The following is a 72,089-nucleotide window of genomic DNA, read 5'->3' as shown; positions in this document are numbered from 1 at the left end:
AATAATCACAATTTCTAAGGAGGGTACAATTCAAATTACACAACAAATATTGTTGACATAAAATACTTTTATACAGCCGGGCGGTGGTGGCGCACGCCTTTAATCCCAGCACTCGGGAGGCAGAGCCAGGCGGATCTCTGTGAGTTCGAGGCCAGCCTGAGCTACAGCGCGAGATCCAGGAAAGGCGCAAAGCTACACAGAGAAACCCTGTCTCGAAAAACCAAAAAAAAAAAAAAAAAAAAAAAAATACTTTTATACAATAAGGAACCTGATCTATATTCAAATGCACAGCACAAATCTTATTGATTAGTTTGTCAGGCATAATACTTACTAGTACATGAAGAAGAATTTTGCTTTGTAATTGGTGATTGCCATGTAGTCAGGCTATATTAAATACCAAAGAATATTAAAACTCTTTATAATAGATGATCTACTCCTGTAGTCGGAAGTTTTTCTCTGTTCTGGCCCGCTGGTGGTCGGGACAAATCTCTGCCACTTGCATCCCCCAAGTAAACACACAGAGGCTTATATTAGTTAAAACTGATTGGCCATTATCTCAAGCTTACTACTGACTAGCTTTTACATTTAAACTCAGCCCATTTTTGTTAATCTATATGTTGCCATGTGTTCTGTAGTTTTATCTGTGTGCCATTACATTCTGCTCCCTGGACGGCAGGCTGGTGTCTCCTGATTCAGCCTTCCTCTTCTGAGAATTCTCCTTGTCTGCTTATCCCACCTATACTTCCTTCCTGGCTACTGGCCAATCAGCATTTTATTAAACCAGTGTGCAAAAGCATTATTCCACAGCATACTCCCTACAATTTTAACCTGGTATGAGATGGAGGAGAATCTATGCATGCAGAAGTCCATATAATCGTCTCTTGAACAGAAACTTTGCAGGTAAAAAGATAGCATTTGTCTGGCTTCTTCATGTGCCCCCATATTGGAGGAAATGGTTAATAATAAAGCTACATGTAGGGTTTTTGTAAATAATCCATCAGGTAGTCTGTTTACTGTAAGTTTTTTTGTAAGTCAAACATGCCTTGTGTCAACATCTTTGGCTTAAATAATAGAAGAGATGAGACAGTCTGCCAAGTGTTGCACTAAACTCTTTAACAAATACATTCTGTTCTAAATCCACCAATCATACAAAAAGTATAGAACAGTGTGCAGACAAAGACAAAGACAAGTATCATAAGCATCTATTACAAAGACAGTGAAAGAATATGGGAAACCGTTTACATTAAGAAGACATTGCCTGGTAGTTCAGTGGTAGAATGCTTGCCTTGCATACCTAAAATTCTGGGTTCAATTCCTAGATCAACCAAAGACTAGAAGAAAGAAAAGGAAAGACAGAAAATGAGTGGGGCTTTTACATCTAGGTTACTCATCTTTGTGCTTAAAGCCATACACAGGTTCTATGCTATAGTAAGAGTAAACAAAAGGTTATAATGATATAGTCCTCAGTAGTAGGAAAGGATGGGTTTACCATTGTGGAATCATTAATCCTGAGTGTCAACTGGACACAATTTAGGATCACAATGGAAACAAACCCCTAGATACATCTGTAAAGGATTTTGTAGATTATGCTAACAGATGTGGGAAGATTCTCAATCTTGAAGCTAGATCTCTCTGTAAGTTTCTTATTATGTACTCCATGAGTTCATCTGCAACATTTGTCTTTCTGCCTCCTTGCTGTGGATGCAGTATGCCAGCTTTAAGTTCCTGCCACCATGACTTTGCCATCATCAAAATGTCTTTTTAGCTCAGATTCAATGGTAGCCATGCTTGCTACATTTAAAATGCTTATATATCAAGGGAAAAAATCACAAATTTATTTTGCAAATATATTCTTTAGGTTTTTTTCAACAGCTTGTTTACTTGGAATAAATCACAAGGGTATTATTACATTTTGATCAATATGCATTATATAGTTTTGGTAGAACTGATAAACATGACTAGAGAACAGAATAAAGGAGATCTAAAGTGTCAGTAGATGTGGAAATTTAGAGTTGTTATCTGCGGTAGATGCCAAAGATAATATTGTATATTAAATAAGATATTCAGTCGTCTCCTTGATTATTGCAAATCGCCTTTATTGTATAGATATATAGTGTTTTCCAAACTTACAGAGAATTGTTTATAATGAAGGAATAGAATTTTCTCCTATGCTTCTTACATAAAATATTAATGCATTTGGCACTTTATCATATTAACATGGTATATTCTAGCTACTTTTGTTTGCCTATATACCATGTATAAATCCCACTTGGTCATGGTGAATGACCTACAACTTCTCAATACTACATCATCACCAAACAGGGAACCGAATATGTTAACAAATCATTCTGTGGAGTATATTCTAAATATAAAATATAGCATGCTACTTAGTATATAAAAACATAAATATACATAATCTAGGGTTTATATGTATATCATTGGCTGCCAAACTAAAATAACAAAAAGAGATTATTAAATTAATTTAATTAAGAATGATAAACAACAATAAGTGGAATCACCAGTTAGTTATATGCATGTGTTTATACATACATGTAACAATAATAGTTAAAAAAAAAAAAGAGAGACCATGAATTTGGGAGAGAGAAATGGGTGGGTACATGGAAGAGGTCAGGAGGGGAAAAGAGAAGGGGAAAATGATATAATCATATTTTAATTTTTTAAAAGTAAAAATAAAAATAAAAAACATAACTAAAAAAGTGTCATATACCTCACTTCCTAACAAGCCTCTCTAGATTCTTAAAATGAATGACAAAAAACAAAGGATGAAAATTGAGATGACTATATGTCTCACAGTCTCTAAGTTCAAGAAAAGATGATAAACTATTAATAAATACCAATGAATGTTCAGGAAAACAGAGATATCTGTATTGATTTTCTTTTTAAAGTAAAATTGAGAAATCACAGAAGTTGCTTTGAAACAATCAGACTTGGTTAACAGTATCTAGACCAATGGTGGCTCTGGACCAAGGTTGGGTAGACCATCCCTAGACAAGTGCCTCCCATGCCTCTTTTGGTGTATGGAGAAGAGGCTTTACTATAATGCTGTGACTCTGTAATAATTTTGTTAAAGTGTCTCCATATTAAATATGGCAATTACACAAATCCGTTTGGAATTTCAAATGTAAATCTGTTTGTGATAGCATATAATTATCACTTTATATGAGGGCTTTAAAAGAAAATCTGATACAATATGTCTCTCTACTGCTTTCGATCTGATTTCTGAAAAGTTAAATGTTTCTCTTTTAGTATTATAGATACAGGATTCTGTTTTGTATCTCACTGCTGCAATTCTAGTAACTACCACTTGTCATTTGATATAATTCTAATAAGACAGTCCATTTTGGAAGATTATTTTCATGTTCAAACTCTAACTAATTAAATAAGAAAGGTCAATAGATTGTGAAGATCACATGTATGCATGCATGGCTGATATCAAGAATGGTCACAAGAAACTGCCAGAATCACAATCTTCACTAAGCCTCACCAAATAAATACAGGACAATGGAAAAAATGTGAAGCAACTGCAAAAGAACAAAAAATACTGTCTTGAATGTTGGTACTTCCTGAAAGTAATAACTCTAGTCTCCCTTAGGGCGGAAATAATTGTTTATCTCCAAAATAACAGTTGTCTATAAGTTAGTCTGCACTTATTATGTGTTCTTAAGCTGTCTTTTCAAAATATTTATCAGTCATTTGGTTGAAAAGAATCTTTGGAAATTGGCTGTCTTACTAGAATTATAGCAAAATAAAAAGTGATAGTTGCTAGGATTGCAGCAGTGAGATACACAAAAGCTAAAATGTCTGTATCTAATTACATTCTAAAGATAATGACATTAACCAAGTTTAACATCTTTTTAACTTCAGACAATAGATAAATATAGAGATGCCGATGGTAAACTTGTATAAGCACCAACAGAAATGTATTTAGTACTTCCTGAAGTCTTCAAAATTCAGGAAGTACTGAGTCCTCATCTTGGCAGTCCTGTGTCTGTTTTCCTTCCCAAGATAGGTTAGTTAGTGGTGAGAAAGATCAGTGATGAGTGCTAGACTGTAGTCCTAAATAGAAAAAGTACATTGTTGGCAGCAGGAATAAACACACTTTGTGCTCATAATTGTGACTTTAGTACATACTTAAAGAAGAAAATTACACTTTCATAATGCTTTATTTATATGGAGGTAATATGGGGTAGGAATAGAAACTTTACTTTGTCTTCCAGTGTCTTCATCCCTATTCTATTACTGTGAAGAGATACTATGACTACAGCAATTCTTATAAGGAAAAACATTTAAATGAAGCTTATCTACAGTTGAGAGTTTAGTCTATTATCATCATGGTGGGAAGCATGACTGACTCTGTGCAGGTAGACTTGGTGCTGGAGGAGTAGCTGAGAGTTCTACATCAGGATTTGCAGGCAACAGGAAGAGAGAGACATTGGCCTGGCTTGAGCTCTTGAAACCCCAAAGACTGCCCCTAGTGACACACTTCCTCTGAGAAGGCCACACCTACCCCAGCAAGGTCAGACTTCCTAATACCTCCAAGTAGTACCAGTCCCTGGACACTAAGTATTCAAATCTATGAACCTATGAAACCATTCACATTTAAGCCACGACATACAGTACAAACATTACAAGGAGCCAGATATGGTGGGGCATAATATTGAGCCAGCATTGAGAGACTGAGGCCAGCAAATCTCTGTATGAGTCCAGTCTGGTTTATGCAGCTAGTTCCAGGACAAATGGGGCTACATTGAAAATAGCATGTCTCAAAGAATCAAACCAAACAAAGACAAAATAAACAAACAAAAGACAAACGTGTCAATGATGGCCATAGTCATACTCAGGAATCTAAATTTTTGCATAATTATTTCAGTCAAGAAGTATCCAAAAACAAAATTAATAAACTGCTGAAGTACTTGGGTTAAGAATATTACTTTCTAATATATATTCTTCCATACTATAAATAACCATTAGATATATCTAATATTATTGGATAATTATATACATATTTCTAAATTTGCCATCTTTTACTTTGTGAAGAAGTCTAGGGGAAGAAAAAGGAGGGACAAGAAGAAAAAGATGATGATTATTGGGAAAATGAGTGTGAAATCATCATTTCGAACAGGAATGAATCACATCTACTTCCAAGCTAACACTTTGGTGCTCATGAAATTTTCTTTTGATTAGTTTTATAAGCTGTCAGAAAAAGAAGCACCGCATTAGCTGATTAACAAATAAGCCACTAAGAGACACATAATAACAGAAATTCTCCTGTCCTTTGTTATTACCTATGTTGGCTAGGTTTAATCAACTTGAAACAAGCTAGAGTCATCACAGAGGCAAGAGCTTCAGCTGAGAAAATGCCTACATAGAATTGGGCTGTAGGCAACCTGCAAATCATTTTCTTAATTAGTGATTGATGTGGTAAAGCCCAGCCTAGGGTGGGTGATGCCACCCCTCATCTGATGATCCTGGGTTCTATAAGAAAGAAGGCCAAGCAAATCATGTAAAGAAAGCCAGTAAGCATCCCCCTCCATGACCTCTGCATCAGCTCCTGTCTCCAGATTCCTGCATTGTTTGAGTTTCTGTCATGACTTCCTTCAGTGAGGAACAGAAATTGGTGTCAGGATAGTGGGGTATTGCTGTAATAGACTTGCCATTACTGTTTTGGGGAGGATTGTGAAAGGACTTTGGAACTTTGGGAGAGAAAAGCCATTGAGTGTTCAAAGCTTGTTGAGTTATTTGTGGGAATTTATAAGAAAAGAGTGTTTGAGAAATGTATACAATGGAGGTCTGTGAAGTTCTAGAGGGGAGTTTGAGAGTTACCTAAAGACTCTATTGGGCCATTTGTTATTTTGAATTTGAATTTGTTATTTGAATTCTGTAGTTCTGGCTAGCTGGGTCTGAATAATCAGCTGTGATTAACAAGACACCAGAAAAAGTGAACCCTTGGCATTGCTGGAATACTTGATGCTGGTAGACTGGAGCTAAGAAATTAAATGGTGATTAAGAAGAGACCAGCATTGTTGAAGCAAAGTGTTTCCTGAGAGCCAGCATAACGAAGCTGTGTTCCAGACTCAGCCAAAGTTGTACTTTGCACTGGCAGCTGAACTTGGTAGAGTAAGAGTCACTCTGGTGGGTACTAGTTTGAAGATGTAAAGGGGTCACGAAGGGCAGCTGAGACTTGGCACTGTGAGAGACCAGGAGAGGCCATTGGAGAAGGTGCAGCCTCAGTAGCAGTTGAAGGGCCAGAATTTAAGGGGTCATGCAAAGAAGTTGAGGCTTGTTTGGCACCACAAGGAGAGCCTAGGAGAGGCTATTGGTGAAAGTTCAGCCCAGTTGCAGCAGAAGACCCCATCATTTTGGAGATGCCAGTACCATGGAATGACCACCAAGAATAGCAGTAGCAGTGGAGCAGAGCCTGCTGAGCTAGAAGACATGCTGTGTGTGCTGCAGAGGGCAGAGCTGGAAAAGTGACCCAAAGTGACCCAAGCCCTTTGAAGGAGCCCAAAAGATTGTGAGAAAATTCCAGATATTGGACATTGAGTTATTTGTCCTGTTAGAGTTTGTTTTGCTTTGTCTGGACTGTGACTTTGCTCCGGTTCTTCCCTCTTAAAGTAATGAAGTTTTTTATTTTATTTTATTGGAGTCCACAATTGAGAGATATTAAATTTTTACAAAAGAGATTTTGGAGTTTTACAGAGAATTGGGTATTTGAAAGAGACTGGATATTTTTTCCTTTCCCCTTTTTTCTTTTTTTACTCTTCTCTTATACAACACATCCCAACTGCAACCTCCCCTCCCTCATCTCCCTCCTCTCCTTCTAGCCCCACCTCCTATCCCTCAGTGTGTCCCTTTATAGAAGAGCAGGCTCACAGTGATATCAACAGAACATGGCATAACAAGATGCCATAAACCCTCATATAAAGGCCAGTAGGAGGAAAAGCATCCCAAGCACATGGGAAAGAGTCAGAGACACCCCCACTCCCACCGTTAGGAGTTTCACAAAAACCCCAAGCTAAACCACAGCACATATGTAGAGGACATAGCACAGACCCATGCAGGCTCCATGATTGCTGCTTCAGTCTCTGTGAGCGCCTATGAGCCCTGTTCAATTATGTGGGCTGTGTTCTTCTGGTTTCCTCCACCCCTCTGGCTATTCCAATCCTTCTCCCTCCTCTTCCACAGGGTTCTCTGTCTCTGCCTAATGTTGGGATGTGGGTCTTTGCATCCACATTTATCAGCTGCTAGAAGAAGTCCCTCTAATTATGATTGTGCTTGGCAGTGATCTATGAGTATGGCAGAATATCGTTAGGAATCATTTCACTGACTTTTTGATGTTGTTCAGTCCTGCTTGGATCTATTCCAGGTCTCTGAGCCACCCAGCTTCCAGTTCCTGGCCATCCAGACAGTATTGGGCATGGACTTGGGCTGCCCCTAGTGGTTTGGGTCTGAAGTTAAACCAGTCTTTGTTTGGCCACTCCTACAGGCTCTGAGTCATCATTGCCCCTGCACGTCTTGTAGGCAGGACAGGTGTGGATCAAAGATTTTGTGGCTGGGTTGGTCTCCCAGTGCCACCACTGGGAGCTTTGTCTAGTTACAGAAGATAGCTAGCTCAGGCTCCATATTCCCCATTACCAGGAGTCCTAACTAGGGGCACCTTCCTAGAATCCAGGAAATTTCCACTACACTAGGTTTCCACATCACCCCCTAAACGCTCCCCTCTTCCAGTCATTTCTCCCTGTACTCTACCCCCACCACACTTAATCCCTCCTCTTTCCATGCCCACCCACCCCAATCCATTCACAAAATCTATTTTATTTTCCCTTCCCAGAGAGATTCATACACCTCCCCACCCCCACCACCCTGCTTGTCACTTAGTCTCTCTGTGTCTGTGGGTTATAGTGTGATTAAACTTTACTTAACAGCTAATATCCACTTATAAGTGAGTACATACCATGTTTATTTTTCTGGGTCTGGATTACCTCACTGAGGATGATTTTTTCTAGTTCTATCCATTTGCCTGGAAATTTCAGGATGTCATTTTTTTTTCTAACAACCTAGTAATACTCCAGTGGGCAAATATATATTTTCTTTATCCATCCTTTAGTTGAGGGACATCTAGTTTGTTTCCAGTGTCTGGCTATTATAAATAAAGACACTATGACCATAGTTGAGCAAGTGTCCTTGTGGTAGGATGGAGCATCCTTTGTGTATGTGCTCAAGAGTGATATAGACAGGTCTTGAGGTAGATTGGCTCTGTTTTCTGAGGAACTGCCATATTGATTTCCAAAGTGACTGTACAAGTTTGTATTCCCACCAGCAATGGAGGAGTGTTCCCCTTGCTGCGTGTTCTCACCAGCATGAACTGTCACTTGAGTTGTTTATTTTAGCCATTCTGACAAGTGTGTGATATGGAATCTCAAATTGTTTTTAATTTGAATTTCCCTGATGGCCAAGGATACTGAACATTTTTTTTAAGTTTTTCTCAGTCATTTGAGATTCCTCTATTGAGAATTCTCTGTTTAGATCTGCTTATTTGGATTGTTTAATTTGTTGATGTCTAGTTTCTTGAGTTCTTCAAATATTTTGGATATTAGTCCTCTGTCAGATGTGGGGTTGGTGAAGATCTTTTCTCATTCTCTAGGCTGCTGTTTTGTCCCATTGACTGTGTCCTTTGCCTTACAGAATCTTTTCAGTTTCATGAAGTCCCATTTATTAATTGTCGAACTTAGTGCCTGTACTATCAGTGTTTAGAAAATTTTCTCCTGTTCATTCAAGGCTGTTTCCTACTTTCTCTCCTATCAGGTTCAGTGTAACTAATTTAATGTTGACGTCTTTGATCCACTTGGACTTGAGTTTTGTGCAGGGTGATAAATATGAATCTATTTGTGTCGTTCTACATGTCAACATCCAGTTAGAACAGCACCATTTGTTGAAGATGCTTTCTTCTTTCCATTGTGCATTTCTCACTTCTTTATAAAAAAGATCAGGTATCTATAGGTGTGTGGATTTATGCCTGGGTCTTCTATTCAATCCCATTGACCAGCCTGTCTGTTTTTATATCAATACCATGTTTGTTTGTTTGTTTTATCATAATAGCTCTGTAGTGCACTTAAAATCAAGGATGGTGATCCCTATCAAAGTTCCAACACAATTCTTTACAGACCTTGGAAGGACAATAGTCAATTTCATATGGGAAAACAGATAGTGGATAGCTAAAATAATCCTGAACAATAAGAGACTGGACATTTTTTAAAAAAAAGATTTATTTATTTATTATGTATGCAGTGTTCTGCCTGTATGTATGCTTGGATGACAGAAGAGGGCACCAGATCTCATTATAGATGGTTGTGAGCTACCATATGGTTGCTGGGAATTGAACTCAGGTCCTCTGGAAGGGCAGCCAACATCCAGTGCTCTTTTTTTTTTTTGGTTTTTCGAGACAGGGTTTCTCTGTGTAGCTTTGCGCCTTTCCTGGAACTCACTTGGTAGCCCAGGCTGGCCTCGAACTCACAGCGATCCGCCTGGCTCTGCCTCCCGAGTGCTGGGATTAAAGGTGTGTGCCACCACCGCCTGGCCAAGTGCTCTTAACCTCTGAGCCATCTCTCCAGCCCTGAGACCGGCTATTTTTAAGGAAACTATTTTTAAAGTTTTGAAATTGTAAGGCTGTGGAATCTTTTAAGTGTGTGAAATATTTTATCTTGTGATGTCTTTTTTAATGTGTAATCTTGTGAATGAACAGGAAGGGAAAGATTGTGACTTATTAGTAATGTGTTTGTGTATCAAGTAGAAAAGGGGTGAGTTATGCTAGCTAGTTTTCTGTCAGCTTGGCACAAGGTAGAATCATTAAACAAGAGGAAACCTCAATTTAGAAAATGCATCAATAATATCTGGCTGCAGGCAAGTCTGTATGGCATTTTCTTAATTAATGGTTGATGGGGGAGGGCCCAGCCCATTGTGGGTGGGGTTGCCCATGAACTGGTAGTCCTGGGTTCTATAAGAAAACAAGCTGATCAAACCATGAGGAGCAAGGCAATAAGCAGCATCCCTCCATGGCCTCTGTGTCGGCTCCTGTCTTCAGGCTCCTGCCCTGTTTGAGTTTCTGTCCTGGCTTCCATTAATGATGAATAGTGTTGTGGGAGTCTAAGCCAAATAAACCATTTCCTTCCAAAGTTGTTTTGGTCATGGTGTTTCATCACAGCAATAGTAATTCCAACTAGAACATTACCTTTCACATTTATTCATAGAGTTTGATCAATAGTGGAAAATATTCACTTAAGTGTATAAAATTAGCTCCAGGTGAAAATAATATTCCCACCACTGTTTACAAAAATTCTAGTTCAAACAAAATAATAGTCAACAAATTATGTTATCTTTTTAAGTTACTATTTCAAAATATTAGACAGCAATTGGATAAAGTTTATTGCTGCTGTTTTATGATGAAGCCATAAATAAACTACATCCATAAAATTTAAGTCATTTGCTTCCTTGAGATAGAATATGAACTTTAAAATATCTGCTGGCAAATGGAAGAGAAAGACTAATACATTCTATCTCTAAACAAGATTGTTTTGTTTTTCTTTAAGTGTTCTCAATTCATTCATTCATTAAAATGTTCATTGAGTTCTTTTGGCTCTTGCTAAAACTTCTTTTATCTCCCAGTATATGGTGTCAAATATAGCCAAACAAATTAAACAAAGAAAAAGCAGTTTTAGAGGGTCCCCCTGTATTACAATAGTAAAAATAGTTAGTTGTAAGATTATCCCTTCTCTTAAGGTTACAGCAGATACAGAGGAAACTCTACCGGTCTATCAATTTAGTTTTGAAGGTATTCTCCAAAATAACTTTTAAATATTAAGAAAATATAAAATGATATCCACTTCTTTATTTTTTTTTCCGTCATGTGGATACTGAACAAATTCTAACAACTGAAAGCTTTAAAAAAAATGTATAAAATCCTCAAGTCTTTCTCTTCCTGGGACATTTCCTGTTGTCAGTTAAATAATGACAAGAGAATAAAAATTCTCTTTCTATTCTAAAAACTAAGAATAAGTTTCAGACTAGATCTTCAGTTTGAACTTAACTGAGACATCTATATCACACCGTCTTATTCTCAAAGCTCAAAGAACATTGCAATAGTTGAGGCAGAAAGGTTGTAGCAGCCAAATGTCAGAGAGGATTTATGCAAAATACTGTCTCCTGGCCGTTATACTCATAAACTCACAGTAGCTGAGAACTACATAGATTGGACCCATCCACATTTCACTATGGGAGAGGGATTGGCTCATTAGACCACACAATCTTGAGCCACAATCGATAGTTAATGATGCCTGGGGAAAGGTATGTCACTTTCTGCAGTGGTATAAACATCGATAAAGTATCCATGCTTCAGGAAATAACCTACCATCTATTCTCATGCAAGCAACTGTAATTAAAGCTTGTGTATCACACACAATACAGAAGACATAAATGTGGGAGAGAACACTGAAAAAAAATGGTTTCAACTGGAGAGGGAAAGGGGATGAGAGAGGGCAAAAGGAATAAAAATAACTAAAATTCATTATATATATGTGTATATATACATAAACATCACTATATATATATATTTGAGGTATAGATGTTAGAGATATAGTTGGTATTATGTATGTAGGTTCACATCAAAGAATAAAACAAATACATTAAAAATAAAATAGCAACACAGATAATCCTCAAATTCTTCAAAATCATTGATGAGAGGGAACATTTGTAAGTCATTCTGAGGCCATTGTCATTCTAAAAGCACACCATACAGCAGGAAAGGGTTTGCATCTTTTGAGTTATTCTAAAATCTAGCAAATTATTGACATAATTCAGTGATTCTTAGTTTATCATTGATTAAATTTTATAAATTACTAGAGGAAATTAAAAGAAATGTTTACTATTTGGGGAGGGTCTGTTGGATTCCTTTGGCCAGTGACTCAGCAGCAAGTAGCCATTTCTATCTGGCTCTATCAACCACATTCTAAGGCAGGGCTCCCATTCAGGAGTAGTTGACCAATACAAAATGGAAGTCATGATGTGCTACTTTTTTGTTTGTTTGTTTGTTTGTTTTTTACTGTTGTTTGCTATGGTTTAGTGATCTTTGTCTTTGGTCTTGTTTTTGTTTGGTGTCCTTTTTTGCTTTTTGGCTGAGTTTGCTGAGAAAGAACATGAAATTGGGAGAGCAGTAGGATAGGATCTGAGAGGACTTAGTAGAGAGTAAAGACTATGTCAAAATATATTTTATGAAAAAATGAAAAAGTAATAAAAGTATAGCTAAAAAAAGTAAGATATCTTTAACAACCCTGGAAGGAAAAGGTGTTTTCCTATTTATCCCTTATCCCTTATGCAAATTATTTGAATTACATAAATACAAGATAATAAAAAATGCCTCTTGAAAGAAATTCTCAAAATGACATTGTTAGATATAATTGCTCCTTCATTTAACATGGTATTTTTTAAAAGTATTTTAAAATTATTTGAACTTCATGGATTTACCACCTAATAATTGGTTCCACAGATAACACCTCATTTATGTACAAAGGACATTGAAAAATTAAGTTAGTAAACTTCCAGGTTAGAGCAATTTTACCATGTCACAACTTGAGTAAGGTGGGTTGAATGTCTACATTTCTTCAAAATGTATATATTGAAGCCAAAATGTCCAGTGTAGAGATCTTCTGAGGCTAAGATTTAGGAGGCAATTTGTTCATTGGTGACCTTCATTGAAAAGTAGCCAATCACTGTGTCCCTCATGTGAAGAGAATACTAAACTTACCTGTTCCTTAATCTTTACCTGATCAGCCTCCAGAACTGTGAGAAATAATTTTTGTTAGGAAAGGCACCCAGTCCGTAGTATTCTGTTACAGGTGAGATATGAGTGGATGAGCAAATTCACCCTCACTTTAATATTTTGATAGCAGTTTGAATATTACCTTTTCTAGATTATAGCATCATAGTAAGTATCTAATGTAAACTTGGATCCAATATGTTTCTTACATAGAAAAAGTAACTGGAGGCTGGTAAGATGGCCCAGTGAGCAAATACACTTGCTGCCAAGCCTGACAACCTGAGTTTGATGCCAGGTGTAGTAATTTGAATGAGAGTGGCTCCCATAAGCTCATATATTCACATGCTGAGTCACCAGTTGGTAAATTGCTTGGAAGGATTAGGAGGTGTGGCCTTGTTGGAATAGGTGTGGCCTTGCAGTAGGAAGTGTGTCAATAGGGGTGGGCTTTGGGGTTTCAAAAGCCGACTCCAGACCCAATGACTCTCTCTCTCTCTCACTCACTCACTCAGCCTGCAATCAGGATGTGGCTCTCAGCTATGCTTCAGCAGCCTGAAAGCTCCCCATCATGATGATAATGGACTAAACCTCTGAGATTGCAATCAAGCTCCAATTAAATGTTTTATTTTGTAAGAGTTTTCTTGGTCATAGTATCTCTTCACAGGAATAGCATAGTGACTAAAACACCAAAGATCCACGGAGTACTAGGAGACAAATGACCTCTGCAGGTTGTTCTCTGACCTGCACATCTGCATGCCACACAAAATCGTCACGAAAAGTTTTTAGAAAGTAACTGGTATCATTGATTTCTTGTGCTCAAGCTAGTTGCTTAACTATGTCAGCAATACCCTGAAGACACCAAGAAAATATATTCTGAGGTTTTATCTCAGAAATCAGGTCTTTGTCTACATTTCTTTGAAAGGATCTGTGATGACCAAGCACTTGTTGTTATAACTGTGATGATATTATGGTCAGGAGTTACCAGTGTATAAATCCTTCAGCTGTAGATAAGCACTCATATTACTGAACTGCTATGCTCAACTGTTGATCTAGATGGTAATTGTTTTCAGATGTCATAGGCAAATCCATTCCATGAAGAATCCTTGTTACATACTGGAAATGAAGTAAAACAAACAAACAAATAAATAAATGAAATTCTTGATGTATCTATGGGCACCTAAATCTGAACAGCTCAGATATCACACTGAAGAGGAAAAAAAAAATCACTGAAATTCAACAGAGTCCAGCAAGCGATAGCATAGAACAGGAAATGTCATTATAACATTCTGTTTCTCCATTTATCTTTTAAATACAAAATAGTGGCCTGGATCACTCGCATTTGCATTTGTTTTTTCCTTCTATTAACTCTTGAAGTCTGTATGATCTATCATTCCGTGGTTTTCTTCTTGCTTTCTTAAGAGAAACCAGAAAGACCATTAAAATTTTAGATAAGAAAAATTGAAGGTAATTATGGTAAAACTATGAAGATAAGAAATAGGTATTCTTTTTGCTTATTTGTTTGTTTGTCTGTTTTCATTTTCACAAGCTGCTCTGTAGTCATCATCCAATTCATTATAACATCCTCCTGTGGGAGTGGAGCTGCTGGAAGCACCAGACTAGCATCTCACTCTACTTTAAGCAGAGTCTCCAGCTTTATTATTTTTTTAACTGTTTACCTCCTTTAGTAGGATGAAGCTCTGCATTAAACTACACATGTTCTTTCTGTGGGCACAAGGAGGTTATCTTGCAGATTTGTGTAGTACTTGACATTTCACAACATGTAATCTGTACCCAGCTTAGTAAATTTCAAGTTCTTTTTAATTTTGTAAAAAAAAAAAAACCCAAACAAACAAAAAAAGCAAAACTATAAGAATTGATTAATTGTGTTGACTTTACCAGTTTTTGTGAATCAGATTTGTCATGTGTTCTTGCCAAGTTCAACTTTAATCCTTTCTGATTTATAAAAAAAGTATCAATGTTTTAACTTAAATGCACCACACAAATTTAAAAAAACACTATAGTCATTATATCTGATACAATCTTTCACATATTAAAAAGTCAAATGCCAGTGGAAGCCATGAGGATGTAGCTGGAGAGTTTCTCTCCAGGTCCCACCAATCCCCAGCAGTCCCGCAGCCCACTTATAAAATAAACACACAGACTCTTATATCATTTAAACTATTTGGCCTAATGGCTCTGGCTTCTAGCTATCTAGTTCTTACATCTTAAATTAACCCATTTCTATTAGTCTGTAAGTTGCCACGTGGCTCGTGGCTTACTGGTACCTTACATCTCGCTTTTCATGGCGGCTGCTGGCAGCGTCTCTTTGCTTCAGCCTTCCACTTCCCAGAATTTTCCTCTCTCCTTGTCCCACCTATACTTCCTGCCAGGCTACTGGCCAATCAGAATTTTATTTATGAACCAATCAGAGAAACACATTTAATATACAGAACATCCCACAGCATGAGGAGGTGTTTCAAACCACATTGCAATGAAACTTCTGTGACTTGGTGAGAATGTGTGGGCAAGCACACATCTTCATAGGCTCCAGGTTCTGAATTTGCCATTGAACAGTGAATTATGGATAGTACAGGAATAAAGACAAACAGCCTTAGAGATATCAGTTATTTATAAATCTATAAAGTGCTAGAATTGAAACAATCTCAATAATAATGTATCCTCTTATTTTTCAGTGTGTTGAAATTGTAGGAGAATCATTAAGAAATAGTATGTGGAGTCAAATCTGAGTTTGATTTCTAACTCTACCTCTGAAATAGGCTTGGCAAAAATATAAACCTTATTGTTTTTAGATTTACATGCAAGCTGATGATTTCTAGATCATTGTCAGTGGTAAATAAAACAATGTATTGAGAACTTTGCAATACTGAAAATTAGAGAAGAGAAAATTGGAGATGAATAAAGAGATGAAGTGAGGACTAGCAATGTAGCTAGAAGAATACATCTCACATAGCAATGGTTTGAACCTTAATATAACAAGGCACAGAAAGTAAGAGAAATCAAGTGGTGTGTGTGTGTGTGTGTGTCTGTGTGTGTGTGTGTGTGTGTGTGTGTCCATCTGTCTGTCTGTCTATGTGTCTGTGGGTCTGTATGTGTGTGTCTGGGTTTGTCTGTGTGTCTGTGTGTCTGTCTATGTGTCTGTGGGTCTGTATGTGTGTCTGCGTCTCTCTGTGTATGTGTCTGTCAGTGTGTCTGTCTGTGTGTCTGTGTGTTTGTCTCTCTGTGTGTGTCTCTGTGTGTGTCTGTCTCTGTCTGTCTGTCTGTCTGTCTATCTCTGTGTGTGTGTGTATGTGTGTGTGTGTGTGTGTGTGTGTGTGTGTGTGTGTGTATGATGGGATGGGCTTCTTTATCACAGAGAATTCTTTTTGGATGTTTACAATGAACTTCCTTGAGACAGGCAAGCATAAAGATTAGCTCAGAAGCCTGGGAAACAACTTGCTTTTGGCTCTACTCAACAATCTCTCTTCTAATAGTGCATATGGCAACTTAGGTCCCTGCATGTGCATCACACATTTCCCTTTAACAATGCACACAGAAAACTAGTATTCTCCCCCCCGCCCCACGCCCCCCCCCCCCCCCGCCCTGCCAACCAGCATAGAGCTGCAAAGCCATTCCCCTCTAAACAGTGGAATATTTGTCTCCTCCCATTTACAATCATCAACTATGAACAATCTCTACTGAAACATATTTCTAGTAATATCCAGGTAAAAGAGGAAGGGGCTCATCCAGCCTAAATTAGCTGCAATAAGAGTAACTATGTCCAAGAATATCCTATTAAACATTTTATGCCTCTATATAATTTGATGTGCATATAATTAAAATCAGATGCATCATGAAAGAGGACATGAACAGTAGGAAAAATATATAACTCAAAAGTGTAAATCAGCATATAGGATCACTTAAATTACTCCCCTTAGTAACCAGCCCCTCTTTCCTTTAGGTCTTACAAAAGAAGACCCAGACAATAACTTGGGGCCCTTAAGTATCTCTCTTGACAGTACATTATTAATCTGTACTATCAATTTGCTTTAGATGATCACTTGTTACTTTAAAATTGATGTGCATTTATTTCAATTCCCAAGCACCTGGAAATACCAGGTCCAAATAGCAACCACCAGTAGCAATTCTGTATTGCCCTCTCCTTGTTTGTGTCCTTGAATAAATGATGGATGAATATGTAGTTGTTTGAATGTGAATGCCCCCCACATAGGCTCATATGTTTGAATGCTTTGTCACCGGTTGGTGGTACTGTTTGTGAAGTATTAGGAGGTGTGACCTTGTTGGAAGAGGTATAACACTGTGGATGGGCTTATAGGTTTCAAAACCCATTATGGTTCTCTCCCTCTATCTCTCTCCCTCCCTTATTCACTCTTTCCCTCATTTCCTGCCTTGTGGATCAGATAGATGTAAGCACTCAGCTACTACTTCAGCACCATGCCTGCCTACCTGCTGCCATGCTCTCTATCATTATTGCTACAGGCTCATCCTCTGAAACTGTAAGCAAGCCACCAGTAAAATTCTTTCTTGTATACATTTATTTGGTCATGGTGTCTCAACATAGCAATAGAAAAGTAATTAATACAGCGATCTTTATTAACAGCCTACAGAAGGTTCTGTTTCACATCCATATCTTTTCTTTTCCATTGTAGTAAATTCTACTGAGATATAAAATGAACATGTTTGGGAGTGAGCTAAACTGGCAAAGAATACCTTCCCATCTATGTTTCATAGTGTTCCTTAGCATAACTCAGTACTCCCTTACCCAAGTTGTCCTCATTATTACCACACTGTAATTATCTCCTTTACTATTTCCTCTGTGACTTGCAATTATCTTTTGAATTCTCTTTCCTTGAGACTGACTTTGAAGGCATAAGCTACATATTACTGTTTTCTTTTTTGTATTAATTCACTGTGTCTCTGGCACATGATGAGTTCCCTGTATGGATGAAGAAGTTTATGTTTTAGATTAATAACAGAGAATGTGTTCATAATAAAAGTAAATCTATAAAGCAATACAGGCACTATGTATTGAATTAGAAGGAAATCAATGGCTAAGACACTGCTTGAAAGACACAATTTGTATCCTTGAAAAGTCTTTGTTTCTCACACCCTTGAGTGTAGGAGCACTCTTTAACACTGATGACCACATTTGATGTGCATATTAGCATTTGTACAGCAGATAAATACTGAACCACAACTTTTTTTATTCTGTGAATATTTTTATTTTTATAAAATTGCAACCCATAATATCACTTTTTATTCCTCTAATGCTATAGTTTATTAATCTCTGAATGCATGTAATTTCTGTATTTAAATTTTAATTCTCACAATTAAAGTGAAGAAGTTTGCTATCCTAATATTACAAATAAGAAAACTGGAGCTGGAGAGATGGCTCAGCCGTTAAAGGCTAGACTCACAACCAAAAATATAAGAAAACTGAAGCATGATGGGGAATAAATGACCACAGTAAATTCACAGATAATTGTACATATGTATTCCTCCTTCTCTCTTTTGCCATGTGACTTTCAGATGACCTGCTAATGAATTTCATAATAGCCTGATCTAAATCTGTTTTCACTAATAACAGTGAGAAAAGAGCCAGAGGTTGGACAATTACTAGAAAGATGAAAGGGTATGAATAATGCACGTACTGCATAATAGGCCCATTTGTATTATCTGTGGGCCAATGGCAAGAGCACTCTGCCCTAATCTATTCCCTACTGCACAGTGCTTCCCCATGACTATGCCAGATACATAAACAGAGGGGCAGGGTGAATGATTCATGCAGAAAAGGTGGCTGCTAAGTGGCCACTGCCAGGAACTCTATAACATATACAAGTACGTTTTGTTTTAATACATTTTGCATTCTTAGACCTCTGGTCATTTAGATTTTAATGGCTAGCAGAGAGCAGCAACAAAATATTTTTGATCAAACATAAAGTAGACCTGAATTCAAACTCTCGCTTTTAGGGATTAGGATATAGTTCACTGAAGATCCCTTGCTCAGTGTGCTTGGCACCCTGGCTTTGATCTCCAACATCAAGCAGAAGAAGCTATTTCTGCCCTTCTTTTCTAATGGTGGATAAATTATATAACTTTCTGCTGTAGGATAGTCTGTATGTCAAATGTGTTGCTCTGATTGGTCAATAAATAAAACACTGATTGGCCAGTAGCCAGCCAGGAAGTATAGGCAGGACTAACAGAGAGGAGAATTGAGAGAACAGGAAGGTGGAGGGAGACACTGCCAGCTGCTGCCATGACAAGCAGCATGTGAAGATGCCGGTAAGCCACAAGCCACGTGGCAAGGTATAGATTTATAGAAATAGATTAATTTAAGCTATAAGAACAGTTAGCAATAAGCCTGCCATGGCCATACAGTTTGTAAGCAATGTAAGTCTCTGTGTTTACTTGGTTGGGTCTGAGCGGCTGTGGGACTGGCAGGTGAGAGAGATTTGTCCTGACTGTGGGCCAGGCAGGAAAACTCTAGCTACAACTTTCCGTCGTTGAAATGTGGAAATGTCTTAATAAAACTTTCTGCAAGAAATCATTTTCAAAAAGAAAACTGCTTAGTACATTATGTGAACTGTAACTGTTAGGCACCTAATTATGTTACCAAGCTTGAAGGACCCTTCCTCATAATCAGTAGCTTGTGAAACGGTCTCTATTTGCTATAGAGAGATGTTTCTTTGGCAGGAGGCTGACTACTTGAGAGATGAATGAGATCTGAGTCCATCTCTGTGCCTGGGTGGAGAAATGACATTCTAAACTTCCTAGAAGGTCATTAGTAGGTAACTATCTAAATCATACTAGATTACTATCTATCCAAAGGCTCTCTGATAAGAAGGAAGGACATGCCATCATTTCCTCTATTAAAGATTAACTCAAATGTGCTTGTCAATCAGCTGGGCAGGGAAATACCTCTAAGGAAGTGCTGTCTAGTTTATGGACTTTACAAATAGTATAAAACCTGCCTAATTTTCACAATGGTCTCTTTGGCCATTGTCTGGTTCCAATCCTTGATAGTGCTTCTCTTTCCTCTGTTATAAACCCTGCCTTCTACATTACAGTCTGTGTATCTGCTCTGAATTCTTTCATCAGAAGGTTTCATGAATGGGAAAGGGAGGGACCAGAGCCAGATCCTGGAGCCATAACAACTTTCTCAGGTAGGCAAAGCTGATATTTTACACATTCAAGACATTTTGTAAAACATTACATTGGAGACTGACATTATTTAAGAAAGATTTATGGAACATCAGTAAAATATTATATATTGTACTAGACACTAGGGAAATAAAAAGAAATCAATCATAATAACTAGTTTTAAAATATCTGTCACTGGCTAATAAATGATATCTCTGAGACAGCATTAACACTATGTGTGTTATGTATGTGTATTTAGGTTTTCACAACCATAATATAAACTAAGAATAATTATTAATTCATAAAATGTTGAAAAATATTGTGACTTGCCTGAGGAGGCATATTAAAAACACATTTCACTGTACAAGGGTACATTTTTAGTCCAGAATCTCTGCTTTGAGATATCTCTTGTGTTATTTTCTCTGTTAACTGCTTGGAGAAATGAGATAACTTCTTATCAAGATGTTATGGGGGGTATTTGTGCATATTTATTTAACACAAATGAAGAAAATGAGACATAGATAGATAGATGATAGACATACAGACAGATAGATGATAGACAGACAGACAGACAGACAGATAGATAGATAGATAGATAGATAGATAGATAGATAGATAGATAGATAGATAGATGATAGATACACAAAAGGTGGGTGGCTAGATAGATAGTGTCAGCATACCCTTAGTGAGTATTGAGATCATGTGATAGTACAGACTGGGAATCATGTGAAATCCCTTGAGTATCCATGCAGAAACCTGAGCATTAGTACACAGCAGTCAGTGACTGCATACAACTGAGCTATGGACCAAACCTCATCATCAATGACCTGTGACTGGAATAGCATTGTATATGGGGCTTGTGGCTCAAGAGATGGCTTCTTATGGAAGTGTGTAGGTTGAGTTTTCCTGCCTGACCCACAGTCAGGACAAATCTCTCTCACCTGCCAGTCCCACAGCCACTCAGACCCGACCAAGTAAACACAGAGACTTATATTGCTTACAAACTGTATGGCCATGGCAGGCTTCTTGCTAACTGTTCTTGCAGCTTAAATTAATCCATTTCCATTAATCTATACCTTGCCACATGGCTCGTGGCTTACCGGCACCTTCACATGCTGTTTCTCATCATGGCGGCTGGCAGTGTCTCTCTGACCCAGCTTCCTGTTCTCTCAATTTTCCTCTCTGTTAGTCCTGCCTATACTTCCTGCCTGGCCACTGACCAATCAGTGATTTATTCATTGACCAATCACCAACACATTTGACATACAGACCATCCCACAGCACTTCCCCTTTTCTTTTCTTAAAAAGGAAGGTTTCAACCTTTACACATCTCCAAAGTCAGCTTGGTATATTTGGGAATTTGGGTGTAGCTTCTCTTACTACTTCCTGCTGGAGGGGGGTGCTGTATCTTATGGGGACACAAAGAATATTTTAGGGTTATGGAGTAGTCCATGAGGGTGTATCGTCTGAGCCAATTGCCTTGAAACCATTCTGGATGTTGGATCATCTGGGCCTTGGTGTCACCTTTCAGGGGATCTTGGCTGGTCAAACCTGATGTATCTTAATCTGGAACAAATCCATAGCCTCTGGCTTTCTGTGGGAACAAAAGCAGAATCTCCTTTCCAAAGCAACATATCCTTATATCCAAATTTTGAAGTCAAGGTACCTTTAAAATATACATTTTGGCATAACTCAACAGCTTTTACAATCAAATGTTTTTCTGCAGTTAAAAATCCCAAAGACCAGTTCGGGCTGTCTCTCGACCATTGCCAGCAGTCTGTTGTGTGGGTATCTTTGTGGATTTCTGTGGGCCTCTCTAGCACTTTGCTTCTTCCTGTTCTCATGTGGTCTTCATTTACCATGATCTCCTATTCCTTGTTCTCCCTCTCTGTTGTTGATCCAGCTGGGATCTCCCGCTCCCCCAAGCTCTCTTTCCCTCGACCCTCGCCTTTCATTACCCCCACTCATGTCCAGGATGTTCATGTAGATCTCATTCCATTTCTCTGTCATTGGGCGATCCCTGTGTCTTTCTTGGGGTCCTGTTTTCCGGGTAGCCTCCCTGGTGATGTGAGTAGCAGACAATTCATCCTTGTTTCATGTCTAGTATCCTGCTATGAGTGAGTACATACCATGTTTGTCTTTCTGAGTCTGGGTTACCTCACTCAGGATGATTTTTTCTAGATCCATCCATTTGTCTGCAAACCTCATGATGCCATTGTTTTTTTCTGCTGAGTAGTATTCCATTGTGTATATGTACCACATTTTGTTTATCCATTCTTCAGTTGAAGGGCATCTGGGTTGTTTCCATGTTCTGGCTATTACAAACAATGCTGATATGAACATAGCTGAACAAGTGCTCTTATGGTGTGGTTGAGCATTTCTTGGGTATATGCCCAAGAGTGGTACAGCTGGATCTTGGGGGAGATTGATTCCCAATTTTCTAAGAAAGCGCCATATTGATTTCCAAAGTGGTTGTACAAGCTTGCATTCCCACCAGCAGTGGAGGAGAGTTCCCCTAGCTCCACATCCTCTCCAGCATAAGGTGTCTTCAGTGTTTTTGATCTTAGCCATTCTGACAGGCGTAAGGTGGTATCTCAGAGTTGTTTTGATTTGCATTTCCCTGATGATTAGGGATGATGAGCAATTCCTTAAATGTCTTTTGGCCATTTGAGTTTCCTCTGTTGAGAATTCTCTGTTTAGTTCTATAGCCCATTTCTTAACTGACCTACACTGGTGATGGGATGGCCAAACACCCTAATTGTTGTGCTAGAAACCTCATCCAACTACTGAGGGATCTGGATGCAGAGATCCATGACTAGGCCCTGGGTGGATCTCTGGGAGTCCAATCAACGAGAATGAGGAGGGTTTATATGAGCGAGAATTGTTGAGACCAAGGTTGGATAAAGCACAGGGACAAATAGCCAAATGAATGGAAATACATGAACTATGAACCAATGGCTGAGGGGTCCACACTGGATCAGGCCCTCTGAATGGGTGAGACAGTTGATTGGCTTGATCTGTTTGGGAGGCATCCAGGCAGTGGGACCAGATCTTGTGCTCATTGCATGAGTTGGCTGTTTGAAACCTGGGGCCTATGCAGGATTGTTTGGCTTGGCCTGGGAGGAGGGTACTAGACCTACCTGGACTGAGTCTACCAGGTTGACCTCAGTCTGTGGGGAAGGCTTTACCCTGGAGGAGATGGGAATGGGGGGGGGGGGGCGTTGGAGGGAAGGTGAGGGGGACGGGAGGTGGGAGAACAAGGGAATCCGTGACTGATATGTAGAACTGAATTGTATTGCAAAATAAATTAAAATAAATTAAAAAAAAAATCCCAAAGACAACACAATCCAGATTTTCTGTGTAATATTCATCTTTACGTGGCTTATTTTTTATATTAATTTTACTGTCTCTTTAAAGACTTTATTTTTTAAAACTATGTATTTGTTTATATAACTGTATATATCACCTTTTTAGTCTCTTTCAAGCCTATGTACATTTTACACACATTGTAAACTATTACATCTGAATCTGTCTTATTGTGAATCTATTGCCTTAAACTGCAGCAGCTATGGCTGCTGGCTCCACCCACCTCAGCTTCCCAACATGGCGGCGGTAGTTTACCACCAGCTCTGGGAGCTATCATGGATCTCTATGCTTTTATCCAAGCAGCGTGTAGCCCAAAGAAGTGGTTTGATATTTTTGTAGAGGAAAAAATTAATCAAACAAAGTTCTGGATTTTTCCTCAACATGGTATATTGGAAGAAATGAAAGCTATCTGCAACTCAGTCCCTTATTTATGCATTGTGAATGAGTGCAATGTACTTCACAGAACTGTTGTAAGTAATATTGCATCAAAGAACACATATACACAAATCAAAATACCACATACATACCGCTATGGATTGAACACGGCCTGTAGCCACACCAAAGGGTTTGCTTTGTGTCTGGAATTAATAGCTGATATTGTCATTCATAAATAGCAACACTTTTATTGTGAGAGTGAGTTCTTTCTAGCTTGTTGTAAAGCAACAAGTCCTGTGTTTTCCCTTTTCCATACACCCACCTGCCTACTGCTTTTTCCCGGTGTTACAGGTGTTACACTGTAATGAATATCCCTTACCATAAAGCAGCCAAGTGTTCTAGACAAGACTTTGGCTCTGTAGCAAAACACATGCTAAGTCAGTTTTGTCAGTCATTATTAAAGCCAAAACATTTTTATTTGCCTTAAATACTTTAAGAAAGAGATATTTTCAAAGAGATCATATGCTGTGTTGATGTTCTAAATGATTACTTTTTGTCATCTTAAAACAAACCTAGAGTCAGTCATCAGGGAAGAGGGAATTAAGGGATTGCCTCTTCCGTAAATTAAGACTTAGGCCCATCTCAGGTGGGGTGGGGTAATTAATTAATGATTGATGTGGGAGGGCCCTGATATATATAGTGGATGTGTAAAGATAGAAATAAAATGACTGAGGATGGGGGAGATGATTCAGCAGGTAAAACCCTTGCTGTGTAAGCATGAAGACCTGGGTTCAAATCCTCAGAACCTGATAAAATTGAGTAATAAAATGCACACCTGCCATGCTAGTGTTTCCAAAGAATAGATAAGAAAATCCCTAGAAGCCAATGGGCCAGATATTCTGACGTATGCAACAGCAAATACCAAAGAGATCTTGTTTCAAACCAGATGGAAGGTGAAGACAAACTCTTGAGGTCATTCTCTGGCCTCTGCGTGAAGACCATGGCTTTTGTTTATCTGCATTCAAACACACACAGAGGCACACGCACATGACTTTCAGGATTTTGTGTATACGCTTTTAAAAACTGATAAGGGTTTGTATGTTGTTTTTATGAAGGATAATTGCATCTTAATATTGCAAAGCAGAATAAATAGGCACAAAATTATATATGTGGTATTAATATACTAAAGGATCATTGTACAGGGATTTGTTGGCTCAGTGTCTAACCTTTCTGATGCTTGAGCTAAAACTGTATTTTCTTTTGTCCATCACTGGAATTTCCTATAGGTTCTGCCAGGGAAGATTACTGGAGGGACAGAGGAAAGCAAGAGTGTAGGGAAAGAATCTGTTCTCTTTTGTTGACTGACTTTGTCCTTCAACGTTCCTTTCATTTTGAGATGTAATTTTTTCCCATCTGTAGAACATTGTCTCTCCAGAATCATCATACTTTATGCCTCCCAAGCGTTTTAGATTTAAACAAGCAATACATCCCCAAGATGTGGTCCCCAATGTTCAGGAGCTCTCATTCAACCCCCTGAGGGCCGATCCTCAGCTTTGGGAACCCAGTGAGCTGATCTACAGGACCAACCAGGGATCAACTTGTCTTAGACGGTATGGTTCCCAGCACTCCAATGGCTTTCTTCACAGAGGGCTAAGCTTCTGTAACAACCTAGACAGCGTCCTCTACTGAGATGGCAGAGTCCTGCTCTATGAGGGTTTCTTTCCTAGATTTCTGGATTCTGTAAACCTCTCCATTCCTTCATGTTATCTGCTTCCTCGAGTTAACCTCTCTGTGTACCTTAGCAGATTTTTATACGTTAAATCCTCTCTACTGAAATACCTAGCTTGATTTCTATTTTACAGTCATAATATGGTTTCTAATAGCTGTGAAACAAGAGTCCCCATCCATGCACTTAATTCCATATCTGCTTAATTGGGGGGCTAATAGAGGGAACCATGTAAATAGTACCTAAAGTGGTGTTTCCCAAATTGTTTTCTAGGGAATTCTATTGCTAAGATTTTCTTTTACAAAGTGAAGTTCACAGTCATAAGGAGGTAGGAAATGGTATCTTCCCACAGCAGACTATTAGCAGCTTGGCACACACGAGTGCAATAAAGACTGTGGGAAGTCTAGCAGAAGAGAAACCTGTTTTAATATTGACTCAGCATCTCTCTTCCAAATTATTTGACTGGGGAAACAGTTTTCTTTTCAGTTATTCTCTATTACCATCCCAGGGCATACATTGAGAGACAGCATTCTCTAGAATCCTAAGAAAGATGGAAGCTTTATAATTCAATAAAGTAATTTTTTAAATCTCCTTTTATTAGGGAGGGATCTTTAGGCATTCCATATTTTTGTGTTTCAACTGCAGAGAGAGAGAGAGAGAGAGAGAGAGTAATGTTCATTGTGTTAAGATTCAGAATGAAGGGGAGGAATGATATGGAGGATGCCAAGTTCCAGAAGAGCAATTATGGGAAATGAAATACAGTGTGAGAGAACACTGGAGAAAGGGGAGAAGAATCATATTTCCTTAGACTGGGACAGGTGTGATTAAGGTTAGTGAATGAGCTATGGCATGATACCAGTGCCTAGCTATGATTCCCAGCTGTAGCACATTAATGAGAGTTGATTTTACACATTTCTTTTTCATACTCTGGCGGCCTTGGTGTCTTTTTCTAATGTATATATATATATATATATATATATATATAATGTGTATGTATATATATACATATATATATATATATAATTTGAAATCAAACTATAATTACAAGGGGGAAATGCACCCTTCCTCTTCCTCACTCCAACCCTCCCCCTGCACCTTTCCTTACTCTCTTTAGAATTCTTGGCATCTAGTTTTTTAAATTATTGTTACATATATATGTAACATACATACATTCATAATTATGTAAATATAACCTGCTCCGTCCATATAATATTACTTGTATGTATATGATGTCACAGGTGACCACTTGGTATTGGATAATAAACTGGGGGCTCTTCCCTTGGGCCTTTGGTTTCTTCACCTTCAAATAGAGAAAAGTAGCAGAACATGCTTGATGAAACCGAAATGAAAACTCAATATTGCTTAGTTTAGATGATGATGGAGACCTACCTGGCTTTTAATTACTTAATATACTCCTCGAAGCAAACATGGGCCCTGTGTAATTATACCATTTTTTGTTTATATAAAGTAAAGAAATAGCATGTTTTTCTTCCAGTATGGAAAGATCTTTAGAGGGATCTACCCCAACTATTCTATTCTACAAGTGAAAATAGGGCCCACAGGAGCTTAAATATACTTGGTTAAGAAATAATAAATAATTGGATAGAGATCTTATCTCTTTTATCTTTAGTAGCCAGATATTTCAATTAAAATTGAAATTTTTATCTGTAGTGGGTGAGGGTTTTTTTTTTCCATGAAAATTATTAGCACCAAAGTATTTTTTGGTGGGTGAGTTATGAGATTGAGTCTGTTTGAAAGACTGCATGGCGTGCCCTCTCTTACTCCAGACTCCTCTTTCCTCAGAGTCATTTTTGTATGAGAAACAAAGAGGGGTCGTCAAGAACTGGGGGAAAGAGAGACGAGAAAGGCTGTCCAGATTTTACTGTTGATTGTGGAGAAGCAAAAGGAAGCAGTGATTGTTTGACTATGACCCAAAGCTTCTTAGCTACTGGCTGAGCCTGGCTGTCTCATACCTCCTGTATCTCAGAACTGGTGTTATTAACACTGGGAAAGAGGAAGCTAGTTCAGGAAAACTTGTCTCTCCATCTTTATGAATCAGAACCAGAGAGGCAGGCTTGTTATGGTTTTATTTACTATTATGTTTAGGAAAGTAGAACATATGTGTGGTAGCCATAATCAGAATATACAGTCACAGTACACAGAGAGACCTTCCTAAAGCTTCCTGGTGTTATAGCAGGCATACGCTTTTAAAGATGAATTCATTTGGAAGTAGTAACAGTATTGCAGCATAACTAAAGCTATGTACATATGCATACATAATTTATAAACTATGTATTATTTATATGTATATAATGCCACGTTTTATTGAGGTAAAAGAACACAGCAAGGTTAAAAAGAACTGTCTAACTCAATATAAGCTGTCCAGTGCCACTGAAAGTTCTTGTAAAACCATAAAGGCCTCCAGCATGCTGAGTAAACATACAATAAATATTTAGAATAGAAACTAAGCCAAAATAAACAAATTTAAGGCAAGCTTTAGCATGTCTGAGTTTGTCTGCCTTGTGGAAAATATTACTCACAGTGACAACAATTAAACATGTTGAACAATGAAAATAAAGGTTGGCAAACTCATCCTGAATCTACCTTATCTGCATACATTATTATTACTAATTATTTTATCGTATAGAAAAGCCATATTTTCAGTAGCCTTCCAATTTCAATTTTGAAGAGTAACATCATTGTTTTGGGCCCATACATGCTTATTCCACATTATGAATTACAGATATTCAGTTTTCACTTCTTATCAGAAATGAGACTATCTACACAAATCTCAATAATTTGTGGGATGTCAGTGAGGAAAATGAGACACTACAGCATTCAGGTTGTCCTAGCTGCAAACTATTCAACAGTACTGCTCACTTCCATTGTGTCTTTGGAAAGGTAAACTATCCAGTACACAAGGTTGAATCCTGCAAATGCTACTGGGAAGAGAATTCGAGAATACTGATCTATTTTACTGGTGCCTCCAACAGCCGGTAAGAGCAGTGGGGGAGTGACAGGCGTTGATTGTAAGATAGGTGTTCTACTGAGGACTTTGCTGGCCTCAGAAGATGGAACTATTGGCAAAGTCAGGGAGCTGATCCTCTTCTTCAGGTGATATTTGGAGTCAGAATGCTGAGGAAGAAAGATAAAGACCGTTAACATAGCAAAATAACAGAGGTCTCTTGATTAGACAGGCATGACTTTCGCCACTGACACATATTTATTAACTATGTGTGGTAAAGCCTCAACAAATTTGTAAGAGTATGTTATATTGTCATTTTTCCAAGAGTTACAACACTTACAAAGCTTTTACTTTGTGTGTGTGTTTGTGGTGCTAGAGTTTAAATGCATGGCTTTGTGCATGAAGACCATGTCTTTATCACTAATACATCCTGCCCTCAAGCAGAAACTGAAGATGGCTACAATCTTCTGTTTCTTTTTTTGAGCTGTCTGGGAATTAGATTCTATCACTGAGCCATATACCTCCATCCTCACTTCAGAGGACAGTCATTTCAGAATGTTCAGAAACAGTCATTTGCTTCAACCTGACATCCCAAAATTTAATACATCAACAATAAATGCCAAGCATTAAGTATGTTTGAGCTATTATATAGAGAATTGTACAATTAGAAAAAGTTGATACAAGTTACAAAATTATATTTAAATCTCTAAGCCAACAAGTCACCTCTCTCTCTCTCTCTCTCTCTCTCTCTCTCTCTCTCTCTCTCTCTCTCTCTCTCTCTCTCGTGTGCGTGTATGTGCGTGCGTGTGTGCGTGTGTATGTGTGTGTGTGTGTGTGTGTGTGTGTGTGTGTGTGTGTGTGTGTGTGTGCCTGTGTGTGTACGGGGTGCGTTCAGATTAAAACATGTGGACAATTACCACAACAAAATCTTACTTCTGTCCACTGATAACAGCCTTCTAAACAATTCTAGCCTAAATGTTCATATTCTCACACTTTAGAGTTTGAACCAGATGAAATTTAAGAAAAAAAAGAATTAGCCAATGTCTATCAAACCAATGTATATCAAAGGGCAATACTAAAACCTTTAAATCAAGTGGGAGAATGCATGTGCTCTGAAATATATCTGTCTGCCTTTAAGCCTAGTAGTTGGACACAGAAAGCCTTCACCGTCCCAGTGAACTCTCCTCAACCAGCCTCTATTCCTCTGAAATCATCCCAGATAATTCATCCACTAACCTGAATGTTGTCCCATGTTCTTTTCTACCACTGAGTTTCTATTCCTACTAAAACCATAAGATACAACAGTTTTGAAAGAGATTTTAAGTGTATTAATCAACATTTGTGAAAGTGGGGATCAAAAAAGTGGGGGCATGTTGTTTATTGTTGTACTTTTGGTAAAGGTACAATGCAATGTTTGTCTCATAGCAACACATTTTTTTTTAAATCTTTGCTCTAAACTATTGAGCCTAGTTCAGAGACTTTGGCTCTGTCCAATGTAGAATCCTTCCATGCTGTTTGAGTCCAGGCATGTTTCTGCTGTTTCTTGTCTACATATTCTAACAATCACTTTCCTGGGGCTAGGTTATTGTAATGGCTCTTTACCTTCAAACACTTGCTGTATATTCCGCCTTGATCTTGTAAAATGGCCTTGTTTCTTCCACGGCAACAAAATCACTACTTTGCAACATGGCATGTTATGTTCCTCATGTGGGCAGAATCCTGTAGCTAAAGCCAGCAACCCTGCAGCCACAGGATGAGACAGCCACCTCTCCTGTGTTGGCTGATCCACAGGACAACAGTGGCCTGCTGGTGTGGTGACATTTGGGCTGCAGGAACATCAACTCTAAGAATCTTTTTGTTTCGGTTTGGCTTTTCTCTTTATCCTGGACTTCATTGTTTGATTCGCCGTGGAAGTATCTGGTCCTCTAAATAACTGTTGTCATTTTAAAGAATCAAAGCCCACTATGCTTTTCAGAAACCACCGAAAAATCTGTCTCTTCATAAAAATTAAAAAATGAGTCTGATTTTATATAATCATGGTGAAGTTCATATGAAGATTACCTTATCTAATGGCCTGGTACTATGGCTGGCATTTTTACAGAACTAATAAGTCACAGGATTTGAAGGAAAAGAGAATATAAAATAGATAAGGATCTACTTTTCAGATCCTGGCCATGAAAAGAGTGGCATTATCCATTAAAACTAAGTAATATTAAGAACTACATCCCTATGGTCACTAGACTGTGGTTTTTACAAGAGTGACAATATTTTGGTTCTCACATATCACACACTAGATCTTAAAGGATAAAATTGGCAGTGTTTCCTAAATGTTCTCTATCATTTTCTCGATCTTTAATTTGATTAGCTAATCTTATTTTAAACATTAAAATGTTGTTAAATTATCACCTACCTGAAATCATAAAATGTCACTGTTTCATTCTCAAAACAAAAAGAGAGATTCATAAGAGCCATCCACCTTCCATATAAGTAGAACACTAAAATCTTTTACCCTAGTAATATCTCTAAGATGGTGATGGAGTGGAAAAGTGCAAATCCTCAGAGACTTTCTTTCCAGACTCACCTTCATTCTGAACATCACATACTATCTGCCTGAAATTTGTCTTTCTATTTCAGGTAGAAGAGGTCAGATCTGCCTCATTCATTGAGAGTGAAAACATGACCATAAAATATATTACATCATAAAATTGTAAGATGTAATTCTTTTTCTTCCAATCATGTTTAGTAATTTGGAGTAGAAAAGCTCTTTCTGAATATCTTGTCATCCCAAAATTGTCAGAGATCGCCAAGTGACCTTAGTCCAGAGATAATAGGTATGATTCAGAACTAATGAAATAATATTAGCCTGGAACAAAAGAGCCCATTCATCACTTCTGCACCAATCTCTGTGGAACATTTCCAAGGAGATGAGAGAGGAATCTGAAATCCCATATTACAACCCCACATCTACTGCTTACTTGTGATATATGGCTTAGATGCTCCATTAACATCAAAGGATCCGACTCTACCTAAGCCCCAGTTCTCATCCTTAGTGTAGGGATAATTACACCTGTTCTCATGCATATTTTTTACTTTCATATGAATTTGCACAAAATATATGCTGTGGTTGTTTACAAATATTTGCTTAGCAAATCTTAGTTGTGTCTTTTCACTTATCTGCAGTATGTGTCTGCTCCCCATTCTTAACATTTTCTTGAACTAAATTTCCTCTTTGCTAGGAACTATGTTCCCCTGTCAACATACCTTGAAATATGATAGAAAGCACATGCTCATGCATCATCTAATATCACCACTGATGATACCACCTTCATACACTTTTCCTGACTCTTTAGAGTGCCTGTAGATTATATTACTTTTTTCCAGAATTAACTACTTCTATATAGGCTTATCTTCTTTCATATAATGACATCTTCTTAATGATACAGGGCACATTATGTTTAAGCAAGAGTGCCTCACCAGCCAAGAGGTGGTGGTGCACGCCTTTAATCCTAGCACTAGGGAGGCAGAGGCAGGTGGATCTCTGTGAGTTCAAGGCCAGTCTGATCTATAGAGGGAGTTCCAGGATGGCCAGGGCTATTAGACAGAGAAACCCTGTCTCAAAAAAACGGGAAAAAAACCCAAAAAAACAAGAATGCCTAGCCAGTACATAGTACACAGTATATTTTTAAAACTTATGAATGAAAATATTCAACATATGAATGAAAATGTAAATATTTTTCCAGGAGTTGACAAGCACTATGAGGAAATTTACATGAGTAATTTTACTTACTCATTGAAAATATCTTTAATGTCATATTAAGCTCATTTTGGACATAAAAAAATATTGGAATAAGGAAGCTTACTTAGGCCCATGTGTGAAGAGGCTTGGATTCTCAGGTGCCAGAAATCCCACCCTTAGCAGTTCTTATTCTTTACATCCCACCAGCATTACCCAGGGTTTCTCACACTCTAAAGCACGAATATTTCTGGATGAAGACTGCCCTCCATGTTATTGGTCAACGGCAAGACTTCTTTTTATAGGGTACCAATAGTACATTCACCCCAATTTGTGATAATGTGCAGACACTGTCAAATGCCTGCTGGGAAAGTAGCTTGAGAATGGCTGTTTTAGAATCCTGTTTGTTTCCCTGCCCAGCAGTGACTGGACACAGGGTAAAGAGTTGGGGTGGAGGTAGGGGTCGGGTGGGGGTTCTAATAGAAGCAAATATAATATTCTAAAGGGAATGCAGGGGTTCTATATTTAATGCTGTACACTGGATAAGCAGCTACTGGATTGTTAAGAGTTGGCAGCCAGAATATAGTAGGTGCCAACTTAGAAGAAAAGCATTACATGTCTGAAATGAAAAGAGAGCAAATTTTGCAAACCATTTAAGCTACAGGTTTGCATCAGACCCTACCTGCTCTATTATAAGCGAACTTAGGTTGATGGTAAAATAGGCTTTTGTCGGAGTCCAGATGAGGGCTCAGCTTGGGGCTGTCAGTGTTTTGAGTGGAACACCTGTGGTTTTGAAATTTTCCTGGGCTCCCCTGCTGCTGAGTGCCATCCTGCTCTGGGTATTTTTAGAGCACCTCTTTGTTTTAAGTAACGTTATATTGCAAAGGTACCTTGAGTTAAAGTTGACAATATGATAATCAGTTATTTGATGTAGGGAAAAGGTATTAAGGAAATACTTTATATTAGCCTGGTATTTTAGATAAGGTGGCCAAAGTGTATGATTTTTCAAAAATATTTTTAGTTATTTATTTTTATTTAATTTCTATGAGTGTTCTGCCTGTGTGTATGTTTTGCACCATGTGTGTGCTGTGCCTTATGACTGAGGGGGCCAGAAGAGAACATTGAATCCCCTGGAACTTGAATTACAGATGGTTATGAGCCCCCATGCCAATGCTGGGAACTGAACCTGGGTCCTTAGCAAAGCGGCTAGTACTCTTAACCAATGAGCTATCTCTCAAGGCCCCAAATATATCTCTTAACAGAGATATTCTAATCAAGTCTCATTACTCAATACACAAAACAATTATTTATAGAACCAGTCAATGTATGCAACAAAATAAGACAAAATTAAAAAACAAAAAACAAATAAACAGTATTTGTAAATTAAACAGTATTCAAAAGCATTATGTAATATTATGGCAAAATTAGGACAGCACTAATAGTTTTTAAAAAGTTTCTGTTGGATCAGGTATTGAGAGCATAGAGCGTTCCAGAATGTCCTCTGAGAAATGGCTAGTTGGCTTCTGTATTATGTATCAGTGGTGCTAAGAAACCTAGACTGGTGTTTGCACTGTGCAGACTGGGAAACTGTTGGCAGATCTGATAGACTATGTGGAGAGAAGTCTCACACATGACAATTCACCTAATCCACTCCTGTCTCCCCGTGATTCATGGATAAAACAATCATGGGGAAGGGCACCTGGAGCTTTCTGCTTTTCAGAGTCTCTCATAGTCTTAATTCAACCTTTATTTCTAGGGAATAATGATGTGGTTCAAAGACATTTTAGCCAAATTTGGAACAGCAGAAGCAACTTTTAACATTCTGTCCTTCACATCTCTGTGCACAGTTGACTAGAGCATGTTCAGGGCATGGCATATCTCTTCACCTTGAAGAGGAAGGCAGAAAGAACAGTTTTATTTCCTTCTCCATGTCCAAGTTGCTAACAATTGGCTTAGGGCTTCTATCTAAGCCAAGTTCATCTCTCTTTTCATCTTTGAAATCATTCTTCTGGAAATGCAGACTCCTCCGAAATTAGACACTTTCACATAGATATTTTCATGCTATCCTGTATCTCTAGCTACAGCCTTTATCACAATTGCTCATAGACTCATCTCTCCCATTGAATTTCTCTTCTTGCTGCACAAAAGGCTTCATTTGGGGAAAGATCCTATGGTGATACTCTATATTCTGCATAAGAAACTTTACATATACTCAAGGTATGAAAAATGTACTGTAGTCCCTCAACAAGTAGGTGGCAAAGAATACATAAAGGGACAATTAATATATAGTTATGGTCTGTTCTTGCTAATGAAATTTTGATCAATTTTATGTGCAGATTTTCCATGCACATTTACAAAAACTGTCACATCTCTTGTAAGGAACACATGCCATATTAGAAAAAGTACTATTAAAGGGAACAGTGATGGGTATAGAGAGTATTCACACTCAAGAATATGGCAAAGAGGGTTTAGACCTTTAGAGTAACAAGGAAACAAGCAAATTAATGTACTTCAACTTTACCATACTAATCTGTAGTTTCAATGGCAAGCTCCTTAAAATAATGTGTTGGTTACAACTGAATAGGCATTTTTAAATGTCATGGTATTTGGGAAAAAATAAACTGACCTTGCAATCATAATATACCATTGTATAACATAAATAGCCAATATGCAATTTACATTTGTTCTTAGTCTGCAAAGCAACTTGCTAAGTTTTGCCATGAACAAATGAAATATAAATATCCTACATAATCACATGTATTTATCTTTGATACCTTTAAGGTTTATATTTTTGGTTTGGTAAGTTTTGTTTTTAAGTTTTGCACTTTAGCCTTTCAGAAACAAAAAATATCCTATTCACTGTTTTCAAATATTTTAAGTAGAGTAAAGTTCAGGAAAATAGAATTTTTCATAAGTGCAAATAGAACTTGTAATAGAAATTTTTCTGGGGTGATTTAAATGCATTTTTTAAATGTAGCTTTCTAGAGGACCTGCTCATCATGTTACTATTTTCACATCATAGGAGATAGTTTATATATGAATACCTGGGATCTTATATTCCACCTTTTAATAACATACCTTTAAAATAATAGCCGGAGGTACTGATAACTCTAAGTTTTTTCCAAAGATTTGAAATCAGGTTCCCTGCCTCCTGGTACTATATATTGCAAAAATAAAGAAAAGGAATTGACTTCTGTTTTTTAATTTTATTCCAACATTAAATCAATGAGTATATTCAAAATCATTTTAATTACTTTTTATTTATCTTATTTCTGATGAGTTTATCTTTCTTTTCTGCTCTATTTCTCAAACTTAGACTTTATCATCTTCTCTGGAAAAAGCAAACAAACAAAAAGAAAAAACAAAAAACAACCTTAGCAGGGTGGGGCTGGGAAGAGTGGGAAGTGACCACGCTTTGTTCCACTTTCTCTGCAAAGACCAGATTTTAGCTCCACACTGTGTATTACTTCAGCTTCTTCCTTTTCAATGACCTCTTTTTAAACAGTTTTGAATTCTGATAAATAATCATTTAAAGATATATGCTAAATTCAATTATAATTTTGGATGATGTTGATTATATGTGTATACATACATACAGAATTCATTTTTTTTCCACAAGCATAAAATATTTTTTAAACATTTGAAATTTAACTTGCCTGAAAAATGTTTTTCAAGCATATCAGACTAAACTTAGAGTATATTTTTGTTATAAATACTTCCATTTTATATATATATATACATACATATATATATATATATATATATACATATGTGTTATCTCTGTATATATTTATATACAAAGAATATCACTAGGTCAAAAGAAGATTTTGGAGAATAATGTTATCTACACTTTAAAATAAGTTTTATCCAGTATTACACGCTCAGGTACATTTGTTTCCTTTAGACATTGATAAGGTGGGAATGGTATTAGCCTATAATGTTGTAGACAACAGAAATTCTGGAATCAATTCTTGATTTTCCCACTAGGTCATATTTCTGTCATGATATTTAAGAATGGCTGCTCAGCTATGACCTCTGAGACAGGATTTTCCTGTTTGTAAAAGCAGGAAATTTAGAATGAATCAATAGATAGCATTTTTTCCCTTTTATTCCCTTTCTGCATTCTTTTCTTTCGTTCATTCTTTTTCCTAATGTAGATTAATACTAGGGAATAGAAAAAATTTACATATTTCCACTAAATGTGGTCATGACTTCATTACTCCAAGAGAAATGTCAATTCTTTAAAACAAACCAAATCCCTCAACCTATAAAACAGAAAAGGGTTAATACAAATTGTGGCCTGTTTTATCCAATAAATGCCACCAACTTGGGGAAGTAAAAGATACATTGCATTATAGTTTTCATCACATAGTCAAACTAAGGGTTCCTGACTTACATGTGGTTTTGGATTAGAAAATATTCAGTAGACTTAATGAATAATAATTTGCAAAATCAGATTATTTGTGTTACTCAAGTTTACAGAATAAATGTTCCTTCTTAGTGAAGGGATGCTCACTGAGGTTTGTATTAAGATAAAAAAAACCCGTGTTTGTCAATCAATTTTATAATCTATTTTTAAAAGAGGGTAAGAATTTATTCATAAATGAGAATGAAATTTGGCAGTATGTCTATGACCCTTTAAATATGAATAATATCATTCATCTGATTCCAAAAATTTTTGGAGATAAAGGCTTGCATGGGGCACATTTAAAGAAAGTTTATGAGCATTTCTCAGTAATAATAAACTTTGAGTACGAGCTCACTGATATGCATGTACTTCATACACACATGTAAATGTGATCATGTTTTAATGGCCTTGGGATATATGGGTCCTACCTTCATTCAGAGAACCTGTTCTCACAATTCACCTATTTGTCTTACAAAATACAGCAGCCTATGGACTTTCCTCACAAAACCACACATGCCACAGGAGTTTCTTTTCCTTCCAACTCTGAAAGCCTCATTAGGACTTAAAAAAAAAATATTTTTCCTAGTCACTATAAGGGAACCTGTTCAAAGGAAACTTCTAAAGGCTAAGCAGAATTTTCTAGTCTCCTTTGAGAGCCTAGAGTCTGCCAGTACAAGTAAGGATGATGAAAGAATAGCAAAACTTGAGAGCAAAGATAAATGAAGGCTTTTCTTCAGCTTCACCCTGTGAAGCGGTTAGCAACTTTAGTTATATAATTTATGTTCAACAAATCCTGTTTCGGACTGCTTATTTGTATGTATGTTGCCACTGATTGAGCTTGCTTTCTCTATCTGCTGGGTAACAATAGAAGAGGGAACAATTACCACAACAATCTCAGCTTCCCGTGGTTCCGTGGCTTTTGATATTGCCACAGGGGGCGGGGCCGCAGTCTGTGCCTTCCTTTCAGCCTTCTGTGACTGGAGATTGGTGAAGTAGTTGACAGCGGCGAACTCAATGAGAGCCGAAAAGACAAAAGCAAAGCACACGGCTATGAACCAATCCATGGCAGTTGCATAGGACACTTTGGGCAGGGAGTGCCGGGCACTGATGCTTAAGGTGGTCATGGTTAAAACAGTGGTGATTCCTGAAATGAAAAAGGAGAAACGCAGTATTTAGCATCAGGAATCCTGTAAGGAGATCCAATAGGGGGAATGTTAGTAAGGAGACTCACTCATCGGCCACCCCCTAGTGATTTTAGTTAGTGTAATACATTATCACGGGTGCTACCATCTGTGTATCATCTCAACCTAGTGCACTGACCTATAAAATAAACTTTCTATAAAAACACTTGCTGCACTAAATTAACTAGAGTAAAATGTAAATCGTGGACAGTTCTATTTGTTTACCGCCTAAGAATACGTAACAAATTGCTGTGATTTAAATTTTTAGAATCTTACATCTTTGATTTCTGTAGTTGAGGGAATCTTTCACTACAAATGAGTAGAAAATTAGTATGAAATTAGGTTATTCAATAAAAAAGATACAGTATTTACCCACAAGAAAAAGAATTCTGTCATCTTCCTGGCAGAAGTTTTTCTGCTTGAATTGTGACAGAGAATTTATGTAATTTGTAGATATGTAACACTGATGATACCCATATGAAGATTTTTATTTCTCGTAAATTTGAAAAGTAGATCCATTCTAATATAATAAATCATATATATATGAGATTTATCTGAGATTCTGATTCAACTCAGATCTTTCATATGGACTATTAAATTTATAGCAATGAAAAATGCAAGAAAAAATAGATTTTGCTTCTCATAATATTTAGTTACCAATCTTGTTTTTATTATTTCAGTTTTCTCCATCAAGTAGTGATTTTATACTTCAAAAATAGAAGCAAACATTTGACTAAATTACAGGAAATTGTCAATATTTATCTACTTTGGGATCTTCAAGTGTCAACTTCACTTTATTCAACCCAATGAAAGTGAGATATATTTCATATGAGTAGATTCGCTATATTAACCAGTTGTTATCCTGGATGTACACAACAGGTTTTTTGTTTGTTTGTTTTGAGACATTTCTCTATGTAACAGCTCTGGCTGTCCTGGAACTCACTCTGTAGACCAGGCTGGACCCAAACTCACAAAGATCCTCTGCCTTCTGAGTGCTGGGATTAAAGGCATGTGCCACCACCTCCTAGTCAGGTTTTTCCTTTATGCTGAGCACAGCTAAGACACACTTAAGTCATAGGAAAGAGCCAGAATTATTGGGAGGGACAATTTTTTTGTTGATTCACCACACAACTTACAAAAAGATGAGAGTCATTTTATCTGACATATGACCATTTCTTCTGTGTATTAAGAGAACACACAGTCATCAATACTCACCACAAAAGCACAAGCATTAGGAAGTGAAAACTGAATGGAAATAGAACACAAAGTGTGAGGCATACCAAAGACAGTTCTTGCTGGAACCGACTCCTTATTTATCCAGAAAGACACCTGAGAAAGAATGACTGTCATAATGCATGGAGTGTATATCTGGATCATGAAGTAGCCCATCTTCCTTTGTAAGTGGAAATAGACTGTCATTATTACATATTCACCTGTTGGAAGACATGCTTATTAGTCGGGTTGCTGTTGACAGAAAAATGAATGCATTCAAAATAAAATGTGCAAATTTTAAAGTTAGCATGATCTGGAAGAGAACAAGCAAAGACATGGTCTTAAAATATATAAAAATACTATTTGATCAGATGCAAAGAGACATATCAGTTTATTGGTTTTAATGACACCTTATGTCATGCATTTATGCAACAATTCATTCCAACATTACCCAAGTTTTCCTATTTACCCAGTTGCAAATAGATTTTGAAGATATCACTTCAAAATAGTAAATTTAGCCTGTAACGTCTAATATTAATGAAATAAAATATTAGCTATTTTGAAAATATATACTAGAGTTGTATTAGATGAATTTCTAAAAATATTCTTACCTGTGTTAGATTTAATTGTCTCGCTAGAAACTGTTTGCCCAATCAAATCGTACTGGAGGAGGCTGGAAGATTCCTCTGGGACTTCTACTGAGTAAAGTGGTCCTTTTTTCCATGTATATATGATTTCACTTTTAGGGTAAGCATCTGCATTTTTTTAAACAAATGACACAAAACACTAAATAAGACTGGTTAGCTTTCTTTCATTCAACATAAACATTACCTGCCTCATCTATTGAGAAAGAAACATACATTTTGTTGCTTTTTAAAACATCTTAATAATGGAAACTTCCAATATTGACAGAAAACATATTCCTGAACTCACACTGAGAGTTTCCTAGTAATGTTTTCTTTCATTTTCCCACTCTTCAGCTAAAACCAAATAAGTAGTTATTTCTAGAAACTTTTTGTAACTTACAGCTCCCAAACTTGAGTGGACAAGCGTGCCCATCCATAGGGAAGTTAACCAGCCTCATGGGACAATCGGCATTGATGGTAAGTCTGGAGACATTGAAACACATACTTCTGGTTACTATGGTGGACCCATCCTCAAGGCAGCAGAAATAAAAGAGCAACTCACCTCATGGTGTACAGAATTGTTCCGTTCTGCATTAATCGGAAGAGCTTGTTAGGGGTGGTCATGTTGTGAGCAATTGACTTTTTCCCATTTCTAAAAAAAGTATCAGGAGTCCAGATCTTACTAACCATCAAGTTATTTAAGCTCAGAATCTCAGCGGGACCCCTAAACTTCAGTCTCTCATCAGTCCAAGTCTGGCGGAAGAAAACATCCATTGTATACTCCTAAGAGAAAAACCAAATATTCACACAGAGTTGAAAATGTCTTGTGACATAGTTTATTCATCATTTATACCTAATTCTAAATTTAATCAAGAAAGCAAAGTTCAAACCAATAACTTCTTAATGAAGCTGAATAATTTAGTAATCAATAATATCTTTTAGAATCAATGTTTGATTATAAAAAGTAAATGATTTTTAATCCTAAACAGATTTGAGTGACTCCTTGTTTTTCTCAAACTCACAAGGTTTGTAATACTATAAAAGAAAAATATACTGAGCCAAACTCCTTCTCCATCCTTAATCTGCTCAGCATTTTTCATCCATGACTAGCCATCCAGCCAACTTTGCAGCCATGGTCTTTTCTCTGTCATCCCCTTTAACTTGAAAGAAAAACACATGAAAATATTTATAGTTCAAGTTTCTGCTTGATGTCCTACCTTTAGCTAGTCTAGCAATTCTTCATGGCACCTCACTTACCTTCACAGTAGGTTCAGAGGGCAATACTCCCATTCAGTACAATTCCAACAATATAAACTTTCATTGACTAACAAATTAAGATTACATACCATGGATGTCCGATGTTGTTGTCAGAGAACAAACAAGCAGATGCTACCAAGATGATTTTAAACAGAAAATAAAATATTCAATATAAATACCACATTTTGATTTTTAAACCATGGCTTTATGGGATAATGTTAATTTTTAAAAGATAATTATGAGGCTATCACAGAAGTGAATGACAAAAGCCTTACTACTATGTTGAAGCATTGCCAATGGTTTTTGCCTACCTTATAATACTTATTTCTATAAATAGTGATTAAATTTTAAAAGCAAATTTTAATACGGAGTATTAAATCATATACAATCATAAACCATGCAATATAAGGATGCTATTACACAAAAGTACTCTAAGAAGAGACACATGATAGAAATGAAAGTAAAGTAAATCCAGACTAGAGCATTGCAGCACCAAGTTTCTGAAGTACTTGGTTTCTGGAAATAGAGCAGAACTCGAAGGGCGAAAATGACACTAAAATAACAAGTGTACTGTACCCACTCTCCTTTTCCAAGTCTTAAAATTTTTATTTCTCAAAAAAGCCTCTTCCCTACTCTCTGCCCCTCATCTGTATCTTCCTCCTTTTCTTCATTCCTTTCTCCCTCTCTCCCTCTCTCTTTTTCTCCATTCTTCCTTTTGTCCTGCTAGCTCCCCTTTCCTTTCCTTTTTATCCGCCTTTTCTTTACTCATTTCATCTCATATCATTTCTAAAGAAGGAAAAGAAGTTACCAGCAACTATTTATATAGGATTAAAATTTCCCAAGAAAAGCTAATGGCATCCTTCTTTGAAGACATTTGTGACAGTTTTCAGTCTTGGTGCTTGTATTTTAGCCTTGGGAGAAAAAAATACTACCTGAAAATGGGGAAGGAATATGATACACTTTGTTCAGAAAGATGACTTCAGGCTTTCATAGCCACTTTCCATAAATACCCTCTTACGAGTCCTACAGCCATCTGTACCTGGAACAGAGTCTCCAGAACACCCACTGATGCATCCGCAATGTACAAGGTGGAAAGCATGAACCTATCCAAGTGACTTCTTCGCTGTTTGGATAAAATACACTGGGGATGGTGCATAACAAACGATGGGTATGTCTTGACATCATACTTAGCAGTATACTTTTACATGGCAAGAAGCTTTAAAAAAGAATTTCTTAACAAATAATTTTATTAGGACCCCACCAAAAAGGAGAAATTCTTCTCTTTGTAGGACTAGTCATTGTATAATATGTGAATGGAAGAGAAGCTATAGCATTAAAAACTAGCTTGTCTTCAAGTGTTCAAGCAGAGCCATACTGTGTGCTGAGATGAATGGCAAGACCTGTAATCATTAGTACTAAGCTACAGTTCTCCTTCCTAAATAAAAGCACCCAATGTACTCACCATTTCCACATCTGACACAGGCCCAAAGCTGGTCACATAGATGTCTGTTTTGACTTCTGTGACAGCACCTGAAATAAACAAAGAAGGTTGAGGCTATTAATATGTGCGCTGTTACCAGAGCTTAGTAATTCCACACAACCTTTCACATACCTGAAAATTAAAGCTCTTCCTGTTTCCACCCCTCTCTAGTAGATGTCCTTCAGTTTTTAAACTTTGAAAACATACAATAATCACTTTAAAGTCATTCTACTCATACTAGGAAACTCTTAAGGGGTGGAAGATGACAAAATCTGTGTGCCCTAATAATTAATACTGCTACTAATGATGATAATAACATCTGTATTGACAGCTTTCAAAGGACAAATAGAAAGAAAAATGTCACACATGGAAAAGCTCTTGTTTTCTACAATCACACAACCCTGTGAGTCAATGATGTCCACACGCGCGCGTGCGCACACACACACACACACACCTCTTTTAGGACAGTAAAGCTTATAGAGTTCAAATAATTTACATAGGGCCAATGACTGAGGAAGGAGTGTGAAAGTCTTGGTACCCCTCCCTCTAGCAATGCCTCCTTTCTGACTCCTCTAGGTCTTAGAAGGGTTATAAAGGAGGAATGAAAGTTCAAGTATTTGCTCTAAGCACAACGCAGTGTCTTACCTCCAAATCCTGGTCGTAGACGATTGTCATAGCCTTCCAGCAAGTTGTCAAGAATCCGACTGACGTTTTCAGAGTAGAAATTGCCTTCATCTTCAAGTTGAGCTTGGGCATTTTCTAGCCTGAAGATGGAGAGTCAAAAATTCTCACACCTAGCCTCAGAGAAAATACCTTGTTTCATGGATGCTATTTTACCCCATCATAGATACCGGCCACACTACTCCTCTTTTATTTCACTGTGCAATATAAAATATACCCAGTGAATATATGCTCTCCCTTCCCTCTAAGGAAAAAGGGGGGAAGTCAGAAAAATCTTCTTACCATAGAATCATGGACAGCCAGGGGAGAAGCACCACCATCCTATGGTTCACTGAGATGCCAGGTAACCTCCTCCTGCTTCTTCCTCCCCTCAGCTAGCTCTCCTGTGACAATCAACTGGAGAATTCTTCTAAACCCCTCATATCCCTCATCCCAGCCTGTGTCCAGTCAGCAATCCAATAGATGAAAGGGTTGCCAGGAAAATATTAGGGGTTGTCTTTTTTCTTTTTGTCTTAGTTTTGTCAATTCAGATGGACTGGGGTCGTCTGTGGTCTTAGATTAAGTCCTGCAGATATTCAGCCTCCTCTGACTGGTTCAGTTGAGAAATGGAGAGTCAGAACAATGACAATAATTAACTAAGGCATTAGGGGATATTAAAAGGAAGAAATTCATGGCTAGTTTTGGCATGGAATTAACAGAGCCTGTGAGGAAATCTGGAAGGCAGTGGCATCTTGCTGATTGAGATTATGTTCCAATGGGCTCAGCATTTATTATTTCTATGGTTCACAGAAGGATTCCTACACAGCTCTGACAGAAAAGTCAAATATTAGGACTGGATTCTCTTTTTGATTTTCATTGGCTCTGTTGACTATAGACATCCCTGTAAAGAAAAATTGTCCCACAGGTAACAGATTAATAGTGAGAGAGCTCCTTTTGCTATTTTTAATAGTAAGAGACAAAAACAATACAAGCAACAAACAACAAAAAAACCTATCCAAGATCTACAAGTTATAATAAATGAAACAATTACAACTATTCCACTGATGGACCTGATATTTAGAGGACCATGCAAGGTCAAGCCATCTTTAAGATGCTCAAGTTCTGGATTGTGTGAGTGTCTACATGTAATGAAGGTCATGCTTCATACATTCAGAAGAACATATATGTGAATGTCTACATGTGGTGAAGTTCACCCACACACAATCAGATGACTATATGTGTGACTGTGAAATCCTTCCTCCATGCATTCCTCTCAGAACTGGGCCAACAAGATCTATGAGCAGCCTATAATTACATTGTAAATATTTCCATGGGTCCAGCAAGAGAAAAGAAGTCAGGGACATGAAAATGGTGATGACGTCAGGAAATATTTGAACTTTTATTTAACATTTTGACTACAAATCAAGCATCAGAACTCCCCTACAGACACCATTTTCTTCTTTTGGACAGTGTGAGAATATATATCCTACAACTATCTATGTTGATCTCTTCCTTTGGCAGCTACTTGTTTTCTGTGTTAGTGACAAATCTGAACTCTTATCCTTCCTAACAATATTGATATCAATGTGATTGAATTTTTAAGAGAAAATAAGAAAAAATATATCCCCTTTACATCTAATGTTTTAGCTTCCTGCACAACCATATTGGCATAGCTTTGTGCATATGACACATACTATCAAAGACTGTGAGCAATTAGAGGAACTATTGCAAGAAAAGGAAAACCTGGTACTGAATACAAAATAGCATTTCTCAGATACAAAACAATATATATATATATATATATATATATATATATATATACATATATATGTATGTATGTATGTATTTGAATATATGTACATGCAATCATACATACATAAAAAATGAAATATTTAGTATCTGTATAAAACTGCATTTTCAGTAACACACACTTCTATATATACCTCTCCATGGATCATTCTAAACCAAAAGAAAAATAAACACTGGGAATGTAGCTCAGTTAGAGTGCTTGCCTTACATACACAAAACACTGAATATAACACTGCATGAAACCTGGTATAGTGATAAATACATGTAACCCTGGCACTGGGGAGTTAGAAGAAGGAAGGTCAGAAGTTCAAGGGCATCCCTGATCTCATTGTGGGTTTGAGGCTAGCCTATTATACATACGACCCATATTTCTGAAACAAATGATAAAATACAACACATTTTGAGAGAAACTAAAGAAACCCATAGAAGACTCTGTATAGAAATGTATAAACTGATTACTATGTTACATGCCTAATAAATTAATAACAATCTAAACTGATCTATGAGTATTTGATTCTTAATAACTTGCAATAAAAACATGGTCAAGAAGAATGAAAGACAGACATCATCATCAATAATAAATTAAATGTAAATGAAATACAGCTTATAAGTTCATCTGTTGGCATTAAGTAGATAACTAGTTAATCAAATGTTGATATCCAGTGCATTTCTTTTCAGTGCAATATTGTATTTGCAATTTGGTAATGGCAATTTTTCATTTTATGTGACTATTCTACACATCAGAATATTTAGAATCTTTTGTTATAGTGCTATATGGCTATTGATATCTTTGCATGATAATAAACAAATATACTCCTTAATATTTTAAATGTTCCAAAGATGCCAGACATTATCTGTGATTGAGGACCACAGTGAGAAGACCATGCTTGCACTAGCCTAGCCTTTACAGTCGTAAGCAAAATACGACTCAGTCTCCACAGGCTATTTGAGCAAACCAACTTTCCACATCTACAGACCCATAAAGAGGCTACAACTGTCCTCAATCTATCCCCATCATGAGTCAAGTGTAGTCTTGCTTTACCTAATGGGGATATGTTCTGACAATCACATCATTACATGACTTTGACACCATGAGACTACTATAGGCTGAATTTACACAAACTTATATATTATACCCTCCTATGAATCCTATCTATGTGTATAATATATAACATATTGTAACACATGTTATATATTACAATACATATAGCTCATATTGACAAACATACTATGACACACACAGCATATGATTTCATAAAATACAGCAACAAAAAAGAGACATGTATTTTTGGGAAATGTGGTGGCTTAGTGAGGTGTTTTCTATTACATTTTCTCTGGAAATGAAGAAGGCATACACTTCCTAAGAAATGAGGTATGCTATAAACTATTCTTATAAACTACCCTCCCACCCCAAAACAGAAAATATCCAGAACTGTCAGTTGACAATACCTCTTCTTGCTGATACACTTGCTATGCTAATTGCATATAGAGGCATAAGAGAAGAATAAGCAGAAGCTTGCTGTCAACTCCATGAAGAATGTGTACTTGGGTGAGCATAGAACTTGCCTTACTTTCCATTCCATGCATAAGAAGTCCCACTGAGTAATAAACTTCATATGAGTCTTAACATAGTGTAGTGTAATATGGCTAGAGATACACTACCGCTTTCACTTGCAACACTTGCGTAAGTGTTCAAAATGTTGCCAACAGTTCCATTGGTTCTGGGAGCTGTCTATGATTCTGTTCATTGGAAAGATAAGAAATATATGTACCTTGTAACCAGTCTCATTAAGCCAATAAGTGGCAGAATCTGACTCTAAAACCAAAGAAAGTATTATCCCTCAAAAGCAGCCAAATATAATCCAAGACTAGCAAGCAGAAGTGAGCAAAATTGTCAGTTCTATTAAATGAATCACTTCTGGTTTTAGTCACACAAAGATGGAGTCAGTTTCTATGGGAGAAAATGAATGTCCTGTTCAAAGGAGCAGCAATAATGAGTTGCATGTTATAGAGGCAATTAATATGATCACTGTGATTATTCTGTAAGACATTGAGGCTATCTGGGGATGTTTTAAAGAATAATTGTTCAACAAGAAACATAAGTGGATATTTCAATTTAAAAGCTCTGTGAGTTTCTTTGAGGTCATGTCAGAAAGAGGAATGGGGGTGGTTCTGGGGGCAGAATAAGAGGGAGTGAAAGACGTACTACATCACTGAACTGAAGGAAGGAGCTAGAGTGCTGGACCATATAGTGGTGAACATTTATTAAATATTTACTGCATGGTAATCACAGGCACAGATACTGTCAATCATCTATTCAACTATGCCACAGGTTAGCTATTTCCAGATTTGTTTTCACACACGATGAAAAGCTGACTCACTAAAGGTGTGTTGCTACTCTAAGGTCTTGGAGTAGTATTATCTCTAGCTCCGAAGTGTACACTTTTATATACTGTGCTTTATGCATGTCAGACCTAACTCATTTTCTAAAGTCATCGCTCTCAAACTTCCTGGACCAGCAGAATCCTCTATTGATATTAAGGGATACCTACCATCTCAGTGGACACTCTAGAAAATCCCCATGTGATACCTATTAGGGCTGTAGTGCAATAAAAATAAAATTGCTCTGGGAAGCAAAGGACAATAAAGGGACATTCCTATGGACTACTGCTTTAAATTGTTCTTGGCTTGGTTAGGAATGGACTGTTGAGTCCATTATAGGGCACTGTGTTGTCTCCCAACCATGTAGAGAGAAAATAGGCATTTAAAACCTCAAACACAAATACTGAGGAACCAGAAGCCATTTTTGCAGAAGTTTATGACTTTTTCAAATTCATGTTTTCTCAACTATCATCAGTTCTGTTCAATTTTTACTTATTAAACACATGAAAAATGCTGAGAATAGACAATTCATGACACAGTACTCTCCCTCATAATGTATACATTCTAGTGCTTCTCTAGTTAATATAATATAGATAAGAAGGATAAACTATTGAGTAGTAAAGACTGATTATTAACCATGTGCAATGAAGACATAGAGTAAGGAGGCATTTGTGGCAGAGGACGGGGACTAGTGGCTAATCCATAGAAAGGAGAAAATGTAGTCTGTTAGACTGGAGTTCAGAATTGAAGTCAAACATACATTAGGAAAAATCTTCCCTGAGCTTTGTGAGGAGCTCAGAGGTGAGACAGTATTTGTATTTAAAAATAATATTAGTAACTGAGAAACTACAATATAGGAAGCAAAGAGAAATGAGGTGGATGAAAAGCTTGGAAGATATTACCAAGTCTTTAAAGGCATGAGTTCTTCACTGGATAACTGAGGAAAAGGAAGAGGCTCCTGTAGTTGACTACAGAGGGGTTGTCTAAATAACACCTGACAGTTCCCCTCTGAATGAGTCATGAAAACAAAACTAGACATGGAACAGGACCTTTCTGTATATGTGCTACCTGATGTTGTTTTGAACTTTAGCAGATTTGAATATTGGGGGATTCAGTAATTTGGGTGCTGTGATGGTTAATCTTGGTTAACAACTTGTCTATACCTGGAATCAACTAAAACTCAAAATGCTGGGCATGCCTGTGAGGGTTTTTTTTTTTTTTTTTTTTTTTTTTTTTTTTTTTGAAGTGGGAAGACCCATCCTACATCTGGGCCACATCTTCTGGCCCACATAAAAGAACATGGAAGAAAGAACTTCTGGATTTTTGTCTGCTAGCCATTACTCTCACTGGCAAGTTCATCTATCCTGTCCAAATATCCATCTATCCTGTCCATTCCTTCACTGGTATTAGAAACTACTCATGATTCCCAAGTAGACTGAAGAGCAACAGCTCTCTAAGATTCCTCCAGTACACCAGCACCTTTTAGGACTGCTGAGAGATCCAGCATCATGGACTGAACATCTACTGAGTTCTTGGCCTTTCCCTGAGGGGACAACCACCATTAAACTAGCTGGACCAAAGCCTGTGAGTTACCCTAATAAATCTACTTTTTAATATATAGGCATTTATTCTATCAGCTCTGTTGCTTTAGAAAACATAACTAATACTGTACATTACTAGACATATAATCAAATGATTTATCCCCTCTAGGTGCCACCTTCTCCATTTATAAAATGGGGGTATAGGCTGTGATAAGGATGGAATAAACACAGATGAAGTTGTTTCTCATAAGCATACCCATAGTAACCAAGAAATGAAGCATCCATCCACAATACTAAAACCGTTGTTACTATCATCATCTTTCTTTTCATTATGTTTGGCCAAATCAAATCTTTTCTCCTAGGTATTTGGAAACAGAGCTAAGAAACTAGAATCTGCATCATTTACTGAGGTTATAGTGATAGGGGAGGGTGGATTAAAGGTATTTCAAGTAACAGCTATAAAAGGTCTTGTGGTGAGCCACAAGAATATGTTATAAGGAGTCCAGCTGTGTATTAAAGCTATACCTTGACCAGACCAAGGGTCAGTTAAGTGGGAAACCATCTTGCATGGACTATATATGTGGTGTTACACAGCTTAATACTCAGCTGTGCCTGGTTATGAATCTCTTGTGCTCACAGTTCTCATAGAATGTGTGTGTGAACTTCCTGCTTGGGCCAGTACTTGGATAAGGTCACAGTATGCAAAGCCAAGCAGGTGGCAGATACCTAGCTTTGTTTCTTGTACAAATGAAGCTCAGATCATCCCCTTGCCTTGAGGCTCTCCAGAGCAATTGACTAAGAACAAAAGAGGTTTTTACATATCAAGGTGGAAGGTAGAGTAGAGCAGCATTCCTGAGGAGGCAGAGAACTGCAGGAGGGGAAGAAGGAACAGGCGTTTTCTGTAGAGGAGACAGAAGGAGGGGGAAGGGAAGAACACAGAGGTTTTCTAGACACTGAGGCAGAACTCTTGTAGAGTTCATCAGAGCCAGAAGTAGAGAGCAAGTAGAGATGGAGGGCGAAGAAACAGAGAACGAAGATGAAGCTGGAAGCGTAAGAACTTAGTTGCTAGCAGGACTATGAGAGGGCAGTAAATGAGGGGACAAAGAGGAACTGAGTGTCAGGATGGAACTGAAGCTATGGAGACAGGATTTCATCCCAGAAAAATATAGCAGACGGATGAAGAGCTTGGTGTTTCTAGATTTATTCCTGCCCTGAATGCCTGACGGAGCTGTAGCTGTAAAGATAGAATTTTGTCTGAGAGGAATAAAGTTAGCAGACATAAGAGCATAGTGTATGTAGATTTTTTTTTCCGCCCTCAGGTATCTCATGCCGCATGTAGTGTCTTCCCTGGATGTTGGGCAATTCATAAGGTCTGTTTGATGAAAGGGGAGGAACAGAAATGCAGTAGTCCTTCAGAGAGCAGCAGCAATGAGCCCTGCAACCCAAACCTTTTAAGAGCAACTTCCTAGATATCTGACAGCATCCCTTAATTTTAACTCCTTCATAATCTGGGTGTCTTATCTATCATTAGGTTTCCCATGAAATCCCTTTATTTTTATTTTAAATTTATGTTTCTTGCCCAGGGCAACTTGAATAGATTTCTACCACTAGCTTTTGCAATTGGGTAGGCCATTTTCCAAAGTGAAAGCAAAATTTCATATTATGACGACACAGTGTTGACATTTGGATGAGCTGGGTGACACACTAGAGAGCAAACCTAGATAGTGTAGAGTTCCTTTCCTCCTTCCTTGGCAGCAGGGAAAATCTAGCTAATTGGAAGTTACTTAATGAACTTGCTGCTTAATGAATCTCACACCTCTATGGAGTAGAATAAGCACTTTAGAAAACTGCACAAACCCATTTGGGCTACTAAGGGACTGCTGAGATTCCTCTTCTGGCAGTGCTACCCATGCCCTAGAATCTGCCTATGTATCTGGTGCTTGAAGTATAGGAAGAAGATGACCATATCTTGGACTCTAGCCAAATGATGAGCTCCAGAGTAATGTTACAGAAGAGCAAGCAGAATGACATTCAATTAAACATGGATTCTGTCTGGCTTGGGTAGGATATAAACTCCAAACCTACTATCCTGTAAAGGGAAAAATCTCAGAGACAATGATAAAAAAACAAAGTTTAAGATCACATCATCCATATTGTTATTCTGTTTCATTTTGGTCTTTTGAGACAGGGTCTATCTATGCAGTCCTGACTATCCTGGGTGGCCTTGAACTCACAGAGATCCACCTGCCTTTGCCATCCAAGTGTTGGATTAAAGGCAATAGCCACCATGCTTGGCTCATATTATTTTAAATGACAAAATGTTCCCTGTTAGGATAGAATGCATGATGTTTCCTTTCATATCTAAGTGATTCTGTTGGAGAGATGGGAAAGCAACTGATGGGGACAGGGTACCTAGAAAAAAAAAAAGCAATACTAATGAACACATCTGGCTAGATAGGTCATCATTATAGTGTATAGTGTTAACAGCTGGATAAAACTGTTGTCAATGACCCCCCTAAACAGCTTATATAACACTTTCTGGTACTATGAACTCTAACTATGAGAGAGAAAGCTTCCAAGTCAGTACTTGCTTATTTTCTCCTTGTCATATGGCCAAAGTGTGTGATAATGTCTCCTTTTTGCTTAAATTTGCATCTCCTTAAGCTTAAGCTATTTTTAGTATTTAATGACTATATTTTTTTCAGATTTGAATGGCTTTTACTGATTTTTAAAAATTTATCTGTATTCTGTTATTCAGTTGTTCAAAGATGGATAGATAGATGATAGATAATAGATAGATAGATAGATAGATAGATAGGATAGGATAGACAGACAGACAGAGAGAAAACCCTTTGCTTTTACTTGCTCAGTAATTTATTTTCCAGTCTGTTACTTCATATGGCACATTTGGTCAGACAGATATTTTAATAAGGTCAAATTTATTTTTGTTTCACCTTAACAGCATAGTCTTGGCATTTTAGTAAAGTATTTCTTTCCAAAAGCTGAAATCTCTTTTATATTTCTTCCAATAATTTCAGTTTTCAAAGACTTAGTTATCCAGAATATATTTTTGTAAATGAGCAATAGTGGGGACCTATTTTATTTTTCTAATTAGGATACAATTGTTTTAATAACAAATCTATTTATTACCTAGTGATTTATAATATCTACTCGACAATTTAACAGTTTTCCACTCTCTGCTATAAAGCATTATTAGACTTTTATAACTATTACATTGACATTATTTTGTTTATAGCTACACCATCATTATTAATTTCCCTTTTAAATCTATTTAAGTCTCTTCTCCAAAATATCCAGATTCAGCAACAACACAGCAGCTTTAGTCCTAAAGCTCAGATTTTTAAATATGTTAATCTCTATTTATTGTGTTTTCTAAGTGTTATGCTACTTTTCTCAATAATGTGTGTGGGTATGGTATGACAGATAATTACGTCACATATATACTTTCACAATTATCACTGGAATATTTGAAATATTATGTTATAAAACCAATCAGGTATATCGGCATACACTTATCATGCCAGCTCTCAGGAGACCAAGGCAGGGGGATCTGTGAGTTTGACAGTTTATTGGAGAAACTTTTCCTGGGGAGTAGTATGTTTACTCAGCCCAGAGTGGGAACTCAGGACAGAACAATGTAATGATCATACCAAAGTCAGCTTACTGACACAATGGACTTTCACTGGGTTACTAACGGGAGTATGGGTGAGGGGTTACTTCCAGGGGCAGACATGATTCAAACACAGCTTCATCCATGAAAAGCCCACCACAATATGGGTGACAGCTCTGGGTCATAAAAGTTACATCTCCAAAGTCCTGCACATTTGCAGGCATTTCTCTAGGTCTAAGAATATCCTCTTGAGTTTGCCTGGTCAGAATCTCTTCCTACAACAGCTGAGTGCTTCTGTAACCAATAGTAAGGAGTCCTCAGGAGGCTTCCATGTTTCAGCTTTCCAAAACAAGTGAAGTGGATTCACTTCCTCGGTCTCATGATGTTTTCCTTCCTCCTAGAGGTAAATGTTTCAGTTAGAAGAAAATTGTGCAACATCGAAACGCTGTGGAAATAAGAAAGGATGAAAGGAGTAGAAAGAAAGGAGAAAAAAGAGGAAAAGAATGGAGTGGGGAGAGAGTAAGAATGAGAGAGGGTACATAATGTATGCCACACTTTCTTAAATGCCATCATGTAAATCTATTATGTGCTATGTCTTTTGTGATTGCAAATACACAAACATAAATGATTGATGCTGTCGTCAAAAGTTTATTGTTGACTTATCAGGCTCTCTTAACCATTATGCTAATGTGTCTATTTGACCATCATATATTTGAAATACCACAATTGAAATACAGATTTTCTGTATTCATTGATTGAGCAAATATTCAGTGGTAGTAGGTATAGCTATTAGGTGCCAAACTCTGAAGTGTTTGTGTTGAAAAGGAAAATAACAAGAAAACCAAGATTTTGTACCTGCGTCTAGGCAGAGTATGACAGGTGTACAGTAACAATGTGATCAGGCTGTTATCAGGCAGAGGCAGAGGTACAGATGCTGTAGGAATTTAGAATCTGGAGACTCACATGAATGCTCAATTTTATCCCAGCCGCTATAGATCTTCTGTTTTGGGTTCTCTTTAAATCTATTGCCAAAACACTACCATTCTGTATTTCCTTGGCAAATATTTCAAACTTTTAACAAGCTCTAATGCCACTCTACTTCATGTTTCTTTTATTGCCCCTTTCCCTTCTGTAAGCAGGTAACAAATTCTATCCTCTCTTGCCTGAAGAGAATTTGTGGCAACTTAGGAAACAGAAAATACACATTTGTCTTGCTTGTTTCCAGAAAAAAAAGAACAAAACAGAACACTAAGCTTGTGGCATAAACAAGATAGTTTGAAGAATATGAAAGAAGAAAAAAAAAATCAGCAGGCTACAAAGTATTTCCCCCTGGGCTTGGTGAGTGGGGAAACATGGAGATATATGCAGGTCTGAAAGGCATAGGGAGCTGCGTCATTATTCCCTGCTATCTCATAGGTTTTGAAAGCATCTGGATGGAAATGGTGGCGGGGAAGCCAGGTATGCAGATGTGTGTCCTTCAGGAATAGCTCTGAAGCCATGGAGAAGAGCTAGATCTCAAAATGCCATCTTGCCTCTCCTCTTTTAACATCTGATTGCTGGATGAGATTTGGAAGAATGGAGGTTTCTTTAGGATATTCCAGAACCTGTCAGATGAGATTCACATCATCAAGAAACATATTGTTTTTAGGCAAAAGGGCTTCAGCAAAGAAAGTACTGAAATTTCTGCTCCATTATTAGGGGGAAGATTTTTATTGTGAATAAGAGAGAGAAAATATCCAGAGGTATCTGGAATCATCCAAAGGAAAGAAAAAGTAGACTGTATGTGACCAGCAGACTGGACATGGCCAGGGTTATATGTGAGAGAGGCTAGAGAGCAGAGATAATCTAGATAGCTCGCAGAGGAATCATTGCCTTGACACAGAGAACACATGGGTATTTGTTAGGAGGGAAGCCCTGGGAAGTGAGGAGGGCCAGGATGCTACTGTGGGGGTTTTGAAATATATTACAGGTACTTGTGAGTAGGGGCTGGGGCAACGGCAAGCACATATCTATGTAGAGCCGCGTCCCTTCTTCCAGAGCTTAGAAAATGATTCCTTTTTGTGGACAGGGAACCTGTTTCACAAGTTCCTGAGAATTTCTGGCTTTATTCACCACCAGTCTACCTTCATTTCTAAACATATGGACTTCTGAGACCAAACACTATTATAGCTTCTAGTTTATTATTTGCCTTTTGTTCAATTATGGCTTCTTCCACGATTTTATAGTCCTTTCTCAGGTCACCAAAATGAGAAAATAATTTATGGAGGAAACAAACCCAGGAATGGGGAAATGACATGTTCTTCTAAAAACCGATTTTGTCCCTCTTTGGCTGCAAAATAGCATGCCTTGGTACTAGATGGTATTTCACAGATTTAATGGCTAACGTTCCTTCCTTCCTTGAAGTGTTTGCCACTAAGGGGCTATCCATGAGAAAGTCTAGAATTTATCATCTAAGGAGTGTGTCTTATACAAAGATTACTAATTGCTGTTTCTGAATTTATTACAACTCAGTTTCAGTTTACATATAAATTCCACAGCCATGTTTTCTGCCCTAAATAGCTGATATTGATTCTTCAATTAGATATTCTCTCTCAAGTAGGAATGGTATTATATTGGATCAATCATAGTTAAATCTTATGTTGTGTTTAAATGTCTCCCTTTCCCAATGTGATCACTAGCTGCTTCCACATCACACAGCACAAGGCATGATACATAATAATGTAAGCATTGACAGAATAAACTTTAGTTTGACAGAATAAACATTAGTTTATTTTTTCAATTCCTTCCATATATATATATATCTGCATATAAATATATTTATATGTTTATGCACATGTGTGTATAAATGTTCATATATTTGTATGTGTGCATATATGGGTATGTGAACACATGTGAAAGATAATCTTTTAAAATACTATTTTAAAATTTTTCATTTATTTATTTGTGCATGTGTGCATGTGTGTGTGCATACATGCATGCATGTGTGTGTTGTGTGTTGTGTGTGTGTGTGTGTGTGTGTGTGTGTGTTTTATGTGTATGGGCATGCATGCCCTGGCACACATGTGGAGATGGGTTGACAACTCATAGGATTCTGTACTTCCCTTCTATTCTGTGTTGTTCTGGACTCCAACTTGAATTCTAAGCCTTGATGGCAAATATTCTTACTTACTGAGTAATTTTTCTGCTTATTAAAATACTTTCTACTTTGCACAAGAGAGAAAAATATTAGGTTATAGCATTAAATATTAGACTAAAGGAGATTGCAGTACGCCTGCTTGTTATGTTTCTTTCTCAAACCTTGATTTTTAGACCAAGCTTATATAATATTCCACTAAAATACACATGTGGAAATCTACATACTAGATGACAGTCATAGTGTGATGATGGTTGGTATTGAGTTATACTTCTTCCTGGAACATTCACTCTTCATGTATTTGTACATTTAAGAGAGATTTATACTGCTCCAGATTAGTCTTTTTGCAGAGAGAGAGAGAGAGAGAGAGAGAGAGAGAGAGAGAGAGAGAGAGAGAGAGAGAGGAGGGGGGAGACAGATAGAGATTTAATATAACTACATTGTATTAGCATGATCAGTATTTCAGAAACCAGTGTGAAGAAAAATGAGTATATGAAAAGAAAAATGAATACACAGTGAGTGCAAACCAGTCCACTGAGAATTGTTTTAATTTGTTCTAACACTTCAGTCAGTCACATCTGAAAGCCTTAAAAATTACATGTGTCTTAAAATTTGTCAAAGATAAAAGGTGGACTTACATCAGTAGAAAATGTTACCCAAGAACTATACCTTCACAAAGTGTAAAGTATCTAATTGCATTGTTAACAAAATAATATGAAATCTTTATTACAGAAGTGGAACCCAGTAGCAAATAAATTCATTTAAGTGTAATGGGGACATCAATCATAAATGCCATGGACACATTCCAAGTTAGTGGCTCTAGTGAACTTAAATTACACGTTAAAGAAGTACTGGTATCCTGTACCCATGCAGCAAGGAAACTTTTGGCAGAAGAGCACCCTTCCACAGGTGATAACGTAACTGGAAATATATTTACTTGACAATAAAATATATACTTGTAGAAATTGTTTCATTCAAGCATAGAAATTCCAATGTGTAAACACAACACAAATACATTAGGTGTTATCAAAGACTTTTTAACAGTATTTTATTTTAGTTTCTTTTTTCTGTTGAACAAAGTGGACACACACACACACACACACACACACACACACACACACACACACACACGTGCTCCCATGCTTTACTGATGTGTGATTATTTAAGGTGGGCTGCTACTGTTAGACACATGTGTAAGTGAATCATCTGTGTTGCACTTCAAATGAATATATACTGCTACATACATCAACACACAACAGAGTAAATGCTGCTGTTTGTAGAATCTGCATCAAGGCAGAAATGGAGAGATGAAGAGAATAGAAAGCACCTGAATTCCGATACCAAGTGGTGTTAGTTCTTTAGAGAAAGAGAACTGATGAGAGAGGCATTGGGGTGGGGTGGGCGGCAGAGATGTCTCAAATCCTGCAGTCAACACAGTGGAAGAGACTCACAAGAGCTGGTATTGTAGTTCCTGTCCACATATAGTAACCTGATATTCAGAGGGTTGATGATGTAAAAGTATAGAAAGGAAGATACTGATATCCCTGGTTAAAAATAGTTTTAAAAAAAATGTAAAAAAAAAAAAAATACCAAACTACTGGGCAAAGAATGTCAGTTTGCTTTACTTAACTCTTTTGCTAGATTTAAATCCAGCATGGAGTGGATGCCATGCAACAAAGAACACTGTCAGCTCTATTTGTTCTGTTAATTCAACTGCTAGATTCATATGAAAACATCCTTGTATGCACCATTGAAGTCAGTTGGGCTCAAATATCTGGAAAGCCCAGGTGTACATACGTACCACATAAAGAACACCATTTCACCAGTTTTTATTTCTGCTATTGCTGTCATAGTAGCTGAGTTCAATATCATGCTACCATTTTCAGGCTACAAATACTGTGTGTATTAACTTCATATACATATCAAAGATAACAACTGCCACTTCCTAGAATTGAACATTTTAAATGATATAAAATTTGAATTGCTTAGCATGGTGCAGACTCAACAAAAAAACAACCAGTGAATGTTAGTTGCTATTACTACTATCAAAATGAATATGAACTATGAAATTTGGCTGCCTGTAAAATATACTGTTTTTGAATTAATTATCTATACATTTTCATATGTGTGTGTGTGTATGTATGTGTGGGTGCATGCACTTATGTGCACCCATACCTGTAGTTTCTGAAGAGGCCAGATGATGTTGGATCTTCTGGATCTGGATGTTGGCTGATGGTTACCTTCCTGATATAGGTTCCAGGAACAGAACCTGGGTCCTCGGCAAGAGCAGTCGGCATTATTAACTACTGAGGTGTATCTCCAGCCCTCTTATATAAGTTTAATAGTAGGCTAGGCTATCATGCACAGTGAGTAAAAAATATTGGATCAAGTACATGAGTGACTGTCATAATGGAAAGTCTCTTAGAGAAGGTTGAATATTTGCACAGAAGTAAAAAACAGGAAGCCTGAAATCAATGACTTTTCTGTGAGTCATCTGGCCCTCTTTCAGAATGTGTTACATAAATTTGACCTCTATAAAATCTTCTGTCATAATTATGAGACATTTCTCTGTCCATATAACTGGCCAATCTTGGATTTTCTTTTACTTCTGATATGTTTTCTTGGATTCCATTTCTGATAGCTGTTTCTAAGACACAGTCTGAAACCTTCAGAAGCTAGTAAAGCCCTTCAAAACTTATATATAATGTTGCTAGAGTCTTCCTGCCTGGCCCACAGTCAGGACAAATCTCTCTCACCCGCCAGTCCCAAGCCGCTCAAACCCGACCAAGTAAACACAGAGACTTATATTGGTTACAAACTGTATGGCCGTGGCAGGCTTCTTGCTAACTGTTCTTACAGCTTAAATTAATCCATTTCTATTAATCTATACCTTGCCACGTGGCTTGTGGCTTACCGGTACTTTACATCTTCCTTATCCTGATGGCGGCTGGCAGTGTCTCTCCTCCCAGCTTCCTGTTCTCTCAATTTTCCTCTCTGTTAGTCCCGCCTATACTTCCTGCCTGGCCACTGCCAATCAGTGATTTATTCATTGACCAATCAGCAACACATTTGACATACAGACCATCCCACAGCAATATAACAATAATCTGATGGTGAATGGAGTCTTATCATTCTATGGTTTATATTATCCTTCCCTCACTATGGACCAGTTTGCTGGTGTGTTTATCTCACTGACAAGCCTACTTTCCCAACAAATCAAATCTAATATTGTGCATATGAATATCATGTTTTCTAAGCACCATTCGTTGAAAATGCTGTCCTTTTCCCAATGTGTTCCTGCAAGATTTTCCACAATAACTTGGATATAGATATGAACATTTTATGGGGTATCTGTACTGTTCCGTTGTTCTATATATCTGTCTTTATGCCAGCACTCTGCTGTTTTGGTTATTCTTTGTTTATCATGGCTCTGTAGTATGCTCTGAAACCATACATGTTGACACTTCCATTTTAGTTTTTTTCATTCAAAATGTTTATCTATCTGGAGTCTTTTGTGAATAACCATGAATATCAGGATACTTATTCTGTGAAGAGTGTCATTAACATTATGATGGGAATTATACTGAATCTATGGATTGTTCTGAGTAGTATTGACATTTTTATGATATTAGTTCTTGTAAGTCATAAATATGGAACGGTTTAATGTCTTTCAGCGTTATTGTCAATATCGTTCACTAGTATTTTGCATCTTCATTATGCATGTGTTTCATTCCAGTAGTTGTTTATTTTTTATTGGCTCTTATTCATATAGCACTCTTTTCATAAAGCTATTTAGGGGAAGTAATTATGGACATATAGAAATGGTACTAGCTCAGTTATGCATTGTTGGAGCACACCATTAATCTCAGCACTTGGGAGGCAAAAGCAGGTGGATCTTTGTGATTCAAGGCCAGCCTGGTCTACAGAGCAAGTTTCATGGCATCCAGGGTTACACAGGGTTACCCTGTCTCCAAAAACCAAAAAAAAGTAAAAGAAAAGGTACTGATTCTTACATGATATATGTGTACATTACTACTGTCTTAGATTATGAGTTCTAACAATCATTGTACAGAATACTTAGGCTTTTCTATGTATAAAATTATATCACCTGCAAACAGACTTTCCTCTGTGATTAGGTACCCTTTCATAATCCACATTCCTCTTTAATTAATTAAAGTTTTAAAAATTTTCTTTCTGTTTTCAAAGATTCAACAGTTTTTCTTTTTGACCCTTTTAAAATCTCTTTAGATTCTATTGCATTTTTTGCATTAATTTTTATTATTTGTTTTCTTCCACAAATTCAAAATAAAATTGTAACCTTTATTTTTATATGTATAGGTATATTGACAGCATATTTGTCTGGGCACAAGGTGTGTGAAGTGCTTGTGGAAGCCAGAAGTGGGCATCAGATCCCCTGAGACCAGCATTACAGGTGGCTATGAAATGCTATGTAGGTGCTGAGAATTGAAACTGGGTTTTCTGGAAGAGATTCCTCTTACACTTGTCAAAATGTCTAAGGTGAAAAACACATGTGACAAGTGCTGTGAGATGGTCTTTCCATATGCTGTGAATATGTGTTGCTTTGATTTGCTAATAAAGAAGCTGCTCTGGCCTATGGCTAGTCAGGTTATAGCCAGGCAGGAAATCCAAGAGAGAAAGAGGAAGAAGAAAGGCAGTGGTGGAAGAGACCCTAACCCACCTGCTGCCCAATGAGCAACATGCCAGCATAGCCATGTGGCAAAACATAAATTAATAGAAATGGGTTAATTTAAGATGATAGAGCTAGCCAGCATGAAATGTAAGCCATTTGGCCATATACTTTGTAAATAATATTAAGCCTCTGAGTGATTATTTTATAAGCAGCTGTGGGACCACAGGGTGGGGCGGGACAGGAGAAACCTTCTAGCTACAGACAAGTCATGCTGGAAAGGATTTGGAGGGCTAGCAATGGATGGAACACTCATCCATTCCTTGTGGGAGTGCAAACTTGTACAACCACTGTAGAAATCAGTATGGCAGTTCCTCAGAAAGACAGGAATTGATCTACCTCAAGACCAGCTATACAGCTCTTGGGCATATATTTGAAGGGCACTTCGTCCTTCCATAAGGGCACTTGCTCGACCATGTTCATTGCTACTCTATTCATATTCAACAGCCAGAAATTCTGTCCCTCAACAGAAGAATGAATAAAGAAAATGTGATGCATTCACATAATAGAGTATTACTCAGCTCTTAAAAAACTGGCATCATGAAATTTTCAGGCAAATGGATAGAACTAAAAAAAATCATTGTGAGTGAGGTAACCCAGACCCAGAAAGATAAATGTGGTACCTATTCACTTGTATCTGGAGATTAACCATTAAATAAATGATAACCAAGGTATAATTCTTAGACTTAGAAATGTTAGGTATAGAGGAAGGGACTGGGGAGGAACGACACATGGATCTCCCTGGGAGGGGGAAATTGAATAGATTTTATGGTTGGATTGGGGGTGGGTAGTGGGGGACAGGAACAAGACAATCAGGTGGGGAAAAGAAGGGGAATGGAGTTGAGGCAGGGAATGCGAGGGAAGACTACTCGAATCAAGTGGCACTTGAGAGGTAGTACGGAAACCTGGTGCAGTGGAAACTTTCTAAAACCTGAAGGCAATCCTAATGAAGTCACCAAATAATGAGGGAAACAGAACCCCAACTGGCCATCTATTGTCACCAAACTAAGCTTCCAGTAGTGGGACTAGGTTGCACTCATTTGAGTTGTTGGCCAAAGGGGTTCCATGGAAATCCCAAACCAGCTTTTGCCAAGAGAATAGGCTGCTCTCCACAAACTGACAGACAGCAAGGCCACAGTTGCAGAAGACAACACCCATACAATTCGTTGAACATGTAGAAATCAAGCTAGTGCCTACATAGAACCTTCACTCCTAGTGTTTTTGGTATGGGAAGGTATTCTGCAGCCTACCAAAAGAGCAACATAAACACCAACCCAGCCACAAAACCTTATGATCTACAATCTGTCCTGCCTGGAAAATATGCTAGAGTAATGGTGGCACAAAGCTTATAGAAGCAACCAATCAATGTCTGATTTTACTGAAGGCCCACTCCAGGAGTTGGAGCCCACACCTAACACTGCTTTGGTGACCAAGAACCACAGACTAGTATCCCAAAGACCTAGGGTAAAACCAAATACTAGTGGTCTACAAAAAAATAAATAAATAACAATAAAATGGGTCCTACTGATACTGTGCTATGCTCATAGATCAGTGCCTTATTCAGTCAGCATCAGAGAAGCTTCCTCCTACAGCAGATGGGAAAAATACAGAGATCTGTAGCCGAATTTCTAAGTGGCCTTATTAAATAAAAAACATGGAGCCAAATATAGGGGTGAAAGCCTTAGAGATCAGGGAAACAATGAAAGCCACCAACCAACATTACCTCACCAGCTCTACAACTTCCAAAATGCCACGACTTCCTATCTACCCAGGCTTTTATTGCCTTGCTATTCTGTCCTCTCATTGGCTCTTAGCCTGTTGGAGACCGACTCTGGACAGCTGTGTCTTGAATTTTGTGTGACCTTCCTTACTTTATCAAACCTTGCAAAAACAGGTTCCTGCCCTAACCGCGAGCTGTACAACTTCCTGGAGTACGTGCTAATCAGCCAGCTGCAGGGGCCTGGGACCAAAGCGACCTCACCCTTCCTTAGGAATTTCCCATTCTTCTCTCCTTTTGCTTCCTCTGCTCCCCCTCCCTGCCTGAAGCCCTGCTTATAAGCCTCAATACCCAGTCAATAAACGAGACCTTGACGCAACTCAGACTGACTCTGTCTTCCCTTATGTGCCTGGTCTCCTTTCTCTCTCGCCCCCATTGATCTTTCAGGAGGTGCCTCCTCGGGTCTCCCCAATAACCTGGCCCGCGGGATGGGTCATTAGCCCAGCTACCTTATTTCCTTGTCTTTGCCTATCTGTACAGACCTCTAGGTCTCTATAGTTGGTATTGGGATTAGAGGCGTGTGTCACCATGCTTGGCTCTGTTCCCTAGTATGGCCTTGAACACACAGAGACCCTGTGTGCTACCACTGCCTGACTTCTGTGTTTACTTAAAATGGCTTGCTATTTCCTCTGATCTCCAGGCAAACTTTATTTATTAACATACAAATTAAATATCATCACATTTCAGCACAAATAAAATATCACCACAGAGACCCACAGTCAAACATTACATGGAAAGAGACACCTTGGAACATACAACTCTAAATAGGATATCTATATCAAATCCCTCCCCTCAAGCTCAGAAAACCCTGTGATAGATGAGGCAAAAAGAGTGTAAGAGCCAGAGTTGATGGAGTACACCAATAGAACAAGCCCCTTTAAATCAACGGAGTGAAGTACAGGGCCTACATTGGTCTCCACCAGGTCCTTAGCATATATATTTTATCTTTCAGTTTAGTGTGTTTATGTGACTCCAGAGTGTTTGGGTCTCTGACTCTGGTCCCTTCTCTTGGGACTCTTTTCCTTCTGTTGTTTTGCCTTGTCTAATTTCAATGTGATGGTTTTCATTGTGTGTTATTATCTTCATTTTGTTGTATTTTTTTTTTTGTTACCTCATAAAAGTCTGTTCTTTTCTCATGAGAGATAGAAAGATAGTAGATCGAGATGATAGGGAAGGTGGGGAGAAACTGGGCAGAATAGAAGGAGCGGAAACTGTAATCAGGATAAGAAAATCTAACTTTTTTTTTCTTCTCTCATACATTACACCCAGATGACAGTTTCCCTTCCTTCCATTCCTCCCATCTCACATCCCCCAGATCCACTTCTTCTCTTTTTTCCTTCAGAAAAGAGCAGGCCTCCCAGGAATATCAACTGAATATGGCATAACAAGTTACCCTAAGACTAGACACAAATCTTCATATCAAGGCTGGATAGAGCAACCCAGTAGGACGAAAGGGTCCCAAGAGCAGGCAAATGAGTCAGACTCACTTGCCACTCATGGGGCAAATGAATAAACAAACAAGCAAATATGAAAAAAGGTTAAAAAATGGTGTTCCAACACAGTCTACATTTCATTTTATAGCCTTTGTGTCTCTTATATGAGTAGATCTCTTGATTGTGGTAAATTGTCTCTCCTTACAGTTTTTTCCTTATACTTTCTGTTCATTGATAAAAGTATAGCTGGTTCTCAACGTTTAGATGTGTGTTTCATTGTGAATTAGTTTTCCCAATGTCACTTTCAGCTTGTGTGTATGTTTACTGGTGAGTCACATTGTCTTGTAAGCAGTGTATTGTTAGGATTTGAATACATTCATCCAATTTATGTATTTTAAGTAGATAATTTAACTCATTTATATTTACAGTCATTATTAGACTATTGCCTGTCATTTTCTTATAATTGTTTAGACTGTTTCTTGTAGCTTATCTATGTGATTTGTTTATTAGATTAATAATGTTTGGTTCTTTGATATTTCTTCTTCTCCCAGATATTATTTTAAGGGGAATAGCTAAACACAGTGTTTCTGGACCAAACATTACTCAGTATAAAATTCTCAGAATTTTGATATCTTCAATGAGCTGTCATCATCAATTTATTGAACTAATTTTTCTCTTCATGATACCTCACCCAAATATGAATTATTTATGATACCTCTACATTAAAATCAGTTCATTCAAAATTCAGCAATAAGTACATTGAAAAACTTTCTTCACAGCTCGGTGTTAGGGTGCTGAAATCCTACACCTCCTCTTACAGGCTTCCCACTTTGTGGGCACATAGGCTTGTATTTGTCTTGAATAGGAAGGTTTTCTATACACTAAGAAAAGACCTAAGTATGTAGTCAAACGAAGCTTCATGTAAAAGCTTCTCTCATCACAGAAGCTACTTAAAAATCCATGAACAAGTCTCCCTTGGCAGTTACTGGACAAACACATTTGCCTTAGAAAAGTTTACTTCAGGATCAAATCTAGTGGGCTACACTTCCAAGTTATATTTTTATTTAAAAAACATGGATTTTTTTAAAAAATGAAAACATATCTGTGATTTTTCAGTAGCATGTGACTGTTGCAGATAACCCCACTACTTTGCATACCAGTCATCTGAGTTAGGGTTCCAAAAGCTCAAGGAATCATGCCATTCCTCAAAAACAGAATGTAATCAGAAATACTTCCTTTAAAATTGGATGATTGCTGTATGAATCCTGTTTCTCTTGAAGCATCTACTCTTTAACCAGGATCTGTGGTTTCATATGCTATTATAATGGTAGTTCTCTCTCCTTCACATATGAATGTATGTATGTATCTTTTGTAAGGTTGGTCCTGTCTGTCCTTTGCTTTTGAAGAATCCCCTTGCTACACATAGTGATATCGTTTGTCAGTTATTATTTCACAGATTAAAATATGGCATTTCATTCCTGCTATGCATCTAGGGTTTTACTGAGTAATCTGCTACTAATCTAATGGAATGCCCCTTAGATATTAGTTGATGCTTCTCTCTGTCAGGTTTGGAAATTGCCTATGTTTTTAATGATTTGATTATAATATGCTATGGTGAGAATCTGTTCTGTTCTATTTTTGTTTCTATGAGCCTCTAGCACATGGAAGTTCCTTTACCCCACAAATTAAAGTGGTTCCTGATTTTATATTATTGAATAGTTTTTCTATGGCATTCACCTTCATTTCTCACCTTCAGATGTGCCAAAGACACAAATATTTTGTTTACTTTGTTATTTTGCATTATTTTACTATTGCATAATCATTACATTTTAAAAGACCTCCTTCAAACATTGACATTGTTTCTTCTTGATATGATGCTATTAAAATTTTCAACTGAATTTTATTTTATTTATTTACTCATAATGAGTGACAGTGTGAGACAGAGAAAGAGAAAGCAGAGAGAGAGAGAGAGACAGAGAGAGAGAGACAGAGAGAGAGACAGAGAGAGAGAGACAGAGAGAGAGACAGAGAGGGGGGATAGAGAGTGTGTCAGACAGGAAGGGAGGGAGGGAGGGAGGAAGAAAGAAAGGAAAAAAAGAACGCATGCCAAAGCCCATGTATGAAGGGCAGAAGAAAACTTTCAGGACTCAAATTTTTCCTTCAACATTGTTTTGAGAAACCATCTCCCTGTTTCTGTTACTGTATTGTGTCTTCCAGGATAGCTGGTCTTTTAGCTCCCTGGAAATTCTCTTGTTTCTGCCTCCCATTTCACCATATAAGTGCTCTAATCACAGATGCACACTACTGTATCCACCATTTTTATTTTTAGAATTTCAAATAGTAATATTCTATTTACATAATTCCCCCTCCATATCCTCCCTCTTGACATCTTCCATGTCCCCTAACTCCTTCTCAAATTCATGACCTTCTATTCTTCTTATTATTTTGACATGGATGTATATATGTATATATGCATGTATGTATGATGTATATAAATACAACCTGTTTAGTCGATTTAGAGTTGCATATGTGTGTGTGTGTGTGTGTGTGTGTGTGTGTGTGTGTTTAGGACTTACCACTTATATTGGATAACCACTCACTTAGGTGGGTCATCTCTCAGAACACTGATTCTTCCTCTCTAAACCTACAGAGACAACCAAACCAAGATAGTGGAAACTCATAAACTTTAGACCAACAGCTGTGGAGCCTTCATGGAACCAGATTAGACCCTCTGCATAAGCGAGACAGTTGTATAGCTTGGTCTGTTTAAGGGGCCCCCTGGCAGTAGGATCAGGATCTATCCCTGGTGCATGAGCTAGCTTTTTGGAGCCCATTACCCATGGTGGGACACCTTGCACAGGCTTGATGCAGGAGGAGAGTCTTGGTCCTGCCTCAACTGAATGTACCAGGCTTTACTGACTCCCCATGGGAGGCCTTACCTTTTTGGAGGAGGGAATGACGGGGTAGAGGGGGAAGGCTGTGTCGTGGGGAACAAGATGAGGGAAGAGAGGGGGCTCTGTGGTTGGTATGTAAAATGAATAAAAAAATTCTTAATGAATAAAGAACTTATTAATTGCTGGTAGCTCTTCATTTAGGGGTGAGGCCTTGTGAGATGTCCCCTTTCAAATTGACATTAATGTGGTCAACTGGTGCTAACATCTTGCTGAGGCAACCATATTGTTGAGATTTGATGGGTGGCACTCCCATGTCGTATATCATAGCATACACTATCTTGCATCAGATATTCTGGTCTTCTGACTCTTAAAATCTTTTTAGCCCATCTTCTGTGGTAGTCTGCAAGCGTTAAGTGTAGGGTTGTGTTTTAGATGTGTCAAATAGAGGTGGGCATCCCACAGTTAGGTGTGCTCTGCATTTTGATCAGACACGGATTTTGGCAGTAGTCTACATATCTGCTCCAAAAACAAGTTTCTTTGATGATGGGTAAAAGCTTCCCAATTTTATGGATAGGAAGATAAGAATTTATAATGCAATTAACAGAGATGACTAAGAGGTTAAATATCAGCTGCTCTTCCAGAGGTCCTGAGTTCAATTCCCAGCAACCACACGGTGGCTCACAACTATCTATAAAGAGGTCTGGTGTCCCCTTCAGGTGTGCAGACATACGTGCAGGCAGAACACTGTATACATAATAAATAAATAAATCTTAAAAAAAAGAATTATACTGATTTAAGAAAGTGGTAATAGTAAATTCTCCACTAAGGTTCATGGCCTCAACAGACATGGGTAAGATATGGTTGTGTTTACAGTACCAGGCATGAATTCTCTTCTATTGAGTGGACCTTAAATCCAATTAAATGGCTGTTGGTTACTGCCAAGACATAAGTGCCACTGTTACACCAATGGGGATATCTTGTGGTTCTGGCAATTGCTGTGGTTTGTATCATTTACAGTTGGGTATGATTATTGATTGGCAATAATCCTCCCTTGGCAGCTTTCATGGCAAAACTTCTTGCTATTATGGGAGACAGTTCTTAAGGACAAGGCTTCCAGGTTGGTTCCAATTTGATTCCTCTAATTCCTGTGTCTGAAGTATATAGTATCTTCTGCAATAAGTTCTTACCTTCAAGTTAGATGATGTAACCAAGAACAATGACAATAGACTATACTGTCTTTGGGGATGATTGAACCCCTGACTAACAACTCAAAAAGAGTCATCCCTTGTTGACACTGGAATTTCTGTTAAGTAGTGCATGGATCCTGAGGGGCAGAATTATCACTTCATGTAGCTTAATTCTATTTAAACTATGCATATATATTATATAATTTAAGTAAGCTAATAAATTCCTGATTACAACTACAGTTTATGGATACTTATAGGAATAGATAGTTTGTTGCTAGCTTATACAAGTTCAGTAGATTGTGCATTTAAGTTGTATCCCTTGACCTTCCCGATCTCTATTATTATTTATGACAGCTTTACATGGCATCCTTGGGATTTCATATGATAAAGCTCTCATCATTTTCAAAGAGACAGTTTTACTCATGCTTTCCTAAGGTTAATACTTCTTACCAATTTTTCTTGTCTAATTGCACTCATGAAAACCACCTCTACAATATTAAAAAGAATGCCAAGAACAGACAATTCTTTCTTGTTTCTCTGATCTCTGAGGGAGAATTTAGTCCTTCATTACCAATTATATTATTCATGGGGTTTTCTAGCTGCCTCCCATCAAGTGAGGCAGTTCCTTTTAAATCCTATTTTGTCTACTTTTTACTCTAAAAGTATGTTAGAATTTGTCAAACATACTTCCAGCACCTACTGAAATGGTTATGTGGAATTTGTCCTTTATTGAGTTAATAAGTGTGGAAAATTTGCTGATCATTTTTTATAAAAAGCTAATTAATCTTGCATTTCCAGGATAAATCTCATTGGTCATGGTGTACAATAGTTTTTACGTGCTACTAGATTTAGTCTGAGAGGATTTGGAGAAGGATTTGCATCTATAAGGATGAAAGAGGTTGAAATCTTATTTTCTTAGGATAACAGTAGATTTGATATAATGGTGATATTTGATCTCACAGAAGTTCAGGAGCATAAAAAACTGAAAAAAATATAAGTAAAGTAACAGCAAATAAATTTCAGCAATATATAAAAAGGAAAATGTATCACAATGCACTGAAATTCATGCAAAAATTCAAATTTTTGCAAACACAAAATAATCAATTCCAGTTATAAAACAAAGTAGAAAGATCACAGTAATGTTTAATGAACACAAAAAGACATGTGATAATGATCATTACCAATTTGTAATTTCAAACACCCTCTCTGCTAACTAAGAATAAAAGAAAATTTTCATAAACTTAAAAATATTTCACATTTTTCTTCAGTTGAGAAATATTGGAAAATTTCCCAAGACAAAAAAAAAATAATGATGTAATTGTATTTCTGCCAATAAATTCAAATAATACATGATTTTCAGAGGAAAGCAGAGTAAAAGCTAAAAATAACAATATCAGCTATCGCTCAATGTATATTAATGAATATAATAATGAAGTGTTAACAGTGGACACTTTCTAATCAATATATTTAGAAATGTATTGAATTAAATTTCTGGAACAAATCTAATATTTTCACACAAAAGTTAAAATATATATGTGAGAAGTTAAATAGAACTGAAATAAATGGAAAATTATATCAGTTTTATAAATTATAAGACTTAGGATTATGACGACTAAGACTTTACAAATAGATGTGTACCTCAATTCATTGCCACCTGAAAGCTTTTTCTCTTGTTGAAGTTATCAAGCTGCTGATTCTAAAACTTAGCAGAAAATTTATAGTAAGGTAAAGAATCCTGAAGAACACAGAAGTACTGAATTCATCAACCATACAAATATATTCATGTATATACTATAAAGCAAAAGGTATGCATTGTGGTAGAGCTGTACAAGTAATTATAGCAAGAACAGAGAGCATAGGGAATCCAGATGCAACCTACAGATGCAGACAACTGACTTATCTCAAATATAAACGAAGTCTTTTGTGATATGTGCAATACAATCAATGGAAAATTCATTTAAAAATGAACCCTGTGGTGGATGGGAGGAGGGAGAAGAGGGAAATCTGTAGTTGGTATGTAAAATGAATTGAAAACTTGTTCATAATAAAAAAAAGAACCTTGTACTCCAAACTGTACAAGACTGTGTCATATATTTAAATGCTAAGCCACAAAGCTTTTTAAGTACAGAATTGAATTTCTGAGTCTATTTCTTGGTAAGGAACAACTCTGGATGCTGCAAGCCAGTGAGACTAGATTCTGCTCATCTTTCCAGCCTTGCTTCCTCTATCTACAGTTATGAATAAATTACTGACCTATGAATTATTCCTAGAATTTTTTTCCTCAAAAATGAAAGAATGTGCTTTAAACAAAATACCATTGAGAGGGTGAATACAAAACAAACACTCGGAAAACCTTTCGCCAAGCTCATACTAGATTAAAAATATGAAAAGCTCTTAAAACCAAACTATAATAGGAAAAACAAATTTTATAAAAAACAAACAAACAAACAAGAAGAGACCTGAAAATCAACAACATTATTAAAGACCTGTAAGCACATGGGAGAAGAACATACCGTAGTATCTTAGATGTACACCAAGGTTGGGGATTTAGTTCAGTGGTAGAGAGCTTGACTAGCTAAGCGCAAGGCCCTGAGTTCGGTCCTCAGCTCAAAAAAAAAAAAAAAAAAAAAAAAAAAAAAAGATTAGATGTACATCAAGTGCATGATCAATGAAAGAAATAATGAATAAACTAGAATTCATTAAATACAACACCTTTACTTTTCATGCTCTGTGAAAGATAACATTAAGAGGATGAGAAAACAAGCTATATGTATTTAGAGAAAATATTCACAAACTAAACATTTAGTAAATAGTTGTTAAATATGCATGCCACTCTTAAAATTCTATATGAACAAAACTATGCTTGAACATGATCCAAAAATTTTTCACAAAATATTTACTTTAATTTTTGAGGCTATAATATAATTACATCACTTCCCCTTCTTTTCCCATATCCCTGCTTTCTCTCTTTCAAATTCATGTGTTCTTTTTCCATTGATTATTGTTACATACACGTATGTGTAGATTTCAATAGTCACCTCTCCAAGCAAAAAATGTGGTAGATAACAAGCACATTCCTTACCAAGAATCATCAAGAGATGCAAGTGAAAGCAATACTGAATGCTACTGCACACCTATTAAAATGGCGCAAGGTCAGAACCCTGGAAACTCTGAATGCTGGGGAGAAAACAGAGCAATAGATTCACTCCTTGCTGGCGGGAATTTGCAGCATAGTCTAGTAGTTTCTTATAAATTCATAGACACACTGTCCATGAATTCCAATAATCATGCCACTTGATATTTATCTAGAGGAATTGAAATTGAAACTGAAAACCCACAGAAAGATGTTTTTATTAGCCATCTCAATGATTTCCAAAGTGCAGAAGCAACTAAGATTCTATTCAATAGGTGAATAGATTTAGAGATTGTGTGTGTGTGTGTGTGTGTGTGTGTGTGATATCCAGACAACACAACATGCATCAGTAGAAAGAAATCTCCTGACAAGTTATGGGAAGGTATGGAGGAACCTTAAATTGATGCTACTAGATAAAACAAGCCAATATGGAAAGATCACATACTTGATTGATTTAAATATATGATATTCCAACAATGTAAAATTGTAAAGATAATAAAAATAGTGCTTTTTACAGGTTAGGACATGAAGAACAGATATGTAGACAGAACATAGAGGATTTTTTTAAGGCAGTAAAAAGCTGTTTGATACTGCCCACATGACACTGTAGTTTTCCAAAGTCATAGAATGTCCAAGACCAATAGCTACCATAATGTAAATGATAGAACATGGATGGTTATGATAGGTCAGCAGACGCTTAACAGTTGTACCATTAAACTTACTAACCTGATGTTAAACATGGGAAAGCTAAACATGTAGAAAGGAAAGATCATGTGGAAAATTTCTGTCTCCCTTTTAATTTTGTGATGCTTTGCAAAGAGAATTTTTAAAAGGTTATGTACCATGTTATTTCATTCACATATGTACTGTAAAAAGCAAAGCTATCGAGATGTTAAGGAAATCATTGGTTGCCAAGGCTTTCTGGCAACACTGATAGATTCTGAAAAATACTGAACTTGAAGAGTGTCTCCTTTCCCTAAACCAGCAATTGCATTCTAATTACAGCAAACATGATAAAGTCCAAACAATGGACATTCCACGGAAGTACCTGACCATTGCCTCTCAGAATGGTCAAGATCATAAAACAAGAAAAACAACAACAACAACAAAAACAGAGACTCCACCAACATGAGTCTGTTTGGGGATGGGTCTAAATTCTCTCTACTACTTATATGCAACCTTTCTAACTTTGAAATGTTATTTCAAAAATTAAAAGTAGAGATGTAGAGATGGCTAGTGATTAAGAGCACTGGTTGCTTTTTCAGAGTACTTGGGTTTAATCCCCCAAACTAATGTTGCAGTTCACAAACATCTGTAATTCCAGTTTCAGGGAATCTTATACCATCTTCTGGTCTCTATGGGAAACAAGCACACACATGATGCACAGATATACATGCAGTCAAAACATTCCTACATATAAAATAAAACAATGAAAAAGAAATTCTGTCCACACATATGCACATACATAAACTCACCATACTCACATAA

The 72,089-nt window shown here is 37.3% G+C and overlaps 1 protein-coding gene across 2 annotated transcripts; it reads right to left on the bottom strand.

Annotated features, from left to right (window-relative positions):
• Window positions 1–27,610: 27,610 nt before the first annotated feature.
• Gabra6 (gamma-aminobutyric acid type A receptor subunit alpha6) lies at window positions 27,611–43,522 on the bottom strand. 2 transcript variants are annotated; one of them, XM_052757091.1, is made up of 9 exons: window positions 43,277–43,522; window positions 42,959–43,077; window positions 42,296–42,363; window positions 40,139–40,359; window positions 39,977–40,059; window positions 39,562–39,705; window positions 39,019–39,171; window positions 37,442–37,701; window positions 27,611–28,586 (listed from the first exon to the last, which is right to left on the bottom strand). In XM_052757091.1, the coding sequence occupies exons 1-9, from the start codon at window positions 43,312–43,314 to the stop codon at window positions 28,311–28,313; spliced, it is 1,362 nt and encodes a 453-aa protein (XP_052613051.1). In that variant the 5' UTR covers window positions 43,315–43,522; the 3' UTR covers window positions 27,611–28,310. The 2 variants fall into 2 exon arrangements, with proteins under 2 accessions (XP_052613051.1, XP_052613052.1); XM_052757092.1 differs by having other exon boundaries at window positions 40,139–40,329.
• Window positions 43,523–72,089: the final 28,567 nt, after the last annotated feature.

Source organism: Peromyscus californicus, unplaced genomic scaffold (genome assembly GCF_007827085.1).
Source record: "Peromyscus californicus insignis strain IS unplaced genomic scaffold, ASM782708v3 Scaffold_3__1_contigs__length_106647218, whole genome shotgun sequence".
NCBI classification, from domain to species: domain Eukaryota; kingdom Metazoa; phylum Chordata; class Mammalia; order Rodentia; family Cricetidae; genus Peromyscus; species Peromyscus californicus.
The sequence above is the reverse complement of the archived record's forward strand: the minus strand, read 5'-3'. Positions and strand labels throughout refer to the sequence as shown.

Bases quoted from the DNA above. Each gene is read 5' to 3' on its own strand.
- Gabra6 (XM_052757091.1), bottom strand. From the start codon at position 43,314: ATGGTGGTGCTTCTCCCCTGGCTGTCCATGATTCTATG. The intron at 43,078-43,276 runs GTAAGAAGATTT...CTCCATCTTCAG, and splicing joins TGGCTGTCCATGATTCTATG to GCTAGAAAATGCCCAAGCTC. The intron at 37,702-39,018 runs GTATGCCTCACA...TTTTCATTTCAG, and splicing joins TCCAGCAAGAACTGTCTTTG to GAATCACCACTGTTTTAACC.